The sequence below is a fragment of the Artemia franciscana genome, chromosome 12 (assembly GCF_032884065.1).
Source record: "Artemia franciscana chromosome 12, ASM3288406v1, whole genome shotgun sequence".
Classification (NCBI taxonomy): Eukaryota; Metazoa; Arthropoda; class Branchiopoda; order Anostraca; family Artemiidae; genus Artemia; species Artemia franciscana.
This window is the reverse complement of record NC_088874.1, coordinates 26344949-26417037: the sequence shown is the minus strand read 5'-3', so window position 1 is coordinate 26417037 and position 72089 is coordinate 26344949. Positions and strand designations below refer to the sequence as shown.

Genomic DNA, 72089 nt, shown 5'->3' with positions numbered 1-72089 from the left:
CATCCATAGTGTTACATCGTGTATTTTTCATTATTATTTTTTTTTCTTACTCCTAGAATTTTTAAAATTATACTCCTACACCTCACATTAATATAAAGCACTTGAACAACTAATTTGTTGACGCGTGAATACCTGATTTCAATTATACTTCTATATTTGAAATCATATCGACACCTTTATTTAAAAGTGATGCTACTGAGGGGGTTTATTTATGAGTTATGTTGCTTGGAGTTTTCCATGAGTCTTGGGAGCTTAACGTCGGCATAACATAGGGGTTATTCAATACAAGATTATATCATGGGAGCTAAGTAGTTGAGGAATTAGAACAGAAGGACACAGATAATAATCCCATAATCCCCAATGATTTGGGTGAAAGAATCATCTTAGTAATATTTGGGTCTCCTATGTTGTGTAGATTCCCTTGAGAGCTAACCTAAAGACTATGGAAACTGTGCCTGGTGCTTAGATTCACAAACAAGGACGATTAACAAACAATAGATTTATTTCAGTACTTACATACAAATTGTCAGATAAGGTACTTCAACTTAAGCAAAGGTTTGGTTGTTCTACAAATCGACTATCCTGTCTAGATGTTAAAACTTGACTAACTAAAAACTGAACTTTTTCTCCCGACGAAAATTTTTCGGTGAGGGTGCTAATCCTGTGTTTAATTCGCAGTTGACCTCCTCCAAAATGGGTATTGTTATTTTGCAGCCAAACAGGCATTTCCCGCTCCCATAATAAGCCATTTCTTTTTGGAATTACCAGGATTTTCTTATTTGGCGCAGAGGTAAAATAAACTTGTTGACCTTTTTTTTGTAGAAACTAGATTCTTATTGGCTAGTCCAAAAAGGAACACTTTTGTTTGCCGTTGTAAGAATAACAAACAAATATAAAGCATGCTCAAAGCATGTACTTAATAGAATAAAGAATTTAACTTTAAAATCTTCGTTAAATGAATACAGACTAAAGGATCTTATTTTGAAATTTTCTTAAGGGAAAATAGATGAGAATTCGGTCCTGAGTTTTATAGGGTGGAATTGTAGGCCTGTATGTTGCAGTAGTCCATTAACTATCACAAATCATTAAGTGGAACAGGACACCACTGCAATGAGTGGCAACACTCCAGCCCTTGCCAGCACATCACAGACCCATACTACCACCTCAGGTCTCGTTGTGAAGCCAGTCATTGGGCTGAACTTCAGCATTGAATGTCCAAATCAGTCTGCCAAGCATTTGAAGTCAAAATGAAAATAAATTGCAAAAAGAATGGAGATGAAATTCTCATTAAACAATAATTATAATTTGCAAAGAAAACACAAAGGGCATAATTCACAATCCTTGAACAAAGCTTTCTGAATCACAAATATGATCCCTGGAAGCATAGTTAATGATCTAGGTTTTATCCTGAAGAAATGGCTATCTCAAATTTGTATCTGACATTATTTGGGACTTAACAAAAGGATAAGGGCATTGGGACTGCCCACTAGTTGCCTTCTACACCCTTTCACTGTGTTCTCAAAATTTTCAACTTAATGTTGCATGTGTTTGGGGCAGACATCATCTTTCTTAACATTTCCTGAATATTTAGCTCTCCACCTTCTGCTGTTCCTGACATACTGAAGTCGAGTGTTTTTGTAAACTGGGTGTACCTAGTGTCTTTTAGTTTAGTCCAATATTCCCGTCAAGATTCACTAAAGTTTAACCCAGACACCTTTAGTCTTGTCAAACCCACCCAAAATAAAAATATCCCTGCCATCCCACTTGTAAATTCTATGTGTAAATAATAAAGAAATTGGATGATTTACAATGCTTGCCCCAGGAATGGAATATGATCAAGTAAGCATTACTATTGACCTTGTAGGTATTCTGATAACGGGCTATCTCAAAGCTTTGATCGGATTTAAGCCAAGTATCCTGAATTTATATTTTAATATCTTAGCCTATCTGGTCACAACCAGGGTCACACATTTTTCCCCTTTCCAAATAATATATTCTGTATTTACCTTAAATCATGGCTTGGAGCAATATAATAATTTTCCATCCTGGTGATGCTCCGGTGAGGAAAAAAATTCGTTTGGTCTTGGTTGTGGCTGTTGATCTATACTCTTGTGGAGGACTCTGCAGCTTCCCAATTGTAAAAGAACTCCTTGCAGAGCCATTCCTTATCAGGGTGAGATTTGAACATGTCAGTTGAAGTTGCAGAAACTGTTTCCTCAGACAGTTGATTCCACAGATTGATGACTCTTTGGCTGAAGAAATGACTTCGATATCAGCTTGTCGAATGCTACATGGGGAGCTTCATTGAATATCCTCTAGTACCAGTATGCAAGGGCTGTTCAAAGAGACTGGGAAGTGTTCTTATGAAGGATTTTTTGGTTAAAATCATATCACCCTTCTTTTCTTTAGTATTTCAGTGTTGGCAGCTTCAAACGGTGTAGTTTTTCTTTGCATGAAAATTTATTCATACTGCTAACCAGCTTAGTGGCACGATGCTGGACATTTTCAAGCAGCTTCTTATCTGATTTAAAAAGGGGCTGCCAATGACATTCCGACCTCCAAACGTTGTCATAGAAGCACCTTATATAACTTCATAAGAATATTTGGGTGTTGGCTGGATATGGGTCTATTTATGATACTGAGGGATTTGTTTGAAGAAGATAAGACAGACTTAGCATGGTTGCTAAAATTTAATTGGTGATCAACAATAACTCCAAGATCTCTTTCAACGGAAACAGCAGAAGGGAAGTTGTCTTGAAGGATATACTTATGATACTTGTTTTGTTTGCCTAAATGAATGACGTGGTATTTGTCAACATTAAAAGCAAGGTGCCACATTTTAGCCCATCTTCCTACACTGTCAAGATCTGTTTGACTTGATTGCTCATCAGAGGGAGTAGCCACTTTTTCAACTAGTTTTGGGTCATCAGCAAAAAGGGTAATAAGATTTGAAAGAAGGGTGGGTAAATTGTGGACTTAGAAGTTGAAAAATGTTGATCCAGGAATAGTGCCCTGGGGCACGCCACTTAATACAGTTGTGGGAGAAGAGAAATGAGGAGTTCCTTGTGAATCAAAAAATCTGACAATGTGTGATCTTTCAGATAGGAGGCCCATAATCCACTTTACAAAATCTTCATTGACAACTGTAGCCTTCAGTTTGACTATGAAGAATTCATGACAAACCGTGTCGTATGCATTGGACAGATCAAAACGAATCATGTTGACGGAAAGATCCTTATCAAGCAGTGTAGTCACTAATTCATATGTGTGGATGAGGCTAGTGTCTACAGATCTACCAAATCTAAATCCATGTTGTGATGCTATTGACCTCAAGATGTTCAATTAGAGCTTTGTTAACAAATCTTTCAAGCACCTTAGCAACTACAGAAGCGATACTTATAGGATTATAATTTTCTGCAGAGTTTTGTTTGTTCCTTTTTATGGATTTGGGTTATACACGATGTTTTCCAATCATACTGTAGTTCTCCATTTTGAAGAGATATTTGGAGCAACATGCACAGGGGGTAACTGAGAGCTTTTCGACACTCCTTAAGAGGATGTGGATGAGCACTGTCCGGTCTCTTTGATTTAGTTACATCAAGCTTTCCAAGGCAATTGAAAACCATTACTTCACTTACTGACAGATCAGGCATGGGAAAAAGCACCATACAATGGATGATCTGGTGAGGAGGTACCTGAGTTTTGGGTGAAGGCAGAAGCAAATTGTGCATTTATAAGGTCAGCCTTATCTATTGGAGATGAGTGTAGTACACCATGGTCAACAAGTTCAGGAATAATATGATGATTTGGATTTTTAGCAGAGACATGTCTCCAGAAAGACTTTGGGTTCAAGTTGATGTCAGAAGCTAATTTCTCCTCATAAGTCTATTTCAGTTTTTTGACAGAATCTGTTACACAATTTTGTGCTGCCATGTAAATTAACAGAGTCTCCTGGTTTCTCTTCTTCATAAACCGTTTCCAAGCTCTATATTTTTGGTTAATCAGCTTCTTAACTCCCTTAGTGAGGGAGGGAGGAGTTTTAGGCTATTTTCTAAAAATAACCCTTGAGTGTTTCTTTTCAAGAGCAAGGAGAGTATTTTTGAAATTTAACCAAGACTCATTGATGTCACCAGTGATAAGCTTTGACCAGTTTGCATAAAGAAGTCAGCATTGTGAATTATCAGATGTAGCAAGATATATACTAATTCTTGGTAGTCTGGCCGTAAATTCTTGGCCAATTTTTGTATTTTTTTCATTTTTTTAAATAAACTGGCCTATTCCCCTTTCGAAATAGATAAGCCAGTAGTTTTTAATTCAGAGATTGTTGAGATACCTATGAAACAGCCTATGCTACCTTAGGCATAGGTTTCATATAGAAATTTCAGGATCTTTTTGAAAATCGTTACTATTTTGTTTTCGAAGCAACATTTTACTGTTATGACTAATAAAAATAGTAGCCTAATTACTAATTACTCTGTTTCAGTCATCTTCAAATGGTTGGGTTTTCTTCTCAAGATAGTTTAAAAAAATTAATTTTTAAACTTTTGGATACTGTGCATTATTTTAACTGTTAGGACCACCTTAAAGGCTCAACATGTAATTTTCTTCTGAAGCGATTATTGAATTATTAAATGGTAAAAAAGGCATTAAGTAATATAGGCTATTCATTTTTATTCTAGCTATATAATGGTGGAAACTACATAATTACCAGGCAAGTAGCTTAATTAAAATTTATCATTGCTAAACAAAAGTAACTGTCCCTATTTTGGACATAATACATATTGGTTTAGATTTAAATCCTGCTTTTTAAGGCTATAATGAAAAAGTATAAGATGGCCAGGGTGTGTTGCTTGGATGAAGGATGACATACTGCCAAAGGTTGTCCTTTTTGGCAAACTGTCTAGGTTTAATAAAAAACATCTCATCTGCTATGAGAAGATGTTGTAAGCAAAGATTTAAAAGATATGGAAACTTCTTAAAAAGTAGCTTACTGACTCCAATTAGAATTTACTGAGAGGAGGTAGTTATTTTTTTGTGGCAGAAACCTTACATAGTGAAATTTTCTATGAAGGGGGAAGCCTTTATTTCATTGATGCTGTTAGATTTTGATAGATTATTAATGTTATACAAAACGCAACATTAATTTTGTAATTCCTTTGTGAAAGTACCAGGATTTTCTTATTTAGCGCAGATGTCAAATTAACTAGTTGAATTTCTTTGTAGAGACTAGATTCTTATTGGCTAGTCCAAAAAGGAACACATTTGTTTGCCGTTGCAAGAATAACAAACAAATCGAAACCATGCTCAAAGCATGTATTTTAAAGAATAAAGAATTTAACTTTAAAATCTTCGAATGTTTATATGGATATAAACTAAAGAATCTTATTTTGAAATTTTCTTAAGGGGAAATAAATGAGAATTCGGTCCTGAAGTTTATACGGGGGGAATTAAAGGCTTGTATGTCACATATCCTCCTTCCCGCTGAAGAATGATGCCCCCATCATTCAGACTAATCTCCTTTAAATTTTATGTTTCCTTAAAAATTTTTATTGTTTATTAAAGGTTATTCTTATAATTCCCCTATCACATAATGACTATTTAACCACATCCATAGTGTTATAATGTCTTTTCTTTTTGTTCTTACTCCTAGAATTTTTAAATTATACTCCTACACCTCACATCAATATAAAGCACTTGAACAAAAATATGGGTCTACACTCTGAATACCTAGTTTAATTTTTTTTTAATCGTGATTAATTTTTGTTGTTATAATTTAACTGTGATTTCCGATTGATACAAGGTTTTCGAAAAAATTAAAGTGTCACAATTGGATTAAAATTACAACATAATAAAATCACTACTGGCACATTTGTCGTAATTCGTTAAGAGGTTAATTTTATAAATCACTATTGACATATTCTCTTATTTTTTATCTCTAAGTTTATAATGTTTCTTCCTTTCACACCCCTGCCATAATTTTCATGTCCCTGCCCATTTCACTAACTGATTTGGTGTATCATAATTCGTCCAAATTAATATTACCTTTTAGTTTTTCAACCCATAATGCTTTAATGTTTACGTTCTGCACAAGTTCGGTAATGCTTATAGTATGTTTTTAAATGTTTATTTAGATTTGCTTAAGGGTAGTTTAACTTAGATAGTTGCCAAGACCTTACTTGGTATATCGATTTATAAGTAAAAAAAAATTGGGACTTATATGGTTCTTTTTCAATGTTCATACATGTTTCTGATGTTGCCAATGTTTGAATGCTGTATAGTTGGTTGCAGGTGATCTATTCATGTTCATGGTTCTGTTGGTGCTTACACAATGTGTGGTGGGTGTATCTTCTCAGCTGAATACGTTTCCTTCTTTGGCTTGTACGGTTTTTTGATGGGAATAGAGATGATTGTAAGATAGCAGTCTTAATGATTAAATACATGGTAAATATTAAAGGTTCACCTACACGACTGGTATCATTGAAGTGTTTTGTCTTCGTTGTGCAGCTGTTGGGAAGAATCAATTGCGTGATTTTTCTCGCATTCTTCTGTGGATAATAAATTATAGTAGGTGTTACTCGTTTTTGATCTTTGACCATAATGCATCTTATGTCAGTGTTGGAGCTTGCCACTTCCTATAATAAAAATTTCTTGGTAGGATATATTCTTAATACGCAAAATGACATATAACCATGCGTAACATTATTATAACAGAACGTATATAGAAAAATTATTAAAGACTAATATCTTCAGAGAATATTATAATTATAAAAGAGTTATATAGCACACATTTTTTAACGAGTAATATCATTATTATTTCAACACTAATTACATAATACGGCTGTGATATGTGAATATAGGAGCAAATTTCAAAAAAATATTAAATACATGGTAAATATTAAAGGTCTTAATTTTACTTATTCTATTTTTTCGAATGCTTTATATTTTTGATGCATGATTGTCTCGAAAAGAAACACAATTTATTGTGTCTTAGCCTGTCAACTAACATATATCAGCAATACTCTTTGGCTTAGGGACAGGATATTTGAATATACAGGAGATAACCTTTTATTTCTCTTGTATTTCTGTAAAAATGGATAAGTCCTCGGTAATTGTTAGAGGTCTTTATATTAAATATAATATTTTCTGCCAAGCGTTCTATATTTCTGATGTAATTGTGTTGAAAAAGAAGCACAGTTTATTATGTCATAGCCTTTCAACTAATATACATCAGCAATATTTCTTTACTATAGGGACAGAATATATGAATGTACAGGTGACAAACTCTTAACCATCTTGTATTTCCATATCCTCCCAGTTCTAATGGCTTAGATATCGTCGAGGGTAGTAGGGTTTAATTGATGCATTTTCCGTGCCTCAATTTTATCATATTTGGGTTTCGTTCTTCTCACTCTTAAGAGCTTTCTATAGTTTAATGTTAGGAGTCCTTTTATTGTCAGGAAAATCAGAAATACCACAAATATAGTATATATAATATTGTACCAGAAATTTGGTGAAAATAGCCCATACTGAATTTTTATATATATCAATCTTTTGTCTTCATTAGGGAACAGGAGTATTTGTAAGTCTAAAGCCTCCTTTATTTTTGTTAATTGCATTGTAACTTTGATTTTCTCTATTTCTGGCCAAATGGATGTTTTTGATTCTTTGTAGTTTATATTTGGGATTGTCAATGACAAATTTATTCCTTGAAACTTTATTATGATGTTTTGGGCTCATGAAGTTTGTGCTCGTTGTGATCAAAGATGTTTCAACAGTTGTCTCTTTGGTTACAAGTTGGTTAAATACATCGTAAATATTAGAGGTCGTAATTTGACATATACTATTTTTTCGAATGCTTTATATTTCTGATGCATGATTGTGTCAAACAGAAACACAATTTATTGTGTCATAGCCTTTCAACTAACATATATTAGTAAAATTTTCTGGCGTAGGGACAGGATATTTGGATATACAGGAGACGACTTTTCAATTTTCTTGTATTTCTATAAAAATGGATAAGTCCTTCTGCCAAGCGTTCTATATTTCTGATGTAATTTTGTTGAAAACGAAACAAAGTTTATTGTGTCATAGCCTTTCAGCTAATATACATCAGTAATATGTCTTTACTATAGCGACAGGATGTATGAATATACAGGAGACGAACTCTTAATCCTCTTGTATTTTTATATCCTCCCAGTTCTAATGGCTTAGATATCGTCGGGGGCAGTAGGGTTAAATTGATGCATTTCCTGTTCCAATATTTTATCATGTTTGGGTTTTGTTCTTCTGACTCTTAAGAGCTTTCTACAGTTTAATAGGTATTAGTAGTCCTCTTATTGTCAGCAAAATCAGAAAGAGCATAAATATAGTAAATATAATATTGTACCAGGAATTCGGTGAAAATAACCCATACTAATTTTCTATATATTTCAATCTTTGTTCTTCATTAGTGAACAGGAGTATTTGTAAGTCTAATGCCTCCTTTATTTTTGTTAATTGCATTGTACCTTTGATTTTCTCTATTTCTGGCCAAATGGATGTTTTTGATTATTCGTTGTTTATATTTGGGATTGTCAATACACATTTATTCCAAAAAACTTTATTATCTTTGGGCTCATGATGTTTTTGCTCATTGTGATCAAGGATGTTTACACAGTCGTCTCTTTGGTTACAAGTTGGCAACCTTGTTTAGTGGTAATTGTTCCAACGTCCTTTAGTAATAGTTCAGTTCAGTAGCTGGGTTAAATTTTCTCTGTATTGTTGTAGTAGGATAGAGTTCCTACCGTCTTTTTGGTACACTGAATAACCATTAATCGTTTTTTTAATTGATAAATGTTTTTCTTTTAATGTTTATTATTAGAGCTTCACATGAATTGGGAATATTTTGTTGTTGTGATTCTTTTAGAAAGAGATCTAGCGTACCTGATCCTATTTTTATATTGTATATGGGTAATGTCAGTTGGTAAACTAAGTTTTGAAATGAAACGCATTCTTTTAATTCCTGGACGTTTGCTAGTGCATATTTTATTCTGCCTTGATCAATTAGCATATATTCTGCTTCTGGTACGATGCTCATGAGGAAGTTTGTCCACAGCTACGCAATAGTGCTTATATTTAGTTGGCAGTGTTGGCAGCTTCAAACGGTCTAGTCTTTCTTTGTATGAAAATTTAGTTCAGTTTGCTTCTGGTACGATGCTCATGAGGAAGTTTGTCCACAGCTACGCAATAGTGCTTATATTTGGTTGGCAGTGTTGGCAGCTTCAAATGGTCTAGTCTTTCTTTGTATGAAAATTTATTCATACTGTTAACTGACTTAGTGGCACGATGCTGGACATTTTCAAGCAGCTTCTTATCTGATTTAAAAAGGGGCTGCCAATGACATTCCGACCTCCAGACGTTGTCATATAAGCACCTTATATAACTTCATAAGAACTCTTGGGTGTTGGCTGGATATGGTTCTTTTTATGATACTGAGGGATTTGTTTGAAGAAGATGAGACAGACTTAGCATGGTTGCTAAAATTTAATTGTTGATCAACAATAACCCCAAGATCTCTTTCAACGGAAACAGCAGAAAGGAAGTTGTCTTGAAGGATATATTTATGATGCTTATTTTGTTTGCCAAAATGAATGACGTGGTATTTGTCAACATTAAAAGCAAGGAGCCACATGTTAGCCCATCTTCCTACACTGTCAAGATCTGTTTGAATTGATTGCTCATCAGAGGTAGTAGCCAATTTTTCAACTAGTTTTGAGTCATCAGCATAAAGGGTGATAAGATTTGAAAGAAGGGTGGGTAAATGGTTGACATAGAAGTTGAAAAATGTTGATCCACACGCCACTTAATACAGTTGTGGGAGAAGAGAAATAAGGAGTTCCTTGTGAATCAAAAACTCTGACAATCTGTGATCTTTCAGATAGGAACTCCATAATCCACTGTAAAAAATCTTCATTGACAGCTGTAGCCTTCAGTTTGACTTTGAAGAATTCAAGACAAACCTTGTCGAATGCATTGGACAGATCAAGACGAATCATGTTGACGGGAAGATCCTTATCAAGCAGTGTAGTCACTAATTCATATGTTTGGATAACGCTAGTGTCCACAGATCTACCAGATCTGAATCCATGTTGTGATGTTACTGACCTCAAGATGTTCAATTAGAGCTTTGTTAACAAATCTTTCAAGCACCTTAGCAACTGCAGAAGCGATGCTTATAGGATTGTAATTTTCTGCAGAGTTTTGTTTGTTCCTTTTTATGGATTGGGGTTATACAAGATGTTTTCCAATCATACGGTAGTTTTCCATTTTGAAGAGATATCTGGAGCAACATGCACAGGGGGTAACTGAGAGCTTTTCGACACTCCTTAAGAGGATGTGGATGAGCACTGTCTGGTCTCTTTGACTTAGTTACATCAAGCTTTCCAAGGCAATTGAAAACCATTACTTCACTTACTGACAGATAAGGCATGGGAAAAAGTACCATACAGTAGATGATCTGGTGAGGAGGTACCTGAGTTTTGGGTGAAGGCAGAAGCGAATTGTGCATTTAGAAGGTCAGCCTTATCTATCGGAGATAGATAAGGCTGACCTTCTTAAACCGTTTCCAAGCTCTAGATTTCTGGTTAATCAGCTTCTTAACTTCCTTGGTGAGGGACGGAAGAGTTTTAGGCTATTTTCTAAGAATTACCCTGGAGTTTGTCTTTTCAAGAGCAAGGAGAGTATTTTTGAAATTTAACCAAGACTCATTGATGTCACCAGTGATAAGCTTTGACCAGTTTGCAAATAAAAGTTCCTGCTGTTTTGCCTCATAGTCGGTGAAAGTTTGAGGACAAAATTGAGGTTGAGGACGACTATTTAGGGACAACACAGACAGAATAACTAGGTGATTGTTACTAGCAATTGGTGGCAAATAATCATTTTGAATGAGGGAATCAGGATAATGCAATATGACGAGGTCTAACAGCAAAAGATTCTGATCAGGTCTATAGCGTGTAGGCTTATCAAGAAAATTGTTTGAAAGGCAAGATAAAAAAGGTGAGTCTCGACTATTAGATAAAGAATATCCAGTTCCTTCAACCCACTAAATAGCAGAAAAATTAATATCTCCATTGATTATTAACGATTCATGGCTTCTGACTCGGGATAGTTGGCTGTCGAGACTCAGAGGTAACTTCAGATATGGCATTTGCAAATCATGAATCTACTGAGCTCTGACATGACACAAGCAAATTTTTAGATTGATCATTTGAATTATTATCAGCAGAAAAAACACTTAGATGAACACGAGAAACATTTAGAGAAGGATTGGATAAAGCTTCACAAGAAATATCAACTGACGGTCTATCAAAACGACAAATAAAACGAGGCAATGGAGAGACAAAACTATTTACTTGAAGAGGTGATGACATAACTAGTTTTCCATCTCGGATTTATTTAGAGGGGACCTGGTAGGGACTTTCCAACGGCGATGAGCAGCCTCGTTTTTTGGAACGATTTGGCCCTTGAAGATCATGAGGTTAGACTCACCTGAGCTTGTTCTTCTTTTCAGCTCTTCATTAAGGTTTTCTCCTGTTTCTCTCTGTCTTGTTTGCATCACCATGAAACGTTATATCCTTGTGGACTTCACGGGGGTTGTTGATGATTAACCTTTTGATGTCCAGACTCAGAACAGTAAAAAGGATGGAAGGAAGGTATGTAGATTGCAGAGAGTTAGTAGGGATTGGCATTCAAATCACATTATTGACATGAATTTTCTCAGCTTATACATTTGATTAAGATTTGTGGAGGAACTCTATACGCAACTATGTTAAGGGATCTACGTTGCCTATCCCTTTCTTCGGAAAAAAAAGGCGCTGGATCTTGCTATCAAGATGCTGGGTAAAATTCGCTTTGATACTTGTTGTCTCTTGAAGAACTACCGTCTGGACTTCAGAACACATTTCAGAGAGCAAGCATTTTCTATTCTCGCTGATAGTTTGCGAGATCACAGCTTTTAGTGATTTTTCCGAGTTTTTTTAAAGATGAGTGATCAATTTCCTGAAATACCGCTTGAAATGGGATTTTGTCAATGATCTCTTTTTTCATGCTTTTTTATTGTAGCTTATACGATATTCTCAACACTTGGATTTTGAGTGTTAACTGATGTTGATGGGTTTTTACATGCTGGGCGCTTGATAAAAATATATATATGTCGGGAGAATTTTGTGATAAGCAGATATTCAGGTTTAGGCATGTCTAGACTCTCAATACATATCCACTTGTTACAACCATCACAAAGAATGGCATGAGAATTATCAGGTAATCCAATGTCGGAGCCAAGACTTTTTTTAGATCCCTTTTTCGGATTTATATGCGTCCTTTTTGATCTCCCACTTGATTTGGCCTTATTTTTGCTAGGTGGCTACATGGTATGAGAAAAATACTGTTGCGTTTCTTTAAAATGCGGGAAAAATAACGTTCAGCCGACAAATGTCAATTTGTCATGATCATCAGCATGAAGTTTTTTGTTTACAAATAATGAAGAAAAATGGCAAGAAATGACGTCACTGAATTTACTGTCAGATTTCGAAGACAAAATGCCACACTAATTAAGCGCCAAATATGATAAATTATATAGTGTTCTATTCACCAACTTCTCCTAAAGTGATGTCAAGCTAAGTGGAACAAAATAGTCTTAATTGATTGTAGGCTAACAGGACTTGTAGGATTATGTAGGCTATTAGGATCTTTTAAATTAACACATGGTAAACAATCCTAGTATAAAAATAGGAAAGTCTAAATAAAACTTCTTTCAACATAATATCAATACTTTTTATATGAAATTCCTTTTTTCACGCTATTCCCTTGTGAATTCAAAGATACAATCACAGAACTTCAAGCTCTAAATATATTAAATAAAAAAAACTTGTTTTTTTAACTGAAAGTAAGGAGCGACATTAAAACTTAAAACGAACAGAAATTACTCCATATATGAAATGGGTTGTCCCCTCCGCAATTCCTCGCTCTTTACGCTAAAGTTTGACTCTTTGCCACAATTCTACTTTTTAAAACAATATAAAGCTTTAGCGTAAAGAGCGTGGGACTGCGGAGGGGACAACCCATTTCATATACAGAGTAATTTCTGTTCGTTTTAAGTTTTAATGTCGCTCCTTACTTTCAGTTAAAAAAACTAGTTTTTTTTATTTAATTTCTGAACGTTTTTGAATTAATGCATGTTTGATTTTGGCTCTCCGCACATAAATTATTGAAATGAAATTAGTATATTAATTTTTTTTTGGCTAAATGGCTTTCTCTTAGTTTTGATCAGACGATTTTGAGAAATAAGGGGTGGGGAAGGAGGCCTAGCTGCCCTCCAATTTTTCGGTTACTTAAAAAGGCTACTAGAACTTTTAATATTCAACGAACGTTTTTATTAGTAAAAAATATACGTAACTTAAGAATTAACTTACGTAACAAACTTTTATATTCTTATATTTTTATTATGTGTACGAGGGGGTTTGTACCCTCGTTAATACCTCGCTCTTTACACTAAATCGTAAGTTTTGTCCCAATTCTTTAAGAATGACCCCTGAATAAAAAAGGCCGTAGAATAAATAGTTGAAATCACTAAAAATATTTTAGCATCAAGAGCGAGGTATCTATCTCCTCCTAAATATCTCGCTCTTTATGCTAAAGTATTTTTAGAACCCCTCATATGCGTAATAATCTCTGTTTGTTTTAAATTTCAATGCTATTCCTTACTTTCATTTGAAAAAACGTTTTCATGTTTATTTTTCATTGTTTTTTTTTTATAGTAATGCTAGAAAATCCTGCGCCCTTTTCATTGAATTTTTCTTCCCCCGTGACATATTCCTCAAAGGAAAGATTCTCCCACAAAGCCCTCTCCCATCAACCCCACCCCCCAAACCAAAAAATCCCCATGAAAACGTCTGCACACTTCCCAATAACCATTACTATATGTAAACACTGGTCAAAGTTTGTAACTTGCAGCCCCTCCCTCAGGGATTGTGGGGGAGTAAGTCATTCCCAAAGACATAGTTATTATGGTTTTCGACTATGCTGAACAAAATGGCTATCTTAAAATTTTAATCTGTTGACTTTTGGAAAAAAAATTAGCATGGGAGAGGGCCTATTTGCCCTCCAGTTTTTTGGTCACTTACAAAGGGCACTAGAACTTTTCATTTCCGTTAGAATGAGCCCTCTCGCGACATCCTAGGACCACTTGGTCGATAAGATGACCCCTGGGAAAAAAACAAAAAAAAACAAACAAATAAATAAACACGCACCCGTGATTTGTCTTCTTGCAAAAAATACAAAATTCCACATTTTTTAGATAGGAGCTTGAAATTCTTGCTATAGAGTTCTCTGATATAACGAATGCGATAGTGTGATTTTCGTTAAGATTCTGTGACTTTTAATGGATGTTTCCCCCTTTTTTCCAAAATAGGGCAAATTTTCTCAGGCTCGTAACTTTTGATGACAAAGACTAAACTAATTGAAACTTAATATTTAGAATCAGCGTAAAAATTCGAATCTTTTGATGTATCTTTTAGCATCAAAATTCCGTTTTTTAGAGTTTCGTTTACTATTGAGCCGGGTCGCCCCTTACTACAGTTCCTTACAACGAACTGTTTGAAAAGAAAATAATTCGGTATTTCGGGGCTTCTGACATTATTACTCCTTTGCGGAAGTTAGGCTCAAAATTGAAAAAGGATTATATTTTTTCTCTGGGCCCCTTCCACCTCTTAGTTCGTTTATTTTCCCGTTAGTTTTCACCTGTTTTCGCTTTATAGTTGTGTTATCTCTTAGCAGTTCTTTCGTTAGTTGAGTTATGGTTGTGGTATATATGTTTTATCGCTCGTATAGTTGTGTTATTTTCAAATTATACTCCATAATAGAGAGGCTCCGAACACCCAGCATTGTATATTAAGCTCTTAATTTGACATTTTTTTCTAACGTGACCAGATTCGTCCTGCGCTCTTTTCATTGAATTTTTTCCCCCATGGCATATTTCTCCAAGGAAAGATCCTCCCACATAGCCCCCTCCCTCAACCCTACCCCCAAAACCAAAAAAATCCCCCTGAAAACGTCTGTACACTTTCCAATAACAATTATTATATGTAAACACTGGTTGAAGTTTGTAACTTGCAACCCCTCCCCCAGGGGCTGTGGGGGAGCAAGTCATCCCCAAAAACATAGTTATTATGATTTTCGACTATGCTAAACAAAATGGCTATCTCAAAATTTTGATCCGTTGACTTTGGGAAAAAATGAGCGTGGGAGGGGGCCTAGATGCCCTCCAATTTTTTGGTCACTTTAAAAGGGCACTAGAACTTTTCATTACCGTTAGAATGAGCCCTCTTGTGACATTCTAGGACCACTTGGTCGATACGATGACCCCTGGGAAAAAAAAAAAAACAAAAAAAAAACAAACAAATAAACACGCACCCGTGATTTGTCTTCGGGCAAAAAATGCAAAATTCCACATTTTTGTAGATAGGAGCTTGAAACTTCTACAGTAGGGTTCTCTGATACGCTGAATCTGATGGTGTCATTTTCGTTAAGATCCTACGACTTTTAGGGTGTGTTTCCCCCTATTTTCCTAAATAACGCAAATTTTCTCAGGCTCGTAACTTTTGATGGCTAAGACTAAACTTGATGAAACTTATATATTTAAAATCAGCATTAAAATGCGATTCTTTTGATGTAGCTATTGATATCAAAATTCAACTTTTTAGAGTTTTGGTTACTATTGAGCCGGATCGCTCCTTACTACAGTTCGTTACCACGAACTGTTTGATAGGACATATCCCTTGTATTTGGCCTTATGCTCCTTGGAGAAAAATGTTTATTTAAAAATTCTAGTTAGTATTTAGGGGGGAAAGACTTAGAAAAGTATGCGCCCCAGTCATTTTTCAACACTGCCCTCAGAACACTCCAAAAATTTCAACATAAAGTTTTTGACGTTTTGAGATATGGCAGATACTCCCTACTGTCAAAAATTATACTTAAGCCATAGTGTGTCTTGCTTTTGTTCAACCTTTCCTCTCTTAACCCCTGTGGAAAGTATTACCTTAGTATCTTAAAACCTTATCCGAGACCTGGGACTAGACATACCCTTCACCTTCAAAAACAAGTCAGTATGTCAATGATGTGCTTTGAATTTGCAGAGCATTCCTCTCGACATCTCCTGAAAGTTTATCCATAATATCACAAGCCTTTTTGGAGAACTTGGACCAAACAGAGCCCCCCCCCCCCCTCTTTCCTAATAATGAACATTGTATGTAGTGAAAAGTCAATTTGCATAAATTGATGGTCTTTCAAAAACTGTTGGGCACCATGCCATTTCTAGAGGCAAAATTGTTTGACATTAAGACTAGTCTGAACAAAGTGGCTATCTTGAAAACATTTTTTGGGTGTACTTGGGATGGTAGTATAAAAGGACGCAGAAGGAGGGCTGGATGCATGCAGGTTACATTTGACTCCTAAAGAGGACAATAGAACTTGAAGTATTCAATCAAATGAGTTCTCCTTTTTAACAACCGCCCAACCCATATGAAGTAGCTCCACAGAGAAAAAAGTGCAATAGTAGATTTTAAGCTAAATCTAAATATTAAGTAAAGACATCTGATCTGCTATAGGCCCAATGTTAAGCTAAATATTTTAATAATGGATGCAAATCAGCTTATGGCAGCAAATCTTAAGCTGTTAAAAATCAAATGAAGCCAAGATAACTGTTAGCCTTTTTCAGGCCTGATTCGCTTGTAAATCAACATTTAGAAAGTGTTGAGCCAACCATTCTTATTTTTGCTTGGTCACATTACAATTAAATGTTCTAGTGAATTTGAGATGGCATATATCATCTGGTTTCCATGATTCCTGAGACTGGGTAACCCATTGTACTTCTCGAAAGCCAGAAGGGGGTTGCCGCTTAGAGCCGACAGACGGAGAAACTAGTGATTCAGATAAATTTTACTTACAGTTACGGAAGAAAAAGACAGGATCCCAAGTAGAAATAAAGCGTTTTTGTAAGGAGATTTCACGCTCAGGTCGGTGTAAATAGGGATAGATTGGATCCAAGTCTTGGTAAATTTTGTGTAGGAAAGTAAAACAGCAATGGCTACAGACTGTTCTAATTTTGTAGGTATAAAAATCTAGTGATAACAAATACGGTGTTTGGTTATAAGATGACCCATAAGTTAACATGGCCTTCGCGATATGGTAAGAGTGAACCTAATTATGTTATTATAAACTGAAGACTGGCAGGACCAATACAAGATACTAGGGTATATAGGAGTGCTGTTATTGATGTTAAAAGTAAAGATCACCGCCTGGTAGTGTCTAGGGTCAATTTATAGTTTAAATTTTGGAAGAGTAACCACTTTCTGAGAAGTTCTGATGTTAGTAGACTCTAAGATAAGAATGCGAGAAAAACTTTTCAGGAATAGTTGAATGCTAAACTGGAGAGTTTAAAATTCGATAATGTGGAAGATGGATGGAACTATTTTAGGAAAACAATTTGTCAAGTTGCTGATGGTTTCGAGGGAAGAAAGTTAGGACTGGAGCTAGCAATATTAGTGAAAAAGCTTTATGCTTAATAGTGAGGAGAAGTGGCTTGTATAAGAATTATCTGAGTGATAAATCATATGACAACATGAGGAATGAAAAGAAAGTGGAGAGCACTGGTGTGTTTATAAATTAAGAGAATAGTCATTCTGGACTGGTTCCAGTTAAAGATAAAAACGGGTTCACAATTAGCAATAAGAAAAGAGTTAAAGAGAGATGGGCAGACCATTTTGAGTATGTACTAAACCGAGAAAGAGTTGCAGGAAAAGATATACAAGAAAATAGAAAATTTTGTGATACCTTGGATGTGAAGTAAGATTTGTTTTGTGTGAAAGAATTAGCGACAGTACGAAAAGGATTAAAAAATAATAAGGCTTTAGGTGCTGATTTTTTGGTGAATGAATTTTTTAAACATGGCGGATCTAGGGTTAAAAATCAGTTACTGAAGATTATGAGTGTGATTTTTAGAAAAGGGGAATTATAAGAAAATCATAAATAAACCACTGTTTAAGGAATGTGATAAGACTGAGGGTGGTAATTATCAAAGCAGCATTATTGAGTAATTATAATTATCGAGTCTATGTACATAGCAAATTACCTAGTTATAAGATACTTTCTAGACTAAGAGATGCTGTAGACAAAGTTTTAAGAGAGGGAAAGTGTGGTTTTAGAAAAGGTAAAGGATGTGTCAGCCAAATTTTTCATCTTAGGATAAAAATTAAGAAGTGCCTGAGTTATGAAACACCTTTAGTTCCCAGTTTTATAGATTATGAGCAACTGTTTGATTCTGTTGATAGAAGAGCTTGTGTATCCATTATTTGGTTTTAGACGGGGGTTAGTGGCGTGACTCTGTTAGCTCAGCCAGAGTCTACCCGGTGACAAAATTGATACCTGGACAAGGTAATCAGGAAGGGTCTTCAAAAGCACAGAATGGTGGGCCTCCGTCCCTATTGCAAATCTTTGCTGAAGGGCCTAGAGACAGATATCAACACCATCGAGTTAGGCCTTAAGGGTCTAGTGTAGCATCCTTGACCTTTTTTCCTATAATTTAATACTATAATTATTTTAATAGCAAATACTAAATTATTAAAAACATCAGTGCCAAACCGGAAGTGTTACGGTTTCTGCCAATTTTTCATGCGGAGATGTTCAGGCGGGATTATTTGGGAGCAATTTTCCGAGCGTTTGGTTTCTGGGAAATAATGCTGTCCTGGCTCTGTGGCTGGCTCGCTGGTTTGAGAATTCTTTGTTCAAGGGCCACGGGTTTGATCCCTGGCATAGCTAGTTCTTTGGTTTCGGACGGGGGTCAGTGGCGTTATTTTGTAACCTTAGCCAGAGTCAATCCATCTTTAAATGGGTACCTGAAGAAATCTTGGGCAGTTAAGCAGGAAGGGTGTGCAAAAGCACAGGGTGGCTGCTCCCCCGCCTATTGTAGTTCTTGACTGAAGGGCCACAAAACAGAACTCAGCACCGTCGGTTTGGACCTTAAGGGTCTATTCTACGGATACTAATTTCTACGGAAGGGGGGCATTTATGGAGCGATCTAGAAACTACTTAGAAAAGAATGCTAATACCCCTAACCCCCGATTGCGCTTCCTGCCTGAAGGGCCACGAAATGGAGCAGAAAACCGCGGGTTTGAACTGTGGGTCTAGTGCCGTCATCCTCATGCTAATTTCTACGGAACTGGGCATTTCTAGAGTGATCAAGAATCTAACTACAGATCTCTGTCATATTCAAATGAATGAATGCTAAGGAGAATTTTTCTTTTTTAATCGTCCGCAAGCAATTTTACAGAGGGAAGATTCTCAGCGTGGATGGAACTGTCTGGAGGGAATTTGGCAGGCGGAAGGTTTATTTTGCGTTGAATTAAATTTCATCGAAGTAGATTTACATGAGAGGGACGGTTACCCCCTCCATTTATGAAGAGTGTCCCTTCCTTAATACCTTGCTCCTTACGCTAAAGTTTGAATTTTTGTCCAAATTTGTTAAGAGCGTTTACTGAAGCACGGGTTTTTTCAATTAGAATAGGAAGGTTTCTTAGAAGTGCCAACGGGTTTAGCCTAAAGAATAAGGTAATGAGGAGGGGACAGCCCTTCTTATCTATATATATATATATATATATATATATATATATATATATATATATATATATATATATATATATATATAGTTGTTTTTCGACTGACCTCATGTTTTTCGACTGACGTCATTATAAGGATTGAGCATTATGACGTCATGTATGTATTTTGCATGTTTGTATGTGACGCCAAGGGCTTTGTATATGACTTCATTATAAGTATATAAGACGGCGTTTCAAAGAGAATTTTTTAGAATAGATCTTAAAATGACAGAAGAAACAGCTGAGGAAGCTGCTCAAAGAGTTAATTCAAAGAGAAATTTTAGTATAAATCCTAGAATGGCAGAAGAAACAGCCGAGGAAGCTGCACAGAGTTAATACCAAAAGTCTTGCAGCTAACAGAGAAAGTAAGAAAAGAGAGCGTGCCGAGGAATCACAACAACAGCATGAAAATAGGTTTGCATCTCAAAGAGAAATTACCAAAAGAAAGCGTGCCGAGGAAGCTGCTCAAAGAGTTAATTCAAAGAGAAATTTTAGTATAAATCCTAAAATGGCAGAAGAAACAGCCGAGGAAGCTGCTCAAAGAGTTAATGCCAAAAGGCTAGCGGCAAATAGAGAAAGTAAGAAAAGAAAGCGTGCCGAGGAATCACAATAACAGCGTGAAAACAGGCTTGCGTCTCAAAGAGAAATTACTGTATGTATGCATGTTTGTTTGTTTGTGGGTTTGCATATGCCGTCATTATAAGTATATAAGGCTTTGTATATGACGTCATTATAAGATGATGCTACGGGCCGGGACACAAATGACGACCGGAACACAGAGAATATAAATGACGACTGGGACACTCAAAGAGAAATTACAGACCGGGACACACATGACGACCGGGACACGGAATGGAGGAAAGATACGGATAAAAATGGTCAAACTTCGGGGAAATTGCACCAAATTTTTTTTTACACCAAAATGTTCAGAAAAATCAGTTTAATCACACAAAAAAATCCCCCCCCCCCGAATCCCCCATGCACAAGTATCCCAAATTTGCCCTTGAAGGGGAAAATGAGGGGGAAAATCCAACTTTTGTGTTTATAAATATTTTTGAGTTTAAATAGTCATTTCCTATCAAATAAAGTATGCCGACTCCAAATCTGAATTAAGATTTTCCTTTTTCTGTACCCTAATGCCAATTCCCACCCTTAAAGGGTGGGGAGTGGGGCAAAACTCAAAATTAAGAGGTTGTTGCATTATTTGGCCGTTTCCTTTGGAATCAATGGCGGTGAATTCGAAAATGAAGTTAAGAACTTGATTTTACAGGGTCAAGTATTCCTATATTTTTACGGTTGATTTTACGGTTGATTCACCATTTCCTATCAAGCTAGGAATTGCGCCTTAGAATATGAGTCTTGAACAGTCTAATTTCAAACCAGCATTCCAGACTCCCCCTCCAGTTTGCAGTTTCCATTCCTTAGTGTCATTCTTTAGGTGATCTACTCAGTAGATCCATCTACCATAGTAATTGCTAGATGATTGGCGTGTTCAAGGCTATATACAAGGTTTGTGCCATTTTATTTACTTCCGCAAAGAAAAGACAAAATAATAAACTGGGATCCACGAGCGTTGATTAGAAGTATTTAGTGAGATAGTGTTTAAGATTATGCTTCTGATTTTGGAAAAGAGCGGATATTCATTTCTGCTTTTCAACTTCATTTTTGCAATGCCATATACTGTGTCTCATTCAAGCTGAATTTGTTCTTCTAGTTTGCGATGGGTTGAATTTCGATTGGATTGTGCCTGGCTTTACTGAACAAACAAGTTGTTTGAAATAATCAGTCTCTTTTTCTTCTAAAACCGTCAATGAAGAGAACATGGTCTGCCCAATTTGCCAAAGCAGCATTAAACCCGGTGAAAACACTGCCATATTATCCGAGAAAGGAGCCGATGCCGCGAATAACGCAAGCAAAGAAAGAGGTATTTACATATCTGTGAAGACTGGAAATGAAGTCCACACCGCGTGTCTTCGTAACTTCTGTGACAGACGTCGGATCGACAGACAAAAGAACGCTCAAAGGAAACTTGAGCAGAAAGAACCGGTTGCAGCCCCCCGACCAGATCTTCAGTTCAACGCTTTGATTTTTCGAAGAACTGACTATTCTGTGGTCAAGCAGTGAAATTATGCGAGATCACAAGTCGTTAATTCGCTGAAGCTTATGCTGTACGAACTCATAGCTTAGACTACTCGATTAGTGAAATGTGTGAGAGCAGGAACGATCAGTGGGCCATGACAGTACTTGGTCGGATAAATTCAAAGACTTCTGACCCTCATGCAGATGATGCCGTTGATCATCAAATATGCTCAGTGAACTTCAGGACAGGAAAAGAGATTCTACAAAAATTATGTGGTCAAGAAGAAGTGAGTGACGTGACTCCACCAAAGAAACGGAAGGGAAGACCGTGCTATAGTGCAAGTAAGGCCACTCTTGAAAAAGCGCTTCGGTGCTATTCCAACAGTGAAGAACCTTTACCCTTGTCGATCATATTATCAGTGAAAAAGCTTTATGCTTAATAGTGAGGAGAAGTGGCTTGTCTAAGAATTATCTGAGTGATAAATCATATGACTACATAAGGAATGAAAAGAAAGTGGAGAGCACTGGCGTGTTTATAAATTAAGAGAATAGTAATTCTGGACTGGTTCCAGTTAAAGATAAAAACGGGTTCACAATTAGCAATAAGAAGAGAGTTAAAGAGAGATGGGCAGACCATTTTGAGTATTTACTAAACCGAGATAGAGTTGCAGGAAAAGATATACAAGAAAATAGAGAATTTTGTGATACCTTGGATGTGAAGTAAGATTTGTTTTGTGTGAAAGAATTAGCGACAGTACGAAAAGGATTAAAAAATAATAAGGCTTTAGGTGCTGATTTTTTGGTGAATGAATTTTTTAAACATGGCGGATCTGAGGTTAAAAATCAGTTACTGAAGATTATGAGTGTGATTTTTAGAAAAGGGGAAGTATAAGAAAATCATAAATAAACCACTGTTTAAGGAATGTGATAAAACTGAGGGTGGTAATTATCAAGGCAGCATTATTGAGTAATTATAATTATCGAGTCTATGTAGATAGCAAATTACCTAGTTATAAGATACTTTCTAGACTAAGAGATGCTGTAGACAAAGTCTTAAGAGAAGGAAAGCGAGGTTTTAGAAAAGGTAAAAGATGTGTCAGCCAAATTTTTCATCTTAGGTTAAAAATTAAGAAGTGCCTGAGTTATGAAACACCTTTAGTTCCCAGTTTTATAGATTATGAGCAACTGTTTGATTCTGTTGATAGAAGAGCTTGTGTATCCAATATTTGGTTTTAGACGGGGGTTAGTAGCGTGACTCTGTTAGCTCAGCCAGAGTCTACCCGGTGACAAAATTGATACCTGGAGAAGGTAATCAGGAAGGGTCTTTAAAAGCACAGAATGGTGGGCCTCCGTCCCTATTGCAAATCCTGGCTGAAGGGCCTAGAGACGAATATCAGCACCACCGAGTTAGGCCTTAAGGGTCTACTGTAGCATCCTTGACCTTTTTTCCTAGAATTTAATACTATAATTATTTTAATAGCAAATACTAAATTATTGAAAACATCAGTGCCAAACCGGAAGTGTTATGGTTTCTGCCAATTTCTTATTTGGAGATGTTCAGGTGGGATTATTTGGGAGCAATTTTCCGAGCGTTTGGTTTCTGGGAAATAATGCTGTCCTGGCTCTGTGGCTGGCTCGCTGGTTTGAGAATTCTTTGTTCAAGGACCACGGGTTTGATCCCTGGTATAGCTATTTCTTTGGTTTCGGACGGGGGTCAGTGGCGTTATTTTGTAACCTTAGCCAGAGTCAATCCATCTTTAAATGGGTACCTGAAGAAATCTTGAGCAGTTAAGCAGGAAGGGTGTGCAAAAGCACAGGGTGGCTGCCCCCCCCCCTATTGTAGTTCTTGACTGAAGGGCCACAAAACAGAACTCAGCACCGTCGGTTTGGACCTTAAGGGTCTATTCTACGGATACTAATTTCTCCGGAAGGGGGGCATTTATGGAGCGATCGAAAAACTACTTAGAAAAGAATGCTAATACCCCTAACCCCCGATTGCGCTTCCTGCCTGACCACGAAATGGAGCAGAAAACCGCGGGTTTGAACTGTGGGTCTAGTGCCGTCATCCTCATGCTAATTTCTACGGAACTGGGCATTTCTAGAGTGATCAAGAAGCTAACTACAGATCTCAGTCTTATTCAAATGAATGAATGCTAAGGAGAATTTTTCTTTTTTAATCGTCCGTAAGCAATTTTACAGAGGGAAGATTTTCAGCGTGGATGGAACTGTCTGGAGGGAATTTGACAGGCGGAAGGTTTATTTTACGTTGGATTAAATTTCATCGAAGTAGATTTACATGAGAGGGACGGTTACCCCCTCCATTTATGAAGAGTGTCCTTTCCTTAATACCTTGCTCCTTATGCTAAAGTTTGAATTTTTGTCCAAATTTGTTAAGAGCGTTTACTGAAGCACGGGTTTTTTCAATTAGAATAGGAAGGTTTCTTAAAAGCGCCAACGGCTTTAGCCTAAAGAATAAGGAAATGAGGAGGGGACAGCCCTTCTTATCTATATATATATATATAAATAAGTTGTTTGTCGACTGACCTCATGTTTTTCGACAGACGTCATTATAAGGATTGAGCATTATGACGTCATGTATGTATTTTGCATGTTTGTATATGACGCCAAGGGCTTTGTATATGACTTCATTATAAGTATATAAGAAGGCGTTTCAAAGAGAATTTTTTAGAATAGATCTTAAAATGACAGAACTAACAGCTGAGGAAGCTCAAAGAGTTAATTCAAAGAGAAATTTTAGTATAAATCCTACAATGGCAGAAGAAACAGCCGAGAAAGCTGCTCAGAATTAATACCAAAAGTCTTGCGGCTAACAGAGAAAGTAAGAAAAGAAAGCGTGCCGAGGAATCACAACAACAGCATGAAAATAGGTTTGCGTCTCAAAGAGAAATTACCAAAAGAAAGCGTGTCGAGGAAGCTGCTCAAAGAGTTAATTCAAAGAGAAATTTTAGTATAAATCCTACAATGGCAGAAGAAACAGCCGAGGAAGCTGCTCAAAGAGTTAATGCCAAAAGGCTAGCGGCAAATAGAGAAAGTAAGAAAAGAAAGCGTGCCAAGGAATCACAATAACAGCGTGAAAACAGGCTTGCGTCTCAAAGAGAAATTACTGTATGTATGCATGTTTGTTTGTTTGTGGGTTTGCATATGCCGTCATTATAAGTATATAAGGCTTTGTATATGACGTCATTATAAGATGACGCTACGGACCGGGACACAAATGACGACCGGAACACAGAGAATATAAATGACGACTGGGACACTCAAAGAGAAATTACATACCGGGACACACATGACGACCGGAACACGGAATGGAGAAAAGATACGGGATAAAAATGGTCAAACTTCGGGGAAATTGCAACATAATTTTTTTACACCAAAATGTTCAGAAAATCAGTTTAATCACACAAAAAAATCCCCCCCCCCCGAATCCCCCATGCACGAGTATCCCAAATTTGCCCTTGAAGGGAAAAATGAGGGGGAAAATCCGACTTTTGTGTTTATAAATATTTTTGAGTTTAAATAGTTATTTCTTATCAAATAAAGTATGCCGACTCCAAATCTTAATTAAGATTTTTCTTTTTTCCGTACCCTAATTCCCATTTCCACCCTTAAGGGGCAGGGCAGGAGGCAAAACTTGAAAATAAGAGGTTTTTGCATTATTTGGCCGTTTCCTTTGGGATCAATGGCGGTGAATTCGAAAATGAAGTTAAGAACTTGATTTTACGTGGTCAAGTATTCCTATATTTTTACGGTTGATTTTACGGTTAATTTACCATTTCCTATCAAGCTAGGAATTGCGCCTTAGAATATGAGTCTTGAACAGTCTAATTTCAAACCAGCATTCCAGACTCCCCCTCCAGTTTGCGGTTTCCATTCCTGAGTGTCATTCTTTAGGTGATCTACTCAGTAGATCCATCTACCATAGTAATTGCTAGATGATTGGCGTGTTCAAGGCTATATACAAGGTTTGTGCCATTTTATTTACTTCCGCAAAGAAAAGACAAAATAATAAACTGGGATCCACGAGCGTTGATTAGAAGTTTTTGTGAGATAGTGTTTAAGATTATGCTTCTGATTTTGGAAAAGAGCGGATATTCATTTCTGCTTTTCAACTTCATTTTTGCAATGCCATATACTGTGTATCATTCAAGCTGAATTTGTTCTTCTAGTTTGCGATGGGTTGAATTTCGATTGGATTGTGCCTGGCTTTACTGAACAAACAAGTTGTATGAAATAATCAGTCTCTTTTTCTTCTAGAACCATCAATGAAGAGAACATGGTCTGCCCAATTTGCCAAAGCAGCATTAAACCCGGTGAAAACACTGCCATATTATCCGAGAAAGGAGCCGATGCCGCGAATAACGCAAGCAAAGAAACAGGTAGTTACATATCTGTGAAGACTGGAAATTAAGTCCACACCGCGTGTCTTCGTAACTTCTGTGACAGACGTCGGATCGACAGACAAAAGAACGCTCAAAGGAAACTTGAGCAGAAAGAACCGGTTGCAGCCCCCCTACCAGATCTTCAGTTCCACGCTTTTATTTTTCGAAGAACTGCCTATTCTGTGGTCAAGCAGTGAAATTATGCGAGATCACAAGTCGTTAATTCGCTGAAGCTTATGCAGTATGAACTCATAGCTTAGACTACTCGATTAGTGAAATGTGTGAGAGCAGGAACGATCAGTGGGCCATGACAGTACTTGGTCGGATAAATTCAAAGACTTCTGACTCTCATGCAGATGATGCCGTTTATCATCAAATATGCTCAGTGAACTTCAGGACAGGAAAAGAGATTCCACAAAAATTATGTGGTCAAGAAGAAGTGAGTGACGTGCCTCCACCAAAGAAACGGAAGGGAAGACCGTGCGATAGTGCAAGTAAGGCCACTCTTGAAAAAGCGCTTCAATGCTATTCCAACAGTGAAGAACCTGTACCTCTGTCGATCATTTTAAGAAAAATGGCTGATATTCTCTCTGAAACTGACTCTGATAGTATGGCGAACAAGTGGTTGTGTCCGATTCAAATGGAAAAGAGACACTCGTAACATTTAGAGATATGGTTGACAGGATATTACGAGAATTTCAAAAAGAGAAAAAAGCAGATAGCGAAAACAGAGAAAGGCATCAGCTCATCAAAGTCGTTGGAAAGATAATAAGAAGTGAAATCAGATCCATTACGACAAGGAAGGATTCCTACAAATTTCTTAACGAGATATCTTTGGTAGAGAAGTGTTTGAACTTCGTGTGCCCATCTCTTTGTCTACTGCTTTCATCGATAGGGGTCGACACACCTTGTCTAATATCTTCTATCGGACAGGCTAATATGCAGTCATGCAGACCACGTGGTTTAATGTCTTCTGCACAAATAGGACTGGCTTCGCAGCTGCATATTCATTTCTCATCCCGATTTTTAATGGACACACTGCACAATCTTAGCTTCTGCTCTTCATACTCAGAGGTAAAAAAAAAATTGAGAAATGTGCAGCAGTAAATCAAACGTTGTTGGAAGAGTCCGAAGAGAAAGTACATTTTTTTCAGTATGTAGGAGACAGCGTCGATCACGATATTGCTACTATCGACGGCCTGAATACCTTTCATGGAGTGGAACTTATTGAAGTGTTTACACCTGAGTTGCCGGCAACGGAGCTTTCAGTGCCAAGAAAAGAATGAAGTGGAGATGAAATGAAGTCAATCGGCACCGTGCCGTTCTACACCTACCAAAAACCCACCAAGTCGCAACCAATTACTTTTGTTTGCTTGACAAACAGAGGTGACATTCGTGACAATGAATGGAAAAGTGAAACGCTGTGGTGCATCTCTGGCTTTTTCAAAAACTCATACATGAGCTGGTCGGTCTTTATGTGGTCAATACACCAAAAGCTACCTTAACCGGGAAAGTCGAATATTAGATTTTTGCCAATGATTAACCACAACCCAAGCGATATCTCCTGTGTTTATTCTACGCTTATGCATGCTAACGAGAGCGCTAGTCGAGCTGGAAAAACTCTAGGCATTACCTTTGATCAACCGCTTTACTGGAAGGCGAAGAGCATCGTCGATGCAGAGCCTGCCTCAAGTGCTTTAAGAAATGCTATTGTTGTCCTAGGTGGATTTCATACGCATGAGTTTCCTAAAAGCCATTGGCTTCTTTATGGCTGACTTGGGACTTTTGGAAATCCGAAGACAAGTATACGTGCCTAACACTGTGCGTAGTATGTTATAAGGCAAAGCTGTCTCTCGTGCTGTGCGAGGCCATGGTCTGTTGGAGGTGCCCTTTTATGCGAACCTTTTATCATCAGAGCTGGATAGCAGAGCGTTTGATGGCAATGACATGCTACCAGAACCCCTTGAAAAGGCAAAACAGGCGTACGAGTCGCTCCTTGAACAGGATGAGGATGATAACGAATACGAGCAGGAAGAAGAATTAGTTTTAGGTTGTGCTTTAAAATCAAAATCTTCTTGTGATTAATTTACCTGATTTCTAAACGTTCCTTTTTATAACTGATTGATCTAAAGTTTTGATCTCGATTAAAGAAGTGGTTTTTCAAGACGTTATACTTAGCAACCCCTCATTTTACAGGCCCCTTAAAGGTGAAAGTGAGGTAAATAGTTAAAAAAACCTGCTTTTTGACCTCATATCTGGCAATACGGTACTTTATTTGATATAAAATAATCTTTTAGCTGCAGGAATCCAGCAAATAATGACCTGCGTACTTTACCCCCCCCCCCCTGTTCTGTGAAAATTGATACTGGGGTACGAAAAACTTGATTTCTGACGTCAGATTCGGATTCGTCATACTTGATTTGATAGAAAACGACCTTTTAAACCCAAAAATACGTCCAATTAGAAATTTCGATTTTCCCCCCTTCAAGGGGGGGGGTTTATATTAGTTACGCGCCATTGTAGTTGTGTCCCTGTGTACCACCTATGAATATAGATAGATTTATATATGTGTTTTAAACTACGTAAAACTTGCGAATATACAACATTCTTGGCTTTCCCATTGTCTGTGCATATACAAAGCCTTATGTACTAATAGTGACGTCATATGCAAACGCTCTTTTTACAAACAAACAAACATGCATACACACAACTCGTTTTTATATAGATAGATAGATAGATAGATACAATACAAATATCGCTGTCCAATTGTCGCTGCATATAAATAGATTGTCAGGTTTACCGACCCTCGAACATGCAACGTACAATTGTCCATGGGAAAAACAATCAGTATTACGATCTATACCACATTTTTCTAATGATTGACCTTGAGCTTTGTTAATGGTGATTGCAAATGCTAATCGAATAGGTAATTGCAATCTTTTAAATTGAAAAGGCAGATCCGTTGGAATCATGGGAATGCGAGGAATAAGAACAGCCTCACCCTCAAACGGTCCTGTCAAGATTGTGGCCTCTATTAGGTATTCCATTGTTTTTTTTACGGCAAGTCGCGTGCCATTGCAAAGCTTTGGTGGGTTGATATTTCTTAAAAGTATTATTGGTACGCCTATTTGTTGTTGTAGCACGTGTGGTGGAAACCCTGAAAGATCCACGGAATTTAAAAATTCTGATGGATAATCAACCGCTTCATTTGGTTCCAAAACTGTGTCGACTGACTTGTAAAGGACTGCCTGGTCTCGAGTCTTGGTCAAAACAATATTGTTGATTTCTTGGACGTCTATATTTTTGGGTGCAAGAATCGCTCTTTCACTTAGCCATTTATTATTTTTATAATTGTTTAGAATATTCGGAAATACTTTTTCAATCAATTCATTTTTGGACATCACTAAATTACAGAAATCAGCAAGTAGTTGTATACGTACTAAAATTGAGTCTACTGGAGCTTTCCGTTTCCAATTGCCAGCAATTGATCTGAAAATGTTTGACCAGAGTCATCGTTTTGCAATCGGACACGCTTATTTGTAGTTAATTTTAATGTTTTTACGTGTGCCCATAAATTAGAATTTTTCAGGCAAGCATTCATTTTGTCTGCAGGGGTTGATCTAGGTATTATAGGTAATGTTTGCCTGAAATCTCCCGCAAGCAATATTAATGTGCTGCCAAAGGGTTTTGACTTCCCTCACAAATCTTTCAAGCATTGATCCAGAGCCTCGAGCGATTTTCTGTGTGCCATTGTGCACTCATCCCAAATAATAAGTTTGCATTGCTGCAATACTTTACCCATCCCAGATGATTTGGAAATATTGCACGTGGGAGTTTCTGGAGAATGCAATTTCAAAGCGGAATGAGCAGTTCTTCCACCAGGCAGCAATGTTGCGGCTATTCTGGACGACGCAATTGCCAACGCTATATCATTTTTTGATCGAATTGATGCCAGAATCAGTTTTATCACAAACGTTTTACCAGTACCTCCTGGCGCATCCAAAAAGAAAATTTCTCCAACGTTGTTATCGACACAATTCATTATCGTATCATAAATGTCTTTTTGTTCCGGTGTTAACTTGGAAATGTTATTTTGTACATACGACAATAGATCACTCGTACTGTAACTTTGTTCACGATCCAATTCTACACATGTCGAAACAGCAGCGATACGGTTAGGTGAAGGCATTCCCAAATCCTGAAGAGGTTTGTTTGCCATACGTACGCACAAATCTTCTATAATAACTAAAGTATAGTTATAAATTTCTGATGTAAAATCAAAAGTTATATCTGACGTCTCTAACTGTTTTCGATGGAGTATATCTTTGGACATTTTTGACTTATATTTTTCCACAACTCTGTAGGAGCTGATGAAGAGCAAGTTGTTAAAATGATGCCAAACAATGCACGAATTTGACTTGGAGTTGAATTTATTCTCCAATAAATTCAGAGCTTGGCATGCACTACGGTAAGTGTCATGTATAGTACCGTTCACAGTTCTCAAATACTCAAAGGATGTCGGACCGGGTACATTCACCAAAAGCAGGCGTAGAAAGAAGCATTCATGTTGATTGGGGTGAACGGTGTAGAGTCTTCCTATCGTGGTATCTTTGAAGATGGTAGGCTGGCCGTCGACTGACTTACCCTGTTTTCGACGTTCAAATACTTGAACGACGAGTGAATAACATAGTTTACTGCTATAGATATAAAAACAAATGGGAAAATACTTTGACAACTTATAAAGAAGAGATAAAACTACACTTTTCTCTGTCAAAGGCATTATGAGGGCATTGTGCAGAACTAAGAGATGGGCCCAAGTGAAAGGTTAAGAAATAAATTTCCTAATAGAGGCTTTAAATCAAAGGGGAGGGGGAATGAAGTGGAGAGCGGGCAAGGGATGGAGGGATACTGTAAGAGATAGAATAGAAGATATTTGATATTTTTTGGGTCTCGATTTTGTAAAATATACCTTTAGCATTCTAGTGTTATTTACTCTTTAGTTAATTTATCGTAAAGGAAACCAAACCATTAATTTACGTGTATTCTTTTATATCTAGGAGTTTTTCGAAAGCTACCATGAATGATTAGCCAAAATTTCGTATTTCAAATTAACAAGCAAATTAATTTAAACAATCTGTTTCTCAGCCTATTAGGGGAAGTGTAACCCCAACCACATAGCTCAAAGAAAATAATTAAAAGAAACAAGTTAATAAATTTTCTTTAAGTAATTTTCTGCGGAGAGAATATTCTGTAGATGAAGGAGGGTCCCAAGTGGAATTTTTCGTAAAGGGATGGATTTTTTTTTCCTGTGGAATTATCTAACGAAGAAGATTTTCCACAAAAGAGTGTTTGCTTCAAAAGTTCATTTTTTATTTATTACTATTATTTTTTGTTTACTCTAACTATTGGCTGGTGGAGATCCTTGTCAAAAAATCTCTTTTTATATTCTCTCTTCGTTTGCCCATTGGCTAGAAATATCCGTCAATTTTTAGGCAATAATTCTTTGTTTGTTGTCGTACGTCATAGATTTTTTTTTGTTAAAAAAACAAACATTTTTTGTGCAAAAACCATGTATTTCTAGAAGTGCATGCATTTCTTATGAAATTAAAGTCTACGCAAAAAGCTGCAATTTGACGCAGGTCTCTACCTAAATTAGGATGGTAAAATTCTTTTTTTTTTCAAAATAGTAATTTCAACAAAACCCTGCATTTTATGCGTCAACTTTATGGTATTAATTTGGATTTTCTTATCATTCATACAACTTAAATAAAAAAAAAATGCAGAACAAATTGTGAAAATGTAATTTGGTAGATGGATAAAATAGATTCAAGGCTATTGATTATTAGCAAAACTAACTCGTTAAGTTAGGGGAAAAGTTTCAATCCCTTTAAAAAATATGGTAATCAGTCAATGCATCAATATAGAAAAAAAAACCTAAAACGGTAATTATGGGCTATTAAAATATATCAGATTATACACACACATACAGAATATATAGCGACGCCCTACAAGCAAGTACAGTCTTGTTAAAACCTGGTTTTACATTGCCCCTCTAATTTATTTTAATTGATATTGAGAAATAAATGCACTTTGTGACTCTAACGAAAAATTTGGGAGAAGGGGGTCCTAGAAAAACATGAGCAGTAGTATACTCTGTACTAAAAAGAGTAAATGAATAAAACTACAGGAATAGAGTCTTGGGAGAAAACTTGGATTTGCAAAAAGACTTAGTTCAATCATGAGAAGAAGAAAACACACCTAAATTCTGCGAGTTTGTTCTCCCCCCCCCCATCCTCAACACAAAAAAATGTACGTAGAGAATTAGCTAAAAAGTTCAGGCTTGTGAGAAAAGCAGACTTCGATCTCGTTTACTGTTATATCTAAGTTTAAGATCAAACTCAAAAAGCAATTACAACTTTTCACGAAGTACTGAGTCTTTGCTAGGTAATTTGCTGCTCCTGACGAGTCGTATGGTTCACGTTCATTACCCCATATGATCTTGAAGGCCTTGAACGCATACAGGGCGAGGGAAGTAGGTGATTTTGGACGCCAAGAACAATTCATCCGTAGTGTCTGCAGACTGAACGGACTTAAAGTATGTTCACCATCAGTCAATCCTCATCATCTTATCACTAATGTATTTCTGGTCTGCTTTTTTAAAGGGAGAAACTTTTCTTGCTTTCTGGAAATGGCCTCAGCATGCAGTTGGTACAGCTTTTAGGTATCGTTTTTTATCTCCGCCATTTTGATTTCCGTTGCTACTCAATCTCAAATATTTTTACGTACCCATTTCTAAGTAGGCTCTCCATTTTAGGGTTTGCTTGTTGAGGCACCACTGACTTCTTCGATAGTGGATCCATTCATTTCTTTAAATTAAGACGAGCAGTGCTAAATCTAAAGGAGGAGGAGGAAGCTTGCTGGAGAAGCTTGTCGAAATATCTGCTATTATCTTCTTTCTTTGTTTTAAGAAAAACCTCAAAATCACCCTCGTTTTCCCTATTATATTTTCTTGTTTGTATCAGTTATTTATATTTCTTATCAAATTATTGTATTTCCTTTCATTTGTGTTTATATTTCCTGTCATTTGTATTTCCTATTTCTAATGAAATTTGACACAAATTTCAGTTTTTTTTATAGACCATTACAGAAGGCTGTAATTTGATGCAAGTTTCAGATTTCTATTCACCAATTTTCAAGTTTCAGGATTGTGAAATTCTTTTTTTTTTCAAAATAGTAATTTATACAAAAAACTGCATCTTATGTTTAAAATTTTTATATTAATTTGGATTTTCTTTTGATTCATGCCAATTTAATCTAAAGAAAAGAAAAATATTTTGAAAATATAATTGGCTATTGACTATTAGCAAAATTGACTCATTAAGTTACGGGGAAAAGTTACAATCACTTTAGAAAAGACTGTAATCAATTTAATTAATCAATTTAGTAGGGAAAAAACCTAACAGTAATTGTGCGTTATTAAAAATATATCAGAGTGTATACAAAAATACAGAATATATATAGACGCCCTACAAACAAGTATAGTCTTGTTCTGTTTGGATTGGCCCATCTAACAATGTTTGTTTTCCTTCAGTTTTCACTTTTTACTCTGTCTGATTTTTGCAAACAGAAATCCATGTACTCAACAGACAAAAATTGATAGATGAAAAACTTTGCTTAAATGATCTACAAGTGGAACAGGAGGACGGGTTATACCACAGTTTAGCAATGTTCATACTTATCTCTTTGATATCACATTTGATGACACATTTTTGTCTTAAAAATCAGTAAATGTTTAGAATTAAAAAGGAACGAATATTGCATAGAATATGAAGATCCCTGGTACAAAAATGCTTGAAAAGTGTTGAATTGAAAGAAAATAAATAATTTAATTTGTCAGAAGTTAGTGGAGCAGGAGGCTATTGAACCCTTTACAGAGTGTAGTTTAAGCCAATTCATTTTGCAGGGGAAATAAAGTATTTGACAGATGTTAAACTTCAGTATGTTGCTTTTTACCCTGCGCGTTTTTTGAAAATAGAAACCATTGTTTATACGGGTAGAAAAAAAAACAAAAAACTAAAAATCCAGCAAAAATGATGAAAATAGGCACGGACAACAGAAGGGCAGGACGTACTCATCATTTACAATTATTTTTCATTTAGTTTAACGGCTTTCTCTCTGATTTTTTTTTCAAAGTCCACATCTTTTTTTGGGGTCCCCCAAGAGGCTAAGGCACCTTAAACACAAGGATGCTTTCAGGAATGTCGATGGGGATGTTGAACCAAATCTTAACACAATAATTTGATGTAGACTCTCAAAAAAGTGTATCAGCAATGTCTCACGAAAGGCTGGTAGTATTAATGGGAAATTCTAGGGATAAATTGGGGATGTTTAATTAGCAGAAAACACGATATGCATCATTCTTGTCAAAAATGTGTCTCTTCAATATCTCAGAAGTGGTTGAAGGTATTACTTTGAAATTTTCATGGAATATTCTAGACATACTGGACTAAATTAAAAGGCATTGTGTACCTCTGGGTGTTCAAATTGGCTTTTGTGAAACCTTAGGAGCGGCTAATAGAAGCAAGTTTGAACTTTCCGGGAATATTTAGGCAAAAATTTAACTCAATCAAAAAACACATTATGTGCATCCAGGTTGCCAAGAGGTCATATTTGTAATATTTAGGAATTTTTAAGGGTATTAAATTGAAACTTTTTTGGTATGATAATTAGACCACAGAACAATTTCAAAAGACGCTTTTTGTCCCAGCTCTGTATCACAGGTTGGTTTGTGATACCTGGAATGGCTAAAGGTATCTGAAAATTTCATCGAGTTTTGAAACAGATGTTTTACTAAATGTAGACATTATATACATCACGGTTGTCAAAAATGCATATCTGCCGCACTCAGTAACTTCTATGGGTATTGAACTTAGACCTTCAGGGAATAAACTCTCTGAGTTCAAGAAGGGTGTTGAACTCTCCCCTAGTAAGGGAGGGGTATCCGAGTTGTCCAAGGGTGCAGCTCATCCTCAACGTCTTGAGAACAGCTAAAGGTAATCAGTTAAAACTTCCGCTGAACAATGAGAGGACTATGGATCTAAATCATAAGGTAATATGTTTATCGTGGTTTTCGAAAAGTTGTGTTTGGTGTATCTCAGGAACTTCTAAGAATACTCATTAATCATCAATTATCATCATTTTTGAAATACTAAAACACTTACATACATGAAAAAGTTATTTGGCACTAGAAGCTTTGCTTGTTATGGGCCATACAGCACAATAATAGAGCACTAAAAGAACCATAAATAATATCCTGTATCAAACAATACATGTGAAATAAAGATGAAGGAGAATAAACACTAGTATAAAGTAAAAAAAAACAAAAAAACTAGTAGTAATTATAATAATAGAAATAGGTAGAAACCAAGAAATATTAAGTAGAAACTTTTCATGTTCAAGTTCAAGTTCCTTTTATTACCAATATCCATCCATTTATAACCAAAAATATCCCAAAGGGCTCAATGGCGCGTTATTTGGGAAAAAAACAACAACAAAATAAAACATAAATAACTATTAAATACATTCACACTTAAAATATATTCAGAGTCTACTCACCAATCCTCACCCGAATACAACCGGTCTCTGCACCACCTACTTACAAAAAATAAAAAATAAATAAAAATATATATATACATCGAGGATCCAACACTCACACCACCGAAATCTAAATAATTAAATTCAATCTAAATAATTAATTAAATAAATTAAATCTTGATAACTAAACAATATAAATAACTGATCAATATTAAAATTTAATTTATTTTTTTTTAAATAAAAAAATTCTTCAACCGTTTTATGAAGGATCCTATGGTACAGGACCGTCGAATCCTAACAGGAACGGAATTCCAGGCACGTTCGACAGCAACTATCAGACCAAAGTCCGAGCGCACTGCAGGGGTGGATGGCACTAGCACATCATCCTTGTTTCTGTTTTCATAAGGACTGACATTTCGAACAATTTCAAAAGGCCCGGAAAAACTTGATGGAAGGTCTCCACGGAAATACTGAAATGCAATGAAAGAGAGGTGTAATGTATGAATATCTTTAATCTTCAGAAGTTCAACAGAAATATTGGTGGTAGACTGAAGAACTTTTGCTGCTTTCAGTTGGAGATTATGTAAAGGTGTAAGTACAGTTGGAAATTTTGACATCCACACTGACGAGCAGTAGCATAAATAAGGGTAAATAAGAGAGAAGTATAATAGACGAAGGATAGAGAAAGGAAAGACTCGCTTCAACTTCCGAATAATTCCAAGGCCTCGAGAAACCTTTAATCTCATTGACTCAATATGCCGTTTGAAAGATAGATTTTCATCCAGAAGTATCCCAAGGAATCGAATAAACCAGTCAGCTGGGCGGGATATGGATCCCTTAGATGTTTTAAGCTCTGTCACTGTAGGGCAGCTTTTGCCTATGCGGGAGAATATAAGAAGAAACGATTTTTTTACATTCAAAGCTAACAAATTTGCATCAAACCAACGATATATATTTTCTGCCATCAATTGTAGCTGGAGGATAAGAGATGATTCATCAGGTGCTGCAGCCCCCAGGGTGGTGTCGTTGGCGAATGCAAAGAGTTCTTCATGTTGACCAGGCGTGTCCAAGGCTCCAACCACAGCATCTCCTTTGTGGCACAAATGACAACAGAAATCAGATCGTGGGCTGCTAAATAGTCGATAGAGGTCGTTGACATATAGGAGGAAAAGTGATGGCCCAAGAACTGAGCCTTGTGGCACTCCATATTCGACTGGAATATGCTCATCTGAAGCTTCAACTGCAATGGATCGGCCAGTTAGGAATGAATAAAACCAGGACAGAGCTTCTCCACGAACGCCTTGATGCGACAACTTACCAATAAGTATCTCGTGTGTGAGGCTGTCAAAAGCTTTCTTCACATCAAGGAATATTGCCGCAGGGATAAGGCCGAAGTCTAAAGACTGTCTTACAAAATAAAGAAGCATATTACATGCGTGTTCTGTTGAGTACTTCTCCCAAAAACCAAATTGGTGCCGATGAAAAAAACTTCTTCGCGTCTAGGAAACTCAGCAAACGCTTTAGCATAGCCTTTTCAAACATTTTAGAAAAGACAGACAGAAGAGATATAGGCCTATAGTTCTCCGGGTCCTCCCGGTCACCTCCTTTAAATAGTGCTATCACTCGTGCCAACTTGAGACGCTGAGGGAATATTCCTATCTTGAATGACTGGTTAACCAAGTGGCACAGTGGTGGAATAATTGAGGGAAGAATCTGTTTGATTAATTTGGCAGGAATTTGGTCGAAATCCAGATGAAGAATTTTTCAATGACGAAATTATTGTTATCAGTTCCTGCTCCGTAACTGACTCAAGAACCATTGACTTTGCACAGGAAGGACCGAGGAACTGCTTCCAAGTTCTAGAACTTGAAGAAATAACCACACCTAACGCCGTTGTTTTCCCAACCTCAGCAGAAAATTTAGTCATCTGATGTCGTACTTGGTCTTCATCCAAGAAAAGCTGACTCTGAACATTAAGTGATTTAGAGAGCCTTCTAGGTGTTGCCGATGGTTGCGTAACTTCCTTAATTACATCCCAAGTTTTCTTAATATTTTTGCCGCAATCCGCAAAACAAAATCCGGGAAAAATATGTAATTTTAGCTTTTCGAATCAGAGTTTTAAGCATCTTCCTGTATAGTTTAAAAGCCTCTAATTTAGCATCACTTGGTCTGTTCCTATACTCTTTCCAAAGGTTCTGTTTCCTCTTTATTGACTTCAGTATTCCATCTGTAGTCCATGGGGCTACGGGTGTTGATCTCTTAGAAAGATTTGGTTGGGGTTTTCGGCAATGGTGGATAAATTTCTTCTTTACTCTTTCATAAAAATCAAATACCTTATTATAATTTTCTAAGCTCACCCTCTCAGGCATTATAAACTCCCATGACGGAGTGAATAAATCATCTTTGAGCTTTTCGATGTTTGCTGGTGTATATCGGAATCTTGGTTTATTATCAGGGGCTATTCGGCGGGCAAGCCGGGGGAGTGGAAGTAAAACTCCTACTAGGAAATGATCCGATGTATCTGATAGTAGCATTTCATTTTTTACAGAATGTATAGATCAGAACACATTGTCAATTAAGGTTGCAGATTGGTTCGAAATTCGTGTAGGGATATTTATACAGGGAGTTAACCCAGACGAGATTACTAGTGCCAGTATATCACAAGCCTGACTCGATGACATATCCATCATGTCAGCGTTAAAATCACCCATTAAAATTATTTCTTCCTTTTCAGACAATACTTTCCCAAGAACAATCTCTAATATTTCCATAAATTGTTTCATTGATCCGCTTGGAGATCTGTATATTTCGCCAATTACTATCTTTTCATTGGAGCTAGTAGCCAATTCTATGAACAGAGATTCAAATGCCCGTTCAATGTTTATAGACAGATCATCTCTTCTTACAACTGCCAGATTACTCAATACATAAAATCCTAGCCCCCCTTTTTGCTATCTTTCTATTTAGAAATATTGAATTATATCCAGGTATATCCATAAGTAGCTGGTTCTTTTCATTTAAAAAAGTTTCACATAAACCAATAATTCCAGGGCGAGAATTCTTACATATAAGCTGTATATCATCCAGGGAAGAATTCAGCCCTTGAGCATTCAAATGCACAACCCGGAGGACATCCTCCCACCGATCCCCAACATCCCATAGCCCAAACTCCTCCACAAAATTACTATCAATCATATTATCTAAATTTTCATCAAAATTCATATTCGGTGTTCTTCCTATCGGGTTATTCAAAATTTCATTAAAATTTACTCTACGACTTTCATATTCATCTAATTTCCTTTTCGTGAGATTAGCGTCAGTCCTCGATGAAAACTCAATTTCATACATTACTACTTACCAATATAGGTGATGAAAAGAGACCACGCTGTAGTCGAGTGAACACGGGCGACGCAGACATCCTAATGACAGCAAATTCATAAGGCGAATGCACGAACTTGAATTTTTGCTCTGGAACGGAAAAATATTTACAAGTAAAAAAGTAAAGAAAAGAGTAAATAACATGGAAAGAGAGAAATATAAGAAAATAAATAAAAAAACATAGATACGCACATTGCAAAACAAAGCAAGAAAGGAGTAAATAATATAGTAAATAGAGAAAAGGAAAAATAAGACAATAACTAAAAAAACACACACAGATGCGGACGTTGCAAAAAAAAGCAGCAAAATTGCATCCCCTCACTTTACTGAGGCGACAATACTCGATAGTTTATGTCACGCGTCAGAAGCACCATCACTAATAACTGCGGATAAAACCAAAGCGAGGGGGGTCATGGCATGCATCACTGAACTTAACCCAGTTTGAGCTAGAGGTTTTTTTGTTTCTAGCCATAGTTTAGTACCCTGTTGCATGACTTTAGTTTGAAATACTTTCTCAGCGGTTACTGTGGAATTTCGAAGCTTGTAAGCCGTACTCAAAAGTTCGTTCCGACGCTTTGCAAGTTCAGATGGTAGGTCATTACTGATGCTCTTTCCTGTGCCCTTTAGGCTACCAACACAAGCCATGATACTATCTTTATGCCTAAGATTCAGAACAGAGACAAAAATAGGGTCCGAAATGGGGCGAGAGTTCGAGCGGGAAGGGCGCTTGGTCTTGTTTCTAATTCTGTACATTGCCGTGAATTTTAAATCCTTCGAGTTTTGTATTGACATTCCTGGTAAAAAGTCGTGGACTGTCTCTTCAATATTCTCACTATCCTTATTAGGAATTCCGTGGATCAGCAGATTTTTGCGTTTTACGTACAATTCCGTACTCAAACACTGTTCTTTAACCGCTATAATTGCATTTTTCAAATCAGAATTCTCTTGTTTCAGAGCTGAATTCTCTTTACGAAGATTTTCGATCATTTGCTTTAAGTCATCCATACGCTCGTCGAAATGCTTTTTTGTGACCGACATCGTTAATTATGAAGTAAAAATTCGCCTCTGTAAATAAAATTAAATAAAAAAAAACAAGTTTTTTCAACTGAAAGTAAGGAGCGACATTAAAACTTAAAACGAACAGAAATTACTTCGTATATGAAAGGGGCTGCTTCCTCATCAACGCCCCGCACTCTTTACGCTAAAGTTTGACTCTTTCTCGCAACTCTTCTTTTTAAAACAGTAAAAAGCTTTAGCGTAAAGAGCGGGGCGTTGACGAGGAAGCAGCCCCTTTCATATACGAAGTAATTTCTGTTCGTTTTAAGTTTTAATGTTGCTCCTTACTTTCAGTTGAAATCTTGTTTTTTTTATTTAATTTCTGAACGTTTTTGAATCAATGCATGTTTTGATTTTGGCTCTCCGCAAAGAAATAATTAAAACGAAATTTACATTTTTTATTATTAATTTTTTTTTTTGGCTAAATGGCTTTCTCATAATTTTGATCGAATGATTTTGAGAAAAAAGAGCGGGGGAGGAAGCCTAGTTGCCCTCCAATTTTTTTGTTAATAAAAAAGGCAACTAGAACTTTAAATTTTTTACGAATCTTTTTATTAGTTAAAGATATACGTAACTTATAAACAAGCTTACGTAAAGAATTTTTTATTCTTATGTTTTTATTACACATATGAGAGGGTTCGCCCCCTCGTCAGTACCGCTCTCTTTACACTAAATCTTAAATTTTGGCCCAATTCATTCAGAATGACCCCTCAATCACAAAAGCTGTAGAATAAATAGTTGACATTACTAAAAATACTTTAGCGTAAAGAGCGAGGTATTAGGAGGAGGTGAGCCCCTCATATGGGTAATAATTTCTGTTCGTTTTAAGTTTTAATGCTGCTCCTTACTTCCAGCTGAAAAAAACTTTTTCCTATTCATTTTTTCATTTTTTTTTTCAAAATAATCCTAGTAAATCCTGCGCTCCCTTCATGGAAATTTTCTTCCCCCATGACAAATTCCTCGATGGAAAGTTACCCCAGTATATCCCCCTCTTTTCAACCCCTGCTCCAACCAAAAAATCCTCCTGAAAACACCTGTACACTTCCCAATTACCATTACTATATGTAAGCACTGGTCAAAGTTTGTAAATTGTAGCCTCTCCCACGGGGACTTTGGAGGAATAAGTCGTCCCCAAAGACATAGTTATAAGGTTTTTCGACGACGCTGAATAAAATGGCTATCTCAGAATTTTGATCCGTTGACTTTGGGAAAATAATTAGCGTGGGAGGGGCCTAGGTGCCCTCCAATTTTTTTGGTCACTTTAAAAGGGCACTAGAACTTTTCATTTCCGTTAGAATGAGCCCTCTCGCAACATTCTAGGACAACTGGGTCGATACGATCACCCCTGGGAAAAAGAAAAAAAAAAACAAAAAAAACAAATAAACACGCATCCGTGATCTGCCTTCTGGCAAAAAATACAAAATTCCACATTTTTGTAGATAGGAGCTTGAAACTTCTACAGTAGGGTTCTCTGATACGCTGAATCTGATGGTGGAATTTTCGTTAAGATTCTGTGACTTTTAGGGGGTGTTTCCCCCTATTTTCCAAAATAACACAAATTTTCTCAGGCTCGTAAATTTTAGAGCGTAAGACTAAACTTGATGAAACTTATATATTTAAAATCAGTATTAAAATGCAATTCTTTTGATGTAGCTATTGTTATCAAAATTCCATTTTTTAGAGTTTTGGTTTCTATTGAGCCGGGTCGCTCCTTACTACAGTTCGTTACCACGAACTGTTTGATTAGCAAAATGACATTTCAAAGGGACTTACAGGCATGGGCCCCTTTCTTCATAAAAATCTAAGGTGCCCCGTAACAAACAGCGCAAAAATTGTGAAAAATCCAGATGCGGTTATTAAACTCTCACAGTCACAAGCTAGGTCTTGCCTTGATGAATCCTAGATCGCTACTGCGACTGTGGCTGAACAAAATCAAAGCTACTATGTGTATCAAGAATGAAAAAGATGCATTTGTAAAATTTGCAATTTACCGAAAACTAGATATATTTTGAACGTTTTACGTTTTATAACGCTCATAAATCCAAAGTTGCCAAAGCTATGAGGAACTGATGTCAATATATACTAAACTGTCAGTCCATATTGTTTATTACTTCCCAGTAATTTTGCTTAATGTGATTATTTCTTCTGTTTTGACAAATAAAAACATACCAATCGAATTTAAATTTGTTAAGCGCATGATTTATGTTGACGTGTAAAGCTTAAATTGTTATTTAACTTTATTTTTTCTCGTTTTTGTGTAATATAGCTCTACTTTTCTATGAAAAACTTCTTTATTGGTAAAATTAAAAAAATTAATTTTTCAAAAACAAAACGGATGCCGTCTTGTCACTGCAAATCTGAACATTCATCCCCCTGGTTTTTCTTTAAAGATTTTTTAAAAAGACACTTTGCCCTCCTCTCAACTAAAGGCTTACACAAAATGAATATACCAATGGAGGTTGTCTTGTCACTGATAATATTTTCGCATCTATTCCCAAGTTTTTTCAATAATGATTTTTTTTATTGCTCTAGTCTTTTCTTTTAGTTTCTACGTATCGTTTGGGCTACACATGGGACCATTACGCTGCGTAGGGGTTGGATAAATTAACAACCAACTGGAATAGCATATCGAAAAAAAACACGAGAATAGGAATTGATTAGAATGCCAACTTCCCCATTTGTCAATTATGAATTCTCGCCTTTATTTACCGGAATTACAGTTGATATGCCGTATCTCCCTATGTCCGTCCATTGCTGTTGCCTTTTGTTTGTCGGTATTGTACAAGTAACCAGCTTGTGTATTTGGGGTGGGCGCAATGTGTGGGAGGTACAATTGTGGGTGTTGAACCCCTTTAATAGGCAACTTTTTCTGTTTTTATACCTCATTTATTTCAGCCTTTACTTGTTCTCTCCGAGCCTTTAATCTCTCAAAAAAAATTTTGGATACGTTTTGAGTAGGGGACCTCAGAAGCAGTGATGGATCCAGGGGGGGGGGTATTACCCCCCCCCCCCCCGTATTACCACAAAAGCCAACTGGGAGGTGAAAATCTGCATTTGTATGAACAAGTAGGGGAAATTTAAAATCCTAACTTCCCTAGGCTTTCGAAATGATATTTCAGGACTGTGCAGTCACAACGTGGCTGCAAAATATTCACTTCTTCTTGATGTCAAAAATTTGTTTTCCAGTCCTGCTATGACACTAAGGTGAAGAAATTTATACCATTACTTTTTTTGGCTGTTTTTTTCGTTTTTTTGGGTTTGCTTTTTTGTAAAGCAGGGTGTTTTTATGGCACTTGGTATGAACCAAGTGACATATAGCAATCGCAAATTATGTCGGTCCGTCGGTCCCGGTTTTGCTACTTTAGGCACTTCCAGGTAAGCAAGGACGATAAAATTTGGCAGGTGTATCAGGGACCGGACCAGAATAAATTAGAAATAGTCGTTTTCCCGATTTGACCGTCTGGGGGGGGGGAGTGGGTGGTCCGTTAATTCGGAAAAAATTGAAAAAATGAAGTATTTTGAAATTACGACCGATTGATCAGATCGTAATGAAATTTGATGTTTGGAAGGGTATCGTGTCTGAGAGCTGTTATTTTAAATCCCGACTGGATCTGGTGACATTTGGAGGGGGATTGGGAGGGGGAAACCTAAAATCGTGGAAAACACTTAGAGTGGAGGGATCGGGATGAAACTTGGTGGGAAAAATAAGCACAAGTCCTAGATATATGATTGACATAACCGGAACGGATCCGCTCTCTTTGGGGTAGTTGGGGGGGGGGGTTAATTCTGAAAAATTAGAAAAAATGAGGTATTTTTAACTTACGAACGGGTGATTTGATCTCATTGAAATTTGATATTTAGAAGGATATCGTGTCTCAAAGCTCTTATTTTAAATCCCAGTCAGATCTGCTGATACTGGGAGGAGTTTGGGGGGACCTAAAATCATGGAAAACGCTTAGATTGGAGGGATCGGGATGAAACTTGGTGGTAAAAATAAGCAGAAGTCTTAGATACGTGATTGATATAGTTGGAACGGATCCGCTCTATTGGGGGGAGGGAGGTAGGGCTAATTCTGAAAAATTAGAAAAAATGACGAATTTTTAATTTACGAAGGAGTGATCGGATCTTCATGAAACCTCATATTTAGAAGGAATTCCTAACTAAGATCTCTCATTTTAAATCTCCATCAGATCCAGTGTCACAGGGGGGGGGTAGTTGGGGGGACCGGAAATCTTAGAAAATACTTAAAGTGGAGAGATCAGGATGAAACTGGATGGGAAGAATAAAAACCTGTCTAAGATACGTGACTTAAATAACCGGAGCAGATCTGCTCTCTTTGGTGGAGTTGGGGGGGGGTAATTCGGAAAAATACGGCATTTGTAACTTACGAACGGGTGACCAGATCTTAATGATATTTGATATTTAGATCTTAAACAAATTTGAAATTTGATCTTGTGCTTTAAAGCTCTAATTTTAAATTCCAACCAGATCCTGTGACATTTGGGGGAGTTGGAGGGGGAAGCCGGAATTCTTGGAAAACGTGAAAATTGGAGTATTTTTATCTTACGAATAGGTGATCGGATCTTAATGAAACTTAATATATGTATAAAAGGATCTTGTGTCTCCGATTCTCGATTTTCGACTCGAATTGGATCAGGGGACATAGGGGGTTGGAGGAGGGAAACATAAATCTTGGAAAACGCTTAGAGTAGAGAGATCGGGATGAAACTTGATGGGAAGAATAAGCACAAGTTCTAGATACGTGATTCACATAATTGGAACGGATCCATTCTCTTTGGAGGAGCTGGGGGGTGTTAATTTGGAAAAATTAGAAAAATTGAGGTATTTTTATTTTAAGAACACGTTACCGGATCTTAATGAAATTTTTTTATTTAGAAGGAATTCATGTCTCTGAACTCTTATTTCAATTCTCGACCAGACCTGTTGACATTGGGGGGAGTTAGAGGGGGACATCTTGGAAAACGCTTAGAGTGGAGGAATCGGGATGAAGCTTGGTGGATAGAATAAACAAATCTCCTTGATTCGTGATTGACGTAACCGTTCTGGATTCGCTCTCTTTGGGGGAGTTGGGGGGAGGGGTTCAGTGATTTGGCGAGTTTGGTGCTTCTGGACGTGCTAGGACGATGAAAATTAGTAGGTGTGTCAGGGAGCTGCACAAATTGACTTGATAAAGTCGTTCTCCCAGATTCGACCATGTGGGGGGCTAAAGGGAGAGGAAAAATTAGAAAAAATTAGGTATTTATAACTTACGAGTGGGTGATCGGATTTTAATGAATTTTGATATTTAGAAACACATCGTGACTCAGAGCTCTTTTTTTAAATCTTGACCGGCATCAAGCCTCTGATTTTCCTTTTAAATCAATCTTTTGATCCTTAGAATTTTGTTGGAGCTCATACTATATTAGCTCTTGGCTCTTAGCTCTTCTTGCCTCGTCACAAGTGCCATATGAGCTCTTAGCTCTCGTTTTTTCAACAATGTTGTTTTTTAGGGGATTTGTATAATAGAAAGTAAATGTGCTAGGACGATAAAAATTTAGGTGTGTACGGGACCTGCACTAATTGTCTTGATAAATTCGTTTTCCCCGATTTGACCATCTGAAGGGGCTGAAGGGAGACGAAAAATTAGAAAAAATGAGGTATTTTTACCTTACGAGTGGGTAATCGGATCTTAATGAATTTTAATATTAAGAAGGACCTCGTGTCACAGAGCTCTTATTTTAAATCCTGACCGGTATAAAGCCTCTGATTTTCCTTTTGAATCAATCTATTTATTCTTAAAAGTTTGTTAGAGCTCATACCATATAAGCTCTTGGCTCTAGGCTTTTCCCACCTTGTCACAAGTACCATATGAGCTCTTAGCTCTTGTTTTTACTATCAAGCAACTGCCTTCTTTGCTACTCCTTTTTCTATTCTACTCCTCCATTCATATTTATATTCATTTGGCTTTCAGCTTACTTTGATATTCTGGTTCTTATCCCTTGTTTATTTGAAGTTGCTTTTTATTTCTTATTTTTTACACTTCTCTATCCCTTTTTCTCTTCTTATAATTTTTTCTTTTAAGCTGTTACTCCATTTCTAGCCCTTCTATTTCCATGCAAATTTTTAATCTGCTAGGCGATGTATATACTTTGGTATCTCAATGATCCTTTTTTACTTTCAAGCTGCTGCTCTCTATTTTGCTTCTTTTGCGATTGCCGTTTATTCCATCTCTATGTAATTAGTTTTCAACTTATTTTGACATTTCTATTTTGATCCCTTTTTTTTATTTAAAATGCTCTTCTTTTTCTAATTTTTTTGGTTCTTTTCTCTCCAATCTTTTTTTCCATGCTTATTTTTTTCAAGTTGTTCTTCCTTTTTACTGTATTCTTTTTCCATGAGCATTCTTTTTTTTATTCACCAGATTCTCTATTCATTTTGATATCTCGATCCTCATTGATTTTTCTTTCAGGCTGCAGAACGTACTCGAACTATTGATCGCGGATATAAAGAAGCCAAAGAATTCAGCGACGCTTACACCGATCTAAACAATTGGCTTGAAAACGCTGTCAAACCTTTTGACGAAACAGCTCACACCCTTGGCAAAGATCCAGACAAAATCAAACAGGTCCTACAAAAGAATAAAGAATTCCAACGCTCTCTCGGAGCCAAACACCCAACATATGATGCAACAATGCGAACTGGAAAACTCCTTAAAGATAGGGCACCAAAAACAGATGAGCAAGTTATTAAGCAGTCGATGACAGATTTAAAAAATAAGTGACAAGACGTTTGTAATCGCAGTGTGGAACGGCAGAGGAAGCTTTAGGAAGGTTTACTGTTTTCTGGACAGTTTAAGGATGCCCTCCAGGCTCTTCTTGATTGGTTGTGCAAAGTTGACCTGCCTCTGATGAAAGAGGGACCTGTATATGGGGACTTGGATACTGTCATATTCTTCAAGGAACAGCAGAAGGTATTTTTTACGTTTATCCTTTTTAAATTTAATCTCTTCTTTTCTCTCTCCTATCCTCTTCATTTTTATCCTCTTTTTTTAATCCCTTTATAATATTTTTTAAGTTTTATATTGTCATATAATTTAGCACTATCAATTTTTAGTACATCAATTTGTTTATTTACTAATATTTTTTTTGTAACTGCAGTCATGTTCCTCAAAGACGAGCATAGAGTATTTTATAAATTTTGGCTTTTTAAATTTTCATTCTCTTTTTTCTCATTTTTTTCTTTTTTTGCTACCTTCTCTCTTTTTTTAAGTCCATTTATAGTATATTTAAAATTTTATATTATTATATAATTTATTACTACATATTATATTTTATCTGATTTTATTTTATCAAATTTTTTGTTACTGGTACTAGTCATATTCTTCAACGACCAGCAAAGGGTGTTTTCTGCATTTATTCTTTTTAAATTTTCAGTCTTTATTCTCACTTTCTTCTTCTTTTCATTTTTTATACGTCCTGCTCTCTTTTTTAAGATTTATTTATTAAGCATTTTTGATTTTACATTTTTCTTGAATATTATTACTGCAGTTTGTTCTTTCTCACTTATTCAATTTAAATTTATCAATTATTATTTTCTATCAGTCCTGTCATATTCATTAAAGACCAGCAAAGGGTATTTTCTACGTTTATTCTTTTTGAATTTCAGTCTTTTTTTCTCAGCTCTCCTTCTTCTCTGTTTTTTTCTCTGTTTAATTTTTTATTATTTATTTTTATTTTTAATGTTTTATATTTTATGATTGTAGTTCTATGTGGGCTAAATGTTATAATAATTAATTTTTTTATCTCTTTTTTTTGCTACTATTATATTCTTGAAAAACCAGCATAAGGTACTTTCTACACTTTCTGTATTTACACCCTTCTCTCTTTTCTTCTCTTTTTATTTTCCCTCTTTTTTGTCAACAATTAATTTTTTTATGTTGTATTTGCTCAATTGATGTTATTGTTTTTTTAAATTTGAAGTTTTTGGAACAAAAGAAAAGAGGATGTACAATGTTATTTAAAAAAAACCCACTACGTATACAAAATGTAAGAATGAAAATCTAGAGTTAATCCCGTTGCAAGACCACCAGTCATTATAAGAGGCAAAATATTAAGGGGAGAGATAGAATTGTCACATCTTTATTAGTTTATTGATGGTTTTGCTACAATAAGTCCTAATTTTTCTCGATTACGTTTTATTACTATTTGCAATCAAAATGAAACCATATTGACTGAGTTATACATTGCTGTTGACTAATGTTAATTATGCTGATATTAACATGAGACGATAAATATGTTTCTTCTTCAACAAATATACATACATCCCCCACCCCAAGAAAAAAGTCCCCTCCTTCTCCTAAAATAATCCTTACTAAAAGTTTCAACTCGTTCCCCTTGGCGTTGGACAAAAGGGGGTTAGATTAGCCATATCATTTTTTTTATTTTAATATATAACTATAATTTAGTATTATTTTGATATATTATATAATAAGTACGTAAGCATATAGTATAATAAGTATACTTTTAATAGAACTTATATTAAAGTGGGACAAATTATAAACTTGTTTGGCAGAGAATTGCCCCCGGCTTATGACGACGCACGATTGTGATAGAGTTAGAGCTAATGGACATGGTCAGTTATGATATGAAATTTTTTATATATGGATATTAATAAATTATATGGTTTATATTGAATCTTTTTTGGCCTCATATTTGACGTTTTTATATGAGCAAATATACCTGGTATTGATTAATTCCTTTTTCAATTCATAGAATTGTGAAGATGAATTTAACGGCCGATTATCACAAGCCAACCAAGTTCGTAAAACTGCAACATAATTGCTAACTAGTGCCACACTAGAAGATGCTGCTTCTGTTCAAAACAAGGTCAAGCAATTAGATGACTCATGGAATAAAGTGTTTGAAGCTGCCCGAGCTCGGTCGGATTGCCTCGAGGACGCCCTCACTAATGCTGAAGAGCTGCATAGACGAGTTAAAATGCCTTTTGAAAGGTTAAGTGATGGGGAATGGAATTGAGGTACGAAATTATACTAATTGTATTTGTTTTACTTACTGCTTATAAAAGTGAAAAATATATCACCATATTTAGAGGTGATAGACTAGAATAGGCTATTATTCATATTAGCATAGACTATAGGCCTACTGAAGTCGATAATGTAGAATTATCTGTTTTCTAAGAGGAACACCGGCCCCTCCTGTAAGTTAGAATAAAAACATATGCCAATTGTACGTTTCGTGGCTATTTGAAGATTTTTTCCTTAGTTCTAAAGAGAATCCTATTGATTCTTTCTGCTTCAATTATAGTTTTGATTTATTTTATTTCTAATTTGAGACGCGTAGTACCATAGTATTGCTTACAATATGCCAAAAGATGACATCAACTATTTTTTTGGTCATTAACCATTTATATTTTTTTAACTCGTTTTTTGTCAGGTCACTGACATTTTGTCACATAAATTTGTGAGGCATTTTTTGACCACTTCCATTTTCTCAGTCGGTTCCAAATTTTATTAGTATATGCACTTCCAACGAAATTGCCATAATTCAAAATCAAATAATTTTTCCTCTTGTAAACTCCCCCTTGTAAAAATAAAACAGCATAAACAGATGATTGGGCACTGCAAAACTTATTGAACAAGCACTATTATGCAAGACTTGGTAACCCAGCGATAAGAAAACATGCCTGTGGCCACGATAACTTTGGTTCAAACCTTATATAAGATAATTTTTAGTGTTTGAGGCTAAAAAGTTGAAAATGATAAATATAAAAGATTTTAATAACTCAATTCTAATTTCTTTTATCTCTTTTTCCTCAACTAACTGGCTTTGAATTTGTGCACTTAAAATCTAAAACTTAAGAATTAAAACTTAAATAATTTATATATCTATGTTATGTCAAGGTCAATAAGTTTTGCGCACCCTGTTTTCACTGGTATCCAAAGATTTTCGAGAAAAAACTGTTTTCTACTTTTTAGTGTATTTTGAAAACGAGTTTATTTTATCTTATAATTGTTATTTTAGAAGCCACTTTGTTCAAGTCCATTCTAAAATGTACTTGATAACTTTTCCGTTCTAAGCCAAATTAGCTGACACGTTCAATTCTGCTCCTTCTTGGCTAGAATTGATATTTGTTATAATTATTCCTGTTAATGAAGATATGCCTTACCTTAACTGGAAAATTATTCTGTGCGGAATTTTCAAGATTAGTTCCAGCAGATGTTTGATACCATAAACTTAAAATGGATTGTGCCTCTTTTTTTTACTTTCTTTGTTTTCCTAGCACCTCGTCAACTAGTTTCTGGACGGCTTACATATCAAAGGGCTAGAGCCTAACTTTCAATTTATTGTATAATTTTTCAGATTTAATGGACAGTTGCTAGATGATCAAGATGAATGTGTTGATCAAATTGGTGACCACAAACGTTTCTATGAAGAACTAAATGAAAAGGAGTCTGAAAAGAATGACACGTTGGTGAAGGCCAATGATATTCTTTTAAAGTGTCATTCAGATGCAGTTAGTGTTATACGACAGTGGATAACCATTATCCAGTCTAGGTGGGACGAGGTTTCGAATTGGTCAAGACAGGTAAGCGAAGTACCTTAAGTATTCAACTGCGTCAATGGTTAAATACGGTACATGTTTATGATACATATTATAGGTTATGATAGGTATGATACATATTATAGGTACATATTATAGGTTATGAGTTATTATATTATAGACATTATATTTTACTGTCGTTTGCCAGGCCTTCTCCCTAAAGGAGTGGAAAAGTATGATTCATGGTTCACTGATGACTCATGTTCAAAATCTAAATAATCTGAGTAACTTAACAGATTGGGAACTGGCGATAGTGTCGACAAAAAAAACCTCAACGCCATCTAGCGTTTGGCAACTAAACACTAGATAATTTTTTACTTAATATTCGCAATTATTTTTGGAAATTATTAGGAATTAGAGCTCTGAATAATTTTGCATGTAAAACTTAGCTAATCAAAAAAAGAAATTAGATTGATATAATAAGCATTATTCTAAAGTATTGCATACAGAATAAAAAAGTTAATAATAGAACGATTATTCTAAAGTGCTTTTTATTAAAATCAATTAAATTACTATTTTAGCCCAAGCAAAATACATTTTTGTGTGTGATTTTTTTAAGAAGTGAAAGCTTGTACATGAACACTGTTCCAAAGCTTGTACAAAAACATAAGTGGTCACAACGCAATTAATTATGTACTAACTACATAAGTAGTCAATATTACAAACACCAACGAAGTACTGGTCCCGTTTCGTTAATATTACTTGTGATTGGTCGTAGGTTTATTCCTTTTAGGTTCTTACGGAAGTTACTTTTAATTATTTAGGGAATATTACTTGGTCACGAAGCTACTTAACAGACATTATTCAATGTACGCTTCAGTTCCATATTTCTTTCTATTTTAATCAAAGATCTTATCAAAATAATTTTCTTTTTCAACTTGATGTAAAGAAAGAAACTTCATTTCGTTTTTTCTATTGAATGCTTGGTTTGTGGCGTCGTGGTTTTGTGGTGAAGATAAACTAAAATTTTGTTTTAATTTAATATATACGTCTTAGGATTATCGTTTGTTGTCTAGCTCGTTCTCATCTAGAGTTTTACTTTTTTATCTCTCTCTTTCTTTCTAACTCCGCTCCCTCCTTATCTCTTACCTTGTCCCTCCATCCTCCGTATCTCTCTTGTTATTCTAAGACTAAATAACTTTCAGAGAGATCATAGATTTGAAGAACACATTAAACAGCTTCGCAACTCAGCCGAACTCCCGGAAGAGCTTCCTAAATGGCTTACAAAACAAGAAAACACGTTAGTTGATAGGGACGCTGAGCCTCTGCCTGATGATATACCCACAGTTGAAAAGTTAATTGAGGAACACAACCAGCTGATGGAGGAGACAGTAGCTCCTACGCCCGAATTGGATCGAGTCTGTAAACCGAAGCAACAACCCAAACTGAGCACGACGAGAAAGCCATCTAGGAAGTCAATGTAAGTTCTACAATTACTAACTTTAGATAGGATAAATTAAAATTTAAAATTAATAAGCAAATACTGCTGCTATTACTAACAACTCACAGCAACACCTAGCAACTTGATGCCAATACATCTGCACAAGCTCCTCCATGACAATATATTCAAAGCTTACCTCTTTACATCATCCCAAGAGGTTCCATTTTCCTGACAACCTCCTTACGACCAAGTTCCTTACAACCTCCTCCTACCCATATGGGAACGGCCTGCTTTTTGTTTGGCCAAGAAAGACGATCTTTCGCAATCTGTTATCCTTCACCCGTAAAACGTGTCGTAGGTATCTCAACCTTTTTCTCAGTATAGCCCTAAAAAGCTGGACTGAACTCCATGTTTGGTACAGCTTACTGTTTAAAATCCGATCAGTCCAATCAGCACCCAAAACAATCCTTAGACAATTCCCCCTGAAAATATATAGAAAGTCCTTCCCCGTCTTCCAAAGAACCCACATTTCAAAACCATGCTCGACCAGTATCATCACTGATTATCATCCCAATATTTTAATTTTCGTTCGAAGACTTATCTTCCTATTCTTACAAAAAATTTCTTCTGAAAAACCGGGACATTACTAAGACAGAACAAAAATGAACAACCAGCATCATCTAGCCATACTGAGCTAGGGAACTAAGTGCCGATTGACAATAAGATTGTACTAATACTGAACTAATACTGGAATATGGACCAATAAAATTTATTCATAGAATCACCCAAAAGTTGAATAAGAAATTTAATTGGCTCAAAGTAGCGCTAGTTAAACTTCGGTATTCGACTAAATCTTCTAGCCTGCCCATGAACTTGTATAGGTAAGTTGTACTAGGGGCGTGGTTATATTAATAAAATCTCATTGTGAATAGGCTTTAAGTAGAACCTAAATAATAAAAAGTAGTCATTTCAATATTCAGTTTTTTTACGCTGAAGATAAGAAGTTTGCCAAAGGATAAAATAGGAAGGCTTATATACGTGTACATTTATCGAAATTGGCCTTGCCTTGCTCTGCTTATTGTATAATCAGCAAAGAGTATTTAGAAACAAACTATTGTGTATAATTTTTGAAATTTATAGTGAAATCTATTTTCTGCTGTTTGAATTAAAATTTATATTAAACTAGATTAAGTTTGATTAAATTCGATTATGCTGTGATCTTGTCTAGATCGGCTGGGTAATGGTCCATTGTCATTTGAGCCATTTTCAAGTTATCTCGGTTTTCTTTTTCTTTCAATTTATTTTTTACAAGCTGCAACTAGCTTTCTTTCAAAACTGTTTACAATACAAAAGATAAAAAACCTAATTTCTTTTAAATCTATATTGGAGCGCCGAAAATTCACTAGTGACAGCGTTTTAAGCGCTTTGTATCTAATTGTATGTGAATACACCCTAAGGAACCGGAAATTGAGGTTTACAGTTGGTTTCTTAATCTTTTTACGTCATTTTGTGTATACTGTAAGTGTGAAAAATTACAAAGGAGATAGGTCACTTTTTATTAAATCAAATAATTTACTAAATATATATATATATATATATATATATATATATATATATATATATATATTTATATATATATATATATATATAATATATATATATATATATATATATATATATATATATATATATATATATATATATATATATATATATATATATATATATAGTAAGATAGTAAAATAGTTTACTAGTTGAGAAGATTTACTAGCAGTGAAGATGAGATTGACTGATTGCCGAAGATTGTCCTTTTTGGCCCACCCTCAAGGGCTAAACGGAAAGCTGATCGTCAGTGGTACACAAGGGCTGTTTAATTAGAGTAATAAGAATTTTTTTTAATGTTATTAGAAAAAATTAGTGTAAAAATGGGGGACAACCCCACTCTTGAGTAGGAGGACAATCCCAATCATATAAGCAATAATTTAAGCTCGTTTTAATTATTACGTTGCCTCTTATATTCAGTTGTAAAAACTTGTATTTTATCTAATTTTTGGAAAAGGAAAAGCACAGCGATTTTAGGAAAACTGTTTTTGGTATAATAACAGCACATAGCGATTGGACCTTAGACCTTAGTTCCTCCAGAGCCATCGATGGCGCATAGGGCGTCGACAAAGCCTCTCCATTCGTCTCGCATTGGTGCTGCAGCGATGACGTCTTCCCCTTCAGGTATTAGTGAGGTGCCGGAATCAATCCAGCTACCCAGGTACTTGAACTCCTGGACTTGTTCTAGATCCTTGTTTTTGCAATGGAGAACGAGTGGCGAGGTTGTGATGGCCATGCTCTTCGAGTTGTCAATATTTATCTTTAGCCCGACATTCTCTGCATTCTCGGTAATAGTGTCAAGCAGCTGCTGCAACCGTTCTTTAGACTCTTCGAGAAGGACAACGTCGTCCACGAAGTCCAGATCAAACAGTTACTTGTTGCTTACTTTTACCCCGTAGCCCGATGCGAATCTCAGGGCATAATCCATTATAATTATAAAGAGCACGGGGGAAAGTACAAATCCTTGACGAACACCAGACATGATCTTGCAAAATCTGGTTGTACCAATTTCAGTCTTTACGCAACATTCCGATTCTTCATAAAGCGCTATAATCATATCTACTGTTTTCTCGGGAATTCCGTAGTATTTCAAAACTCTCCACAAGCAATCTTTGTCAGCTGAGTCAAATGCCTTAGTCAATGAATAGGAGGTAGAGCTTCTTGTTCCATTCTTTTGACTCTTCGACAAGCACTCTCAGTACAAATATTAGATCAGAACAGGATCTCCCAGTTCTGAAACCATGCTGCTCTTCTCGTAGAGTTGCGTCTAGTGCTTTCCGCAGACGCTGCAAAATGACGGAGGCTAATAGTTTGGATGAGACAGGGAGAAGATTGATGCCTCTCCAGTTATGGCAGTTCATCAAGTCTCCCTTTTTGAAGAGTTTGACTATAATGCCTCTGCTCCAATCTCTTGAGACCTTCCCTAAGGTCCATATTTTGGTGAAGAGAGAAAGCCAAATGGATATGCAGGTACTAATTGAGTACTTCAAATGCCATCTACTAATTGAAATGCCATCAATACCCGGGGCTTGTCCATTTTTTAACTTCTTTGCTGCATGCATGATCTCCTCAGCACTCGGAGGATCTGTATTGCTGTCTAAATACATAAAAGGGATATCAGGTACGTTTACTTGGTCACAAGTTCTCGGTCTGTTCAGAAGTTTTTCGAAATGGGAAGCCCATCTCTCGTCAATTTTTTCTGGATCAGATATAATTGATCAATTTTTGTTCTTGACAAGAGTGATTCGGCTGCTTTGTTTTCCTACCATCTCATTTGTCAATCGGTAGACAGTCTTGGAGTCACCCTTTCTAGCAGCTTCTTCAGCTAAAGCTGCTTTCTTTTCAAGGAACTGTCTCTTGTCCTTTCTTGCACTCTTTTTTACCTCTTTATCTTTTTCTTTGTATAATTGTTTTGTTGCCAACTCTGAACACCTTGTAGTATCTATGAGCATGGCTTGCTTGAGTTCGTCAATCAGTTTCCATGCTATGTCAGAGATCCACCTTTCCTTTGGTTTCTTTCGGAAACCTAGCTTTTCTGCGGCAATCGTCGTGTATGCACTTTTTATTTTCTCCCATTTCTCTTCGACGCTTTCTGAGTCATTTGCCTCAACATCCAAGGCATCAAATTTGTTCCATAAAGAGATACAGAAATCTCTGCAGATTTTTTGATCCTGTAGCTTGTCCGTGTCGTACAGTTTCTTCAGATCTTGCTGTGTCTTCTTTTGGGCACGTAGTTTGATCTGTATGTGGGCGATCATGAGCATGTGATCCGACTGGGCGTCTGCTCCTTTATACCCACGCACGTCTAACAGGCTTGTACGCCACCTTTTGGCGATCAAGAAATGGTCAATTTGGTTTCGCGTCAAACCATCTGGAGATGTCCATGTGTACTTGTGCACGTTTTTATGCTCAAAGAGTGTCCCACCAACGACAAGGTCATTACTTAGCGCGAAGTTTACTAGTAATGCACCATTTTCGTTAATCTGGCCAAGTCCAGGCGGTTCTAGAACTTCCGGACAGTACTTGCGATCGGCTCCTACTTTGGCATTCAGATCACCAACAACACATAGAACATCATGTTTGGGGATGTCTTTGGTGACAGCTTGCAAGGTTTCATAGAAGCTATCTTTGACATCATCATCCGCCACATTGGTAGGAATGTAGCATACAATGACAGAAAGCTTAGTGTGTGCTGTAGCAAATCGTGCAAACAAGATCTTTTCGTTTATTGGAGTCCATTTCAGCATTGCTCGGTATGCTACAGGGGACATCATAAGTCCTACACCTGCCTGATGATGGCTGTCCTCTCTGCTATACACCAGTACATATCCATGATTTAGTGTTTCTTGGCCTACACCTTTCCAACGTATTTCGCTTACGGCTAGTATGTCAATATTATATTGCTTCATCTCTCTGAGAGCTTGCTCAGTTTTTGATAACTGACTCATAGTTCTCACGTTCCAGAAACCAATTTTTGTTGGTTGTTTTGCAGTCAATAATCGTGTCCGGAGGCGTGCTGGGTTTGTTATCAGGGGGAAGATAATTTATCCGAGGCATATATCGACGTTTCCGTTGCTGGGGCTTTTTTACAGGGACAGGTAGCAAACCTGTCACCGAACCCTCCTCCTTCATCCTGGCTTGGGACAGGCCGGCATTATCCATGACAATGACAGGCGGAGTTAATGACATAGCGATTATGAGAAAACTAATTAAACTCCTCTATAAGAAAGGTGGTAAGAGCGAGTATGGTAATTAATGAAGGATTATCCTGGAAGCTAATTACTTGGTATTATTGCTCTTCGATTCATTCTATAACGAGACAAAGGTTGAGATAGCTTGGGAACGTTCTGTAAGTGAAGGTTGACAAATGGCCGAAGATTGTTCCTTTTGGCCCACCGTCAAGAGCTAAACAGAAAGCAGGTCGTCCGTGGTTTTGGTGGGAGAATATCGTAAGGATAGATTTAAGGGAAGCAAGAGCTTCCTGGAAGAGTATAAACAGGGAGTCTTTGAATATGTTAGGATGGAGGAGGAGCATGTGTAGCTGTGTTGGCCTCAGACGGCCTGGTGCTGTGGTCAGATGTTAGCAGGGTACTGGTGTAATATAGTAACCACAGTTTTGTTGTTAATCTGCTGTAAAACCAGTTTCTCTGTGCACATGGAGATAATTAGGTCAGTTTAGTTTAGGTTTTAAATTTAGTGCGTTCTAGGCAGTCTGCTTTCCATAATTCTCTGTTGTAGTTTTCATAATTTTGTTGTATACGTCGTCTAGATCAGATTTATCATTTTTTAAATAGCTATCATATATTCGGGCCATAGCATGTCATCAAAATTAAAACCGATTAGACTGACAAATTAAAAAAGGGTCAATTAAAGCATAAAAAGAAGGAGATAAGCGAATATTTACAAACAACAACCCTTATATTAGTTGGATGTATTGACTGATATAAAGACATTTTAATTTCGTATTTTGAAATTCAAAAATAAGATAAGAACAGACTGAGAGATGGTCCAAAATGGATCAGGTCTGAGTAAGGAGTCTCTTTTGAGGGAATTACTCTCCAATGAAAGGTTTTGTCCTGTCTTTTTTGATGACAGAGGTACCTGCTTTCAAGACTTTCTAAACTAAATGTATTTTAGAAGAAAAGAGCGGGACTTCATCTTCTTACAAAATTATTTGCTAGGCTCTTCTTTGAATTAATTTAATATTATATGACTTCCCACGAAATGTGATGATGCCAAACCAAGGAAGCATATTGAAGCTGCCGATTTACAAATGAGATATAAATCCTTAACGAATCTGATAGGGAACAAAAATTTATTCTGGAGCTTAAATAAGGGGATAGGTGCTTTAGGATAATATTGTTAATATGGATATCCCATTTTAAATTAGAAGAAACAGTGACCACAAGTAATTTTAGGAATGACGCAAAAATTTCAGGTGGTATATGATTAAGGAAAAGAGAGGAAAATAAGGAAAGGAAAGCATATACATTTGATGGGGTAAAAGAAAAGATAGGGAATTCAAGGAAATATGTTGGCATTGTCTTGGATGTAGAAGGGTTTAATTTCGTGTCTTATTCCAAGGCATCATAAAATTTCTTTAGAAGGTTTCAGATACTGGAAAATCATCAATCAATTTCTATACCGTGGGAAATACCTTATCGAGACTGTTGATTTTAAGACCTTGGGATTCTCCGCAGGAGACAGGGAGAAAAATGGAATGGTGAATGTAGTACTAGACAGCTTGTGACCAATTTGATTTATTAGATGAGCCCTATTCCTCAGGAAGTGGTCACTGTCAAGTGACCTATAGTAGGAGAACCTTTAAAGGAGACCGTCAGGATTAGTGACCCTCAAATCTGCTGCGATTCTAATTTCCCCTTTTTTATCTTTTGTTTTAATAGCTATGATTAATAGCTACGACCTCTAAACAGGAGTTGTTGTTAGAGATACCCCTTGTGGGAAGATCCTCAGAATTTGTCAGAATTTTGGTTTTATTACTGATCTTCAGCTCAACCAAATCTGCAGTGGCAGTAACATTACACAGCATGGCTTGCACTTAATCTATGTAATTTTCTTGAAAGGTTATGTCATCCATGTAGTAAAGGTCTTTGATGGAGAAGTAAGGGTTTACTTCAACGCCTCTGGGAGATTGCATAGCACCCTTCATGACCCAGTCGATAACAAAGTTGAAGAGGAGGGGGGACAGGGTGCAGCCCTGTCACACCCCAAAATTATGTCGAAGAGGGAGGAAAGCTCTCCATCAGCTTGCATACAGGCAGGAACGTGCTGGTAGTATGCCTGAATAAAGTGTATCAGCTTCTCAGAGATGCCGTCCTCTTGATCTCAGCCCATATGCCATCTCTAACGATCGAGTCAAAGGCCGTTATGAAATCTTGAAGACGGCTCTAGTAATCTGACTGTGTGTCATGTTGTTTTCAAGAATTTGCCGGAGTGTAAAGAGCTGGTCAATGCACCTCTTTCCTGGCCGAAAGCCCGCCTGGTTTTGGGGTGTGGTTGTGTTTCTGATTGAGCTGAAGCGGTTGAGTTGCATCATGGTGAATAATTTGGCAGCGATGGTTATGAGTGATATTCCCCGGTAATTCTTGCATTCAGCTTTATCCCCTTTTTTGTAAAGGGGGAGGATAATCTTCCATATCTTCAACTAAACTATTATTCTCTGAATGAAAATTCTCATACGTGTTCGTTGTAAGTTTCTCCTTTTATAAAATATTACAATAGAATCTCTGCCAAGTTACGGTACAATTAATTGTCATCTGGTACAATTACAATTTCATCCTGTATATTAGCGAAAAAAACTTAATTAAGGCTGTTTGCATTAGTATAAATCTTATTTCTTGCTCTATGTATAATCAAACTCTACTTATTCTGAAAACAATCTTTATTAAATTTTACACCATTTACCAACAAATAAATCTAAATCGTTACTTAACCCACTAAGAATAGTTGATTGCTTTAAATTATTGGAAAAATACAATTTAGCTTCCGTTTTCATTACATTCGAAAGATCAAGTTGCTTTATTATTGCCAAATTTGGCAATAATACAATTATTACAAATTTGGCAGGATATTTATATCCTGTTATAATGTGTTCAGAAGTTAAATTTACAAATGATAAAAATTACTCACAATTACAAGCGGGCTTCCAATTACTATCCTTGTTAAATTATAGTTAAAAATCATTAACCCAATCTTCCTTAGAACTTATACGTTATGATTGGATTATTCTTATAATTCAAATTACTAGGAAGGGTTTGTTTCACATCACACGGATTTAAAATCCCAGGTTATTTAAAATCCTCTATTTGTTTACTACTAAAGTTTATGGATTAACATGATATCTTTTCCTTAATAACAATCTTATAAGATTTATTATAAATTGATTTTTTTTGTATATTCTTATAATTTTATGTTAGAAAATACCGGTCCAGAGGCCGTGATTACTAGGCTGTATAAACTTTGCGGCTTCAGTTTCTGTTGAAGGACAATATGAAGGTCTGTTAATTTTAAAAGCACCTGATCCACCATCCAAAGTCACCTCATTGTCTGGGTTAATGACTGCAAAAATAATTGAACCCACTTTGATGTTATTTTCAATAGGCAGAAAGAGCATGGCTTTGGCAGTGTGAAGGTGTATGGTGTTGACAGTATATCGTTTTTCACTAGGTGGCAACAAACTAAAAATATCAGCCAATGAATACTAAAGGATACTCCCATATTGGTGCTCTGAAATAAATGAGACATGCTTAATAATCAAAGTCAACTTCAGGTTTCACTCATAGGCAACATCAAGAATCCTAGGTACTTATCCCTTATAACCCCAACACTCAAGTTCTTTGTCTGACAGAACCGGTTTCTCTAACCGGGGCTCTTTTTTGACTCCTGCGTATTGGTTGGTGAGTGTTGACCAAGGAGGTGGGGGAGGTTGGGTAACTTGAAGATTTGGAGCAGGTGATGAAGGGCCTACTTGAGGATTCAGGAGTTTCTGGAAATGGGGCTTCCAACGGTCAATAACTTCGTCACGACTAGTTAGGATGTTACCATGTTCGTGACTTACCGACGCCAAATTCTTCGACATCTCTCCAGTTGATTCTTTAAGCAGCGGGTACAGTTTACTAGTATCAGACAGGTTAGCTACTTCTTCCATCTCCACCGTAATATTCTCCAAGCACTTCCTTCTGTCTTTTCTGCCCGACTGGTTGCATAGCTTGCGTAGCTGTTTCAATTCAGCTGAGAGGCGTGATGGTAACAGACTTTTCTTCGTTGCGGATAGTCTCTTCAGACATCCACCGTCTTAGCCTCGGTTGACACTCTTTGATCTGCTTTCTTCATAACGTTTCATGGGAATATTTTTGACCGACAAGTCCCCAGTCCGTCGGTGCCTGCACATCAGAAGAGCTGTACACCTCCAAGGGTATATTTGTTAGTGGGGACAGTCTTGGTACCTCCGGCCAAATAGTTTGGCCCATTCTTCCCTCCCCAAGTAGTACACTTGGTATACCTTCTGGTTTAAATATCAATGCGAAAGAGCATGTAGAGCCCTTGAGACTGCAGGACTACGACACCATACTCCAGTGGAGATCAGTTGTGGTGCTAGCGACGCAATGCCGCACACGGCCACCGTCAAAATTCCTTACAATAACTTATTTAAATTTTTATTGCCCTTTTTTTATGTCCTCGTCGTTTTTGGGCATTACTTAAAATTCATATCCATGAAGATGTACTATTTACTATTTCACTGCAATATCGACCTCTAAACTAATTTACCGATTTAGCTATGTTGCTTTTGACTGACTCAGTTGGTTTCTGAATGTATTCTTCACGCCAAATTTTTTTAAGAGTATTCTTTTTTTTCTATTTATGGTTGGGTAGCTGCTTTGCCGGTGGTCTTCACCACAGCGACGCGGCTGGCTTTTATTCATTATATATAGAGAGAATTTATTTAAAAAAAAAACACAAAAAAACAATACAAAAAAGGAAAGCTTTACCTAAACCCCTTATGGCTCGTGCTGAAATTGAACCATATTGTAGGTTGTCTTACAAATGAGATGGCTTTACTGAAACAACAGGTTGGTTAAAATCATCCTCCATTTGTCACATTTTCATGTTACTTTTGACATAGTTGTTTTGTCTCGCAATTTTTCTTCAAAGAGGTCCATTAGGTTACGAGAGATTCCATAAATTAATGGGTGAGTAATGTTGTATTTAGTAGCTTCACCGGGGTCTAAAAAGCACATTTAGCCATATGAAGGTGGTTAAAAATCATATTCAATGATTTACGATTGACTTCCCTCTAAATTTCATTTTCTGATAAACTTTTTAAGCGGTTTTGAATATGAAAAAATTAAGATTATTGATGGTTTTATCATCACTTGCGTTGAATGATGACAAAGTAAAACGTTAATTCAAGTCTCGGATTTGTTTGAATTCTTCAGACAGGATGTGACATCCGATAAAAGACCAAATCAATTCATCTGAATATTTTGGAGGTGGCAATGCAATTTGAACAATCAAGCACCACCTTCCTACTGAATTATCTTTGTTGGCTACTCTTTTTTCGAGAAAACGGAGGACTTCACAGTGAATACATACAACGTTGAAAGGTTCTAATAATTTGTAATTCAAACTTGTGTAGTTTACTGCATCCTTATAGGTTTACAGTGCTCTTTGTGCCATAGTTTTTTGTTAAAGATTGCGACGGTGTTGTTGAAATGTAACTTTTCTTTCTTCTTCACTTTCATTTTTGACTCGTTCTGATTCTCACTGTGGCATGTCTTTAACAGCAAAATTCTTTGTTCTTCTTTCTTTTTTTCGGCGCGTTCTGATTCTCGTTTTCAGTTATATGTTACCTAAACTGCGAAGAACTTTGTTTTAATTGAATTTCGCTCTTTGATTTCATCGGACAAACTTCGTTTGAAAAAACAAAAATCTATTTCAACTAAACACGAAACCAGACAATGTACCACAATGTGCACATAATATAGATGGTTTCTCAATTTATCAATATATCTTCTTGAATTATGAAAACAATTGTGCATCATAGATTGTACGGCTTAGAATTCAAAACAAATTAACTTTTTGAGTGTCATTCTCAGCATACTACCCCAATACCTGAAATCCTTTAGCAACAATTCATGTTTTGCCGGAAACCGAATGCTAAAAACTTTTTCTATTAGCAACACTAGGGCACTGTTGAACACTAGGGCAACTGACCTGTAAGGTTTCGTTTGCTCCACCAAGAAGAATCAAATTTCATGTAATCACAAGAAAAACAAGCCGTACAGTATTCTGTAATAGACAAATTCATATTTTGACAGATTTAGATAGGACTCCAAAACAGGTCAAAACCCAGGATCCGCCTTGAATACAACACATTTCAAATAAGCCGAAAGGAAACCAAAAGTGTAGATAGAAAACCCAAGGCAACGGTAGTCAATGCCTCTCAGCACTTTCTATTTTGAGCTTCCATTTTCATAAGTAGTTAACCAACAAAGAATAGCGAGTCTACGGTCAGAACTTGCTTTAAGCATTTACAAATAGACAAAAGTGATTTTCCATTCAGACATGATAAAAAACAAGAAAATATTGGCTCCGGACAATCCCTGAAATATGTTGCCCGTCATAAAAATAGTGTTTCCGGGAAGTATTTTATCTAGAAAGTTTTACCTTTTTTTTTACCATTTTCATTTTTTTTGGGTTCAAAACAATTTTCTATATAATGTTTTAAGTGTGAAAAATACTTCCGAAATTCTGCCCTAGTGATTGCTACGTTTTTGTCTAGAATGGAAGATTTCCAAGAATAGAAAGGAAGAATGGAAGACTATGGTATGTTTTTTTAGCAGTGGAATTCGCTTTCGCTCGGTACCGGTTATCTTTTAACCCCGAATTTGGCTGTTAAAAGTTTCTGGTGTAGTTCGTAGTCTGCTACAATTTTGTTTTTGACTGGCTGTAACTGTCGGTTTCCTAAATTCACTAAAATATCTTTGATAGTAAAAGCGATACATCTTCTTCTGAGAAGGAAGTGATGTATCTAAAGTCTTAAACTCATGCCCCCCTACCCCCTAAGTTTTTCGATGAGCCACTCATGAGAAATATCCTTGTGCCTGAAGCCACGGCTCTGTATAGAATTGACATTTTCATAGATAATTTCTCTTTCTTATTCCCAGAGACTTCACATAGTGGTAGTAAAATGATATAGCTTGTTTCGAGAATTGCTCCTTTCATATAAGCATGAACAAAGTAGTACAAACTGTGTACATAGTACAAATGATTATGACCTTGTAAAATGTTATTTCAAAACCAGGTAAAAAGTGAACTTTAAATATAATTAAAAATATTGTATTTTTCAGTAAGACAACAAGACGGTTTTAGCTTCTATTTCTCCTTCGAAGGGTTTGACCATGGATAATAAGAGTTTGAGTCTACTGAAACCATAGATGATGAGTGTCGTCTTATGTTCGGGGTGAGGTACGAGCTTTTTCTTGAAAATCCTTAAAAAAATTTATTACCCTGATGCTTAAAAAGAAACAGCCTTTTGCCAGCTTTGCGTCTTATTCAGACCATCAGTCTTGTTTTTTTTTCAATTAGCCATGGCTCTTAACTCTTTTACTCTAAGGCAACCAACTTGATTGTAATTCTAAAATCTATCTGTTTTAAATTCGCTTAAAGATGTAAATTCATTAGAGGCGAGAAAGAAAAAATTACAACAAATAAATTGGTTTGTCAATGGACTTCTGTCAATTAAATGAATAATATTAACTTAATTCAGGAATGTTTGGATTTCATAGTTTAAATTATGTTATTAAAGAGAGAGAAGAAGGTGAGGTAAAAAATAAAATAACAGAGAGAAACACATCAATTAAATTATATTTAAGACAAAATTAATATTTTAAAATAACTCTTTGAACGAAATTGAATATTTAAATATAATTTTAAATAAGACTAAAATTTATAACTCAAAATTAAATTCAAAAACAAATTTTTCTTGATTCCAGTGTGAGGTACTAAAACTTTGAAAAGCGAAGGCTTTTTTTTAAATTTAAAAGTTTGAAGTATTTATTTACGGACATTAACGGGCCATAGGAAAAATGTATGTACTTAAATCAACGATATTGTTTTTATTTGAGAAATTTTAAATTGTACAAATCACTCACCTCAAATTCATCTGTCCAAAATATCCATGAGACAAATCATAGACATACCACCTAAAAGGAAATATCTTCTCCATACGATGATACTGACTACCTGACAAGCGATCTATATCTGCCTTTTCCCTTGTTTCGAGCAACTGTCGAAAGTTGCCACGAGAGCCTATCTGGTGTTGGTTATGACCTGGAGAAAAATAGAGATTGGTAAAATCTATAGTCAGGACCTTATGAAAACTATAAATGCGTCTGGGAAAGCTTAGCTTTAAATAAATGAGAAATAAGGTAAAATTTCAATGAACAAATTACGGTAGCAATTTAAGGAGGAAGGTCAGAAAGCTACCCCGAGCTGGACGTATGGGGATTTAAATTTTAAAAATAAGTTATGATATTGAAAAACAAACATTAGTTGGTAAAAAGAACGATACAATTTACTGAGGGAGATGGGGTATAGTCAGTGTTCTTGAAGAACCGGTGTAATTGAAGTTGAAACCGGACCTAATGAATGATATAAATATGTCTGGGAAAGCTTAGCTTTGAATGAAGGAGAAATGAGGTAAAATTTGAATGAACAAGTTACGGTAGCAATTTAAGGAGGAAGGTCAGAAAACTACCCCGAGCTGGACGTATGGGGATTAAATTTTAAAAATAAGTTATGACATTGAAAAACCAACATTAGTTGGTACAAAAGAACGATACAATTTACTGAGGGAGATGGGATAATTTTTAGCTTAAGGGGAATGGAACCAAAAGAAGTAACAAAACAAGCAGGGTCAAGATGTAAGAGGACCTTATAAAAAGTCCCTCTGATAAGGTTTATGCAAAAATATGCAGGGAAAAGGGATGCCAATTTTACTATGATTAAGAAAATGTTGTAGACTGGGAGGGAAGGGGTTGCTTCTGAAAATATATTAATATCAAACAAAAATGCTCAGAATTTTGAAGTTTTTTTAAGTATTTTAAAGACATCTGGAAGGGTTAGTTCTATTCTATGAAATAACTAATTAGACGGACCCAGAACCTTTTTCAGGTATTTCATCTGGGGTAATTTAAAACCAACGTTTTTGAAACAGTAAGAATTCCATGTAGTAAGTAAAGCATACTACGTAAGAGGAAATATTGGTAGACGGGTCAGACGGTCCTCCCAGTGGAGAGGGACATGGACAGGAATATGTTAGTCTAAGAATACGGAAGTGCCTCACATTTTGGACCCATAAATGCTTATTAATTTGGGGTTATATATTTGATATTTTTTTAATCTTATTTACATCTTGTCTAATAGCTTTGACATGCGGTTTATTATGATGAGACGTAAACAAATCAGTAAAGTTCTATTAATTTGAGTTTTACTTTGAAAGTATAGTTCCGATGATGTTAAACAATCTAGGTCACGGACCTTTTGAAAGCCCCCTCTCCAAATTGATATTTCAACGCTTGCACCTAGGGTTGCTTATTCCCCAACAAACGTTTTGCTGTCCTAGCCAACCTCAGTGAAGTTTCAAAACCGTCCCATACGATTTAGTACTGCTGCTCTTAATTTAAAGAAATGGTTGGATCCACTAGCAAAGAGGTCAGAGGTGCCTCAAAAACCAAATTTAAAAATGGACACTTGAAAATGGATAAGTAATATATTTGAGACGGGTAGCAAAGGAAATTAAAACTTTCAAGATACGAAATGATGCCCAAAAGCTGTACCAATTGCACGCTAAAAAGGACGTCCCACTCCAAAAGAAACAGACTGAAATTTCATTAATGATAAGATGTTGAGAACTGAACGATGTCGAACAGACTAAGCGTCTTCAGTCTGCAAACACTACAAACAAATCGTTCCTTGCCTCCAGCATCACCTACTTCTCCCCATCCCCTAAGCACCCAGGGCCCTTAAGAACATATGGTGTAATTATTGCGGATCAAACGACTCTTAAAGAGTGGCAAACTGCCTAGCAAAGATTCAGGGCTACCTGAAGAGTTGCCTGTGCCTTTTGGGTTTAATCTTAAAATTCCATAAAACAGTGAATGAGAAAGAAGTCTGTTTCCCTCACAACTTGCTAATTCTCTGCTTGTTTCTTCTTGCCGCTTTTTAATACAATTCTATTATTTTAGTTTTAAAACAATGTGAAGGTTGGAACGGGGGGTGGGGTGTAAAAGTAAAAAGTCGTCTCTGTCTCTTTTTCGAAAAAGAATTGTTTTTTATCTTCATTTGACACGTTTTCTCTGTAGGTTCAGAATATATTTTTCCCTATATATTCAAAAGGTGATGTAGCAATAAAGGTACCAAAACAAAAATTTATTGGTGTTTTTTTTTGTCTTCTCAGAATTCAACTCTGTTTTTATTTTTCGCATCTCGGAGGTTTTTTCCAAATATTCTATTCCTATTTCCTATTCCTAAAAAATTCAAGAATCTCCCCCCCCCCACCCCAAATTGTTAAATTCTAAGAGCGTTCATTTCTCAATATTAATTAAGATCAATAAGGGGGAAGGCAATGAAAAACAAGGTTTTAACGAGTCTTTACTTGTTTGTTCAGCGTCTCCATATTCTCTGTATGTCTGTGTATGCTCTTGATATAATTTCAATAACCCGTAATTACCGTTGTAGTTTTTTTTTTTAATATTGAATCCACTGATGGATTACTGTCTTTCCCGAAGTGATTGAAACTTTTCTCCCCAATTTAAAGAGTCAGTTTTGTTCATAATCAATAGCCTTAAATCTATTTTATCCGTCTATCAAATCATATTTTCACAATTTGTTTACCATTTTTTTTAGATTAAAGTTGAATGAATCATAAGAACGTCCAAATTAATATCATAAATCTGACGCATAAAATGTAGGGTTTTGTTAACATTACTAATTTGAAAATAAAATAAAAGAATCTCTATTTTAATTTCACATGAAACTTGTGTCAAAGTACCATAATAATCCAACAAACATATATTATTGTCCCCCCCCCCCCAGAGCACAGGGGCAAAGAGTTTTAAGTTATGTCCTGGGGCATAGAAGGTTTTTACAGATCTTGTGGTCGTATAAGCTTGGGATCGGATGCGCCTAATTTGATTGGAAGTCGGAAGTTCTAGTGCGCCCTTTTAAGAGTCAAAAGTGAATGGAGAACCGCCAGTAATCCACCTTAGCCTATCATTCCCAAAACACATGTGATCATAATTTTAAGAGAGCTATTTTGCTCAGCATTGTTTAAAGGTCCAGTAGCTATGTCTTTGGGGATTTAGACCTTCCCACAGTCCTCAAGACAAGGACAGTTTATTCCCATTTGGAAAATTTGCCGTGGGGAGGGAAAAGTTTCTGGGGTGGACTTTTATGGGGAAATTTTGACTGGGAGATTTGACAAAATTCCAGTGCGACGTTTTTTGAATTTGTATTACTTTCTCTTTGCCAACTCAATTTTGCATTTGAATATGTTCTGAGGGAATTGCCCAGGGGAATTTTCAGCAGGTTTGATTTCCCAGAAAATATTTCCACGGAAGGCGGATTTCTGGAGGGATCGGAAAACCATCAGAAATTTAAGTCTCTTTCAAATTAAAGTAAGTTGAACGGAAATTGTTTGGGGAATTTTATGGTTGGAGAGAATATTTTACGCTGGAGAAACTTTCACGGAGGAGTTTCCCGTGAGGAGAGGGAATTTTCATGGAGGGGGAGCCGGATCAAAAAATATTTAGGGAGGTGTTAATCTAAACTAAATTAAAATTGTGTGCTTGCCGTTTATCAAAAGCGTGCAAAAGGATGCTATTAAAACTCAGGACATGAAACTCTTAAGGTTACTACTAATGCTAATGACAACACTAAAGCTATAACTAAGTACTAGTTGCAATCTAGTTGTCCAAAGGGTAGGTCAGGAGTGCGAAGAGGGTTTATTTGTAACTCTCAGGACTACTGCTACTACAACTATTGCACAGACCCTTTGCTAGGGTATAAAATTAAATTTTTCAAAAACTTTTATGTTGAAACAAAAATAGATTATAAGCTACTAAGTAGCTGCTAGTCCCGTAATATGTACATATTCCGGCAAGTACCTTGACCATGTCGTCCTTTGCGCTCGAAAAAGAGAAGGAAAAACTAAAAAAAACAGTGAAGTGTGATGGAAGAAACAACAACAAACTCAAAGCAGTGAAAAGACTATTCAGAAATTGGATTAGGCAAAAACTCTTTTGTTAGAGATCAATGCAATCTCTCTAATGATTATATTTGGGTACTTATAATCATACAAGTCCTATGATTTTGTCACCTGTCACTTGTTTTTCGGTTCTTGTTTAGTCGCAGCGATTCAATTTAGAGACACACAGGTTGAATCAAGAGATCCGAATTGGAAGAATAGATGGGAAATATATAATTTGGGCTATACATTTGCACATTAGGAGAAGGTTTGGGGGTAAAGTACAGAGGGTCTGTATGCAAAACATGTTAGCTAAAATTATCCTGACATTTATGAAGTAGAACTGTTTTCTGACTTCGCTTCTTGCGTGTGGTCGCTATAATTTACTTTTTGGATGTTGTCGCTATAATTAACATGTACCCAGATTTGTTCTAAGACAATAAATTTACATTGTTTTAAAATTTAACAGAATTTTTTTTTTGAGCTAAAAGTAAGGAGTGACATTAAAACTTAAAAGGAACACCTCCAAAAGGAAAATTAAAAATAAAAGGGGACTACCTCTTCCTGATTCCTCAGTTTTTACGCTGAAGTTTGAGTTTTTGTCCCAATTCTTTTGAGAACGACTCCTGAATCACAAAAGCTATTGAATTGTAATAAGAAACTTGTATAAGAACTGAAAAACTTCAGTGTAGCAAAGAAGAAATAGAAGAGAGGGCAATCCTTCTCATATACGGGATAATTTCTGTTGGTTTTTAATTTAATGTTGCTCCATATTTTTGACTGGAAAAACTTTTATACTTAATATCTGACCTTTTTTCAAATTCTGCTAAGGAATCCCCCATCCCAGTTTAACATTCTCCTGGAAAATTCCATAACTTGGCTCTCCACTAAAATTCGCCCCGTGAAATACCCTCCCCCCCTCACAGAAAATAAATTTCTAAGGGATGTGGGGTGTCTTGCCATTCCAAGAAATATAGCTATAGTACAGTTCTACTATGCTGAATCAAATGGTTCTCCCAAACTTTTTACCAGATGACTTTATGGAAAAGGGGCTTAGGCAGGAGCTATTTTCCCTCCAATTGCTTTGGTCACTTAAAAGGGGTCCTACAACTTCTTATTTTGCTGAAGCGAGCGCAATCCTGACGTTCTAGGACCATGGGCTTTATACGATCATCCATGGTGAATATCTCTGATCCGTGATCTTTGTTCTGGCAAGCAATACAAGATTCCCCATTTTTGTAGATGGATGCCCTTGAAACTTTTATAATAGTATTCTCTGTGTCGCTGAATCTAATGGTTCATCTTTATTAGGATCATTTGAGCTTCTGGGGAATCGTCTTTTCGGAAAATAATGCAAATATAAAGTAGCTTATGATGGGCAACATTAAACTTAACAAATTTAGTTTACTTGGATTCAGTATAAAAGCCAATTCTTTTGATCTATAAATTGTGGTCAAAATTCCCTTTTTTCTACAGCATTGGTTACATTTGGGCCGACCCGCTTGTTACTTACTGTTCGTACCACGAACTGTTTGATGCAAAGCAAAGCTAGTTTATTCTCGTTACATTAGTTTATAATTCATTAGGTTTATAAAAATTTTCTCATTATCTCTGTTTGTACCGAAGTTTTCATATATTTATTTTTAAGTTTCAGTTGTCTCCTAAAAGATTGTTTTAAGTCATTTATCGTGGAAATTGAAGGTGGCTTGACAAGCAAAACTAAATTACTTAGATATTCAAAGGCATGTTCAGCAAAAGCAGCTAAAATATTCTTTTTTAGTTTGGGACGCTAAATAGTGATTGGTACTTACGTGTTAGCCCAACAACACTCAAGAAGTTAGCTCTGTTTGTCTGAGAAAAACCGGTTTACTGTTTACAATCGGTTATATCTTCGTCTCAATGAAAAAAAACTACGATGCTTGTGTGTTTTAATTAAATATTTATATATAAAGGTGGTTAAGGTGAACTATGTTAGGTATTTAATATAATGTGTTCCGGGCGGCCTGCTTTCCATAGTTCTTTGTTGTAGTTTCCTTAATTTTTATACCAAAGTCTTATATTTTCATTATTTTCTGGTATAATTCGTAAAGATTGACCTAACTTCACTTCTTAAGTATTGTCGGGATAACTCTTAAGTTCTGAATTATTTACTCAAAGTAAAAAATTTTCTCCCAGCTGTTGACGGATTCTTGAAAAGTGAAATTTCCCACAGGAGCACTGGTTTCTTCATTTCTTTCTTTCTTCATATTTATTAACTAAATTTATTTATCTTTGGAATAAATGAAGCAAATCTATCGACCATTACTCGGACCAGGTATGTGTTGAGAAGGAGGCTTTCGAATTTGGATTCTTATGCTCTTTCCAAATATAATAATTGCAGTTAATCGCAAATTCAACTTGGACCTTCAAAAATAATACCTTTTCCCTTATTTTAGATACGGTTAATATAGCCCACCTCTGTTAGCGTCACCCTTGTTAAAACCGGTTTACCTGTAAATTGAATCGACGGTAACCACATTGCGAATCAATAAATGAATGGGAAATATTTAGCCGAATATTAGTTACCAAGGATTGATATTGGTAACGCTGTAGATTTGCAGCTCTTCAGAAGGAATAACTAAAGGAGCAGCATCTTTAAATTAGGCTATTTTTTGTCTTTAATTTCACTTATGTGACAGTGAACTCCCCTCTAAATAATATGGAAGAAATTATACTATCAAAAACAAATTTAGAATTATAAATGAAGATATTAGCCTATAAATGGGGCTATTAAGAAGGAAAAGTGTTAGGAAAATAACTCATATTTCATTATATGCAGAAAAACTTCAGTTTACACGTTGATGACGCTTCCACTATACTATACACCAACCAGACCCGTTCCTGGAGGGGGAGGCAGGGCAGTTGGTCTTGGCGTCGTGGCCGATAAATTGTTCATTATGATCCAATTTTTCACTTTGATTCGGCTTTATTGCTTACATTTGAATCAGGAGGGGGGGGCTGTCATTGCTTTTCAAAGGCAGAACCAG

At 36.2% G+C, this 72089-nt stretch overlaps 1 protein-coding gene across 1 annotated transcript; it reads left to right on the top strand.

The window, feature by feature from the left end:
• Window positions 1-49217: 49217 nt before the first annotated feature.
• LOC136033496 (microtubule-actin cross-linking factor 1, isoforms 6/7-like) lies at window positions 49218-64284 on the top strand. The gene is made up of 4 exons (XM_065714242.1): window positions 49218-49228; window positions 50572-50797; window positions 51958-52232; window positions 64166-64284. The coding sequence occupies exons 1-4, from the start codon at window positions 49218-49220 to the stop codon at window positions 64185-64187; spliced, it is 534 nt and encodes a 177-aa protein (XP_065570314.1). The 3' UTR covers window positions 64188-64284.
• Window positions 64285-72089: the final 7805 nt, after the last annotated feature.

What these genes read in the sequence shown, in the direction of transcription:
- LOC136033496 (XM_065714242.1), top strand. An exon ending in TTTCGAATTGGTCAAGACAG is followed by an intron (nt 50,798 to 51,957) that starts GTAAGCGAAGTA and finishes AATAACTTTCAG; the next exon opens with AGAGATCATAGATTTGAAGA. An exon ending in AAGCCATCTAGGAAGTCAAT is followed by an intron (nt 52,233 to 64,165) that starts GTAAGTTCTACA and finishes TGTATTTTTCAG; the next exon opens with TAAGACAACAAGACGGTTTT.